The sequence below is a fragment of the Eurosta solidaginis genome, chromosome X (genome assembly GCF_040869045.1).
Source record: "Eurosta solidaginis isolate ZX-2024a chromosome X, ASM4086904v1, whole genome shotgun sequence".
Taxonomy (NCBI): domain Eukaryota; kingdom Metazoa; phylum Arthropoda; class Insecta; order Diptera; family Tephritidae; genus Eurosta; species Eurosta solidaginis.
Genome location: NC_090324.1, coordinates 71,319,268 through 71,391,356, shown reverse-complemented (window position 1 = coordinate 71,391,356; position 72,089 = coordinate 71,319,268).

Genomic DNA, 72,089 nt, shown 5'->3' with positions numbered 1-72,089 from the left:
ATGGAGCGCAATTCACTCAGAAGGTAACCGTCTTTAATTCGCAAAGACTAATAGGGTCATTCGGGGAAGTGCAATGCACAATACTCTGAAATTTGGTGTGATTTTCGTTCACCCAAATTTGTCGATGTAGGGTTCTTATTATTATTTTTTGACTTTGTATTTAAGTTACTTTGAACTTTGTAATTTTAAAATGTTTTATCAATATTTTAATATTCAATATTGATTTTTCAATTTTCAAAAATTTTCATTGTTGTGAAAAATAAAAAATAAAATAGACGCATACATTTAGGCGTTTTAAAAAATATAATTTAAAGTTTTGTTATAAAATAAAAACGTGGTTTCAATTACTACATTGGCGATCTCTGCTTATTTTAAAAAATTGTGTGTGTGATCATACAAATATTTAAAAACGATTTTAAATATATAAATTATACGGGATTCCTAAACGCAGCAGTAGTTTTTATGGAACATTTTTAAATTAAAATTTTGCAAAGGAGACGATTTTTCCTGTTCATTGCAGTAACTTGGTGTGGTGGAATTATCAAAAACGTTTTTATTTTGAGGCCATATTTGACCAAGATAATTCAGACGGCTGTTCAATTCGATAAAAATCGCAATATAGTGCACACCGCCACAATTAATACAATTTGTATTAAAAAAAAACTAAATAAACAATATAACTCAATGAAAAGTATATATATACTCAATTTAAGTCGTATCATAATCGACATTTGCTTCTAACACCTGCTATGCATTTTTGATTTGGAACCTACGAGTTCTTTGAGCAAAAGTCATTTATGCGTTTGTGCGAATGAAACGTTCTTTTAAAATATTTGACTTAACTAAATCAAGTAAAATTAACGAAAGTTATTAAAAAGGAGGTCCACATTTGTCAAATGCAAATGCTTCAAAACAGTGAAACAAGCATCAATCAATCTGTCAGAGGCTCAACCCTTTCTAAAGCCATTGCATAATTTCATCAATCAATTTTAAAGCCATTGCACAATATTAAAATCATCGTCAAATTTCATCAATCAATTTTAAAACAATTACACAATTTAAAAGGGAACAAAATTTTGGAAGAAGAATTTTGAGATTGGTTTGTTTTAAGTTAAATATATATATATTGTTTATTTAAATAGTTATTATAAAATATAAATATTTTTTTTTTAATATTGATATTTAATATTTTTACTAAATTTGTAAACTCCTTCTTTAATTTAATTAAAATGTTTCATTCTCTACGACACAATACACACACTTCTACACTCACACAAAATTTAAATGATTCCCTTATTGATTTACAGAATCAAGAAGAATTAGTAAATCCATATGCAAATCAAAATAATTCTGAAATTTGTGCTACATCTGTCAAACTTCTACAATTTTGAACTAGTTGTCCAGAAGCGTGGTTTATACACCCTGAAACACAATTTAGCACCAAAAATATAACTGAAGAGAATACCAAATACGAACACATTATAACAGCAATTCCACAAGACGTAATAGTAACAATTTTAGATTTTATTTTTATCCAAACTCCCCTCACTAACAAGTTTAGTGAACTCAAAAAAGTTTTAATAGAAGACATTCTCTTACTGAAAATTCAAAGCTTGACAAAATCTTAAATGATTCTGAAATGGGTGATCGCAAGCCCTCTGAATTTTATCGGTCATTAATTTTGTTAGCCGCTTCAAATTTTAGTGAAAATATTTTAAAGAGGATTTGGTTGACAAAACTTCCCAAAAATTTAAATGCAATTTTGGCTAGCTCAAGTTCTAATAATATTAATGAATTAGTAAAATTAGCGGATAACATTTTTGAAGTTATGAATAAAAAAGAAGTTTTCTCAGTAAATACAATATCAGATACAAAAACTCAAAATTCAGTTATTGAAAATCTAGTTAAAACCACTTCTTTAATGTATGAAAGTTTTCAGAAACTTTCTTTGGAGTTAGCAGAAATTAAAACAGAGGTGTATAGGAATAAATCTAGGTCGCGTTCTAATTCTAGGAATAATTTTAGAAATTCTTTTAGGCATCGTTCTAACTCGCGTAATAATCCAAATTGGTTGTGTAGATTTCACTACAAATTTGGAAATAATGCTAGAGGTTGTGAACAACCTTGTTCTTATAACAAAAACAAAGATTCAACAAACTAAATTCTTCCGTTGTTGCAGCGACGAACAACGGAAATTTAGAATTTTCGACGCGTCGCTTATTTATTTTTGATAGAGAAAACAAGCTAATTTTTTTAATTGATAGTGGAGCAGAAATTTCGGTATTGCCCGCGTCTAAATTTCCTCATACGAAACGTTCAGACATAATTCTCACTGCAGCTAATGGCTAAACAATTGCCACTTACGGGAAAAGGCTTTTAAACGTAAATTTAGGCTTAAGACGTGAATTTCCCTTTACATTTTTGATTGCGGATATAGCCAAGCCAAAAATTGGCGCTGATTTTCTTTATAAATATGGTCTTCTTATAAAGATTAAACATAAACGTTTAGTAGATCCATTAACCAATCTCTCAGTTAATACAGTATCCTATTTTTGTAATATTCCATTACCTAAATTATTTGTGGTTGACAATAAATTTACAAAATTATTTAAAGAGTTTCCGTCACTTATTTCAGAGTCAGATTATACTAAACCTGTTAAACATACAACAGTACATCGACTTGTAACAGAAGGTAGTCTTCCATTTTCTAAGCCCAGGCGCTTAGATCCGGTAAAATACAAAGTCGCGAAAACGGAGTTTGATTTCTTAGTTAAAGCAGGCATTTGTCGGCCTTCAAATTCTTCAGTAGCATCACCACTTCACCTTGTACCTAAAAAAGAGTTGAATGATTGGCGTCCATGTGGTGATTTTAGAAGATTGATTATTGTAACTATTCCCGATCGTTATCCCTTACCTCACATTCAAGATTTTAATATGAACCTTCATAATAAAAATATATTTTCAAAATTAGATTTAGTTAGGGCATATCACCAAATTCCTATGGCTGAAGAAGATATTTGTAAAACTGCTATCACAACTCCTTTCGGTATGTTTGAATTCATGAGAATGCTTTTCGGACTTAGAAATTCTGCACAAACCTTTCAACGATTCATAAATGAGGTAGTAGGTGACTTAGATTTTGTATATGCTTACATCGACGACTTACTTATTGAAGGTAGAGACGAAGAACAACATTTAAAAGATTTTTTTCAACGCCTTACAGAGTACGGTTTAAACATTAAACCAAGTAAATGTGTAACAAATATAGATTTTTTAGGACATAACATTTCTGGAACAGGTATTCGACCTTCCGATGAAAAGGTATCAGCTATTCGGAATTTCGAACGTCCGAAATCAGTTAAGCAGGCACAGAAATTTATTGGTATGGTAAACTAGCAGAATTTACAAACAAAATTTATGATCTAATTAACAAAGTAAGTAAGAAACGTGAAAAAGCTTTGGTATGGGACGAGAATTCGAATGAAGCGTTTGAATGCATAAAAGATAAATTTGCATCTACGATATTGTTAAATCATTTTAACAAAGATGCTAAATTATCTTTAACAGTAGATTCATCTAACACAGCGATTGGGGGCGTTATACAACAAAATTACAATAGTAAAATTAAACCCATTGCATTCTTTTCTAAAAAACTTTCTCCAACTGATAGGGAGTTATTAGCGATTTACTTAAATATAAAACATTTTAGATATCTTTTGGAAGGACGACAATTTACAGTTTATACGGACCATAAACCTTTGACCACTGCTTTAAATTCAAAAACAGAACGAAGTCCTAGACAAACGAGACACTGATGACATACAATACATTAAAGGAGAATCCAATGTTGTAGCAGATACGCTATCTTGAGGTTAATACAATATACAATACAGAACTGAATTTTAAAATTTTACAAACTGAACAACAAAAAGATGATGACTTAAATCAACTTGTATCTGATTCTCAATATCTAAATTTAAAGCTAGTTAGTATTCCCATTTTAAATTTTAATATTTGGTGTGAAATTTCAGGAGAAACTCCTAGGCCATTTGTACCGAGTAATTTGCGAAAGACAGTATTTGATATTTTACATGGAATAGCACATCCGGGTACAAGAGCTAAACGACGGCTCATAGTTAAAAAATATTATTGGCCTAATATGAATAAGGATATTAATATTTGGTCAAAAGAGTGTCTTAATTGTCAGAAGTCTAAAGTTTATCGTCACACAAAATCCCCTGTTGTCAAAATTCAAATTCCCAAAAATAGATTTGAGCACATCCATTTAGATATAGTTGGACCATTTCAAAAGGACATCGCTATATTTTAACGATTATTGAAAGATTTACTCGTTGGCCTGAGGCATATGCCTTAAAAGATATTTCAGCAACTACAATTGCAAATAAGTTTTTTAGAGAAAATATTTCTCGGTTTGGAGTTCCGTTAAAGATAACAACTGATCAAGGTAGCCAATTAAATCGAAATTGTTTTCAGAGTTAACTAAATTACTTGGTAGTCACCAAATTACAATATCCGCATATCATCCTCAAGGAAATGGTATGGTTGAAAGGTTTCATAGACAATTAAAGACTACTATAATAGCTAGAGAGGACACAAATAACGAGTTACCTGTCATATTACTTGGTTTGCGATCTATTTACAAAGAATATATTTCGGCTACGCCAGCGGAAATGGTTTTCGGTCAGAATTTACGTTTGCCAGGGGAACTTGTTGTGCCATCAGCTAAAAATTTCTCAGCATCTGAAATTTTAAGTAATTTACGTGAACATTTTCGAAATGTTTGATCAAATTTAAGTCACCATAAGGATTGTGATACTGGAATTTACGTTCCAAAAGATCTTCAAAGTGGTAAATTTGCATTTGTTCGAGTCATTAATAAACATTCTTTACAACAACCATATGAAGGACCTTACAAAATTGTGGAAAAAGACCAAAAATGTTTTAAACTTGAAATAGATAATAATATTAAAACTATTCCTATTGACAAATTAAAACCTGCAATAATTGAAACAACAGACACAAACAATACCAAGAATTTACATAAAAAGAGAGTTACGTTCAATTTGTTTAATGTTAGATTTTCTTGAAGGGGGAGTAATGTACGTTTCTTATTATTTTTATTTAACTGTGTATTTAAGTTACTTTGAACTTTGTAATTTTAAAACGTTTTATAAATATGTTAGTTTTCAATATTGATTTTTCAATTTTCAAAAATTTTCATTGTTGTGAAAAATAAAAAATAAAATAGACGCATACATTTAGGCGTTTTAAAAAATATAATTTAAAGTTTTGTTATAAAATAAAAACGTGGTTTCAATTACTACAGTCGATACATCTTTTCGATGTCGGTATTGAAGACGAATAGTCTCCATCGTAAGATTAATATGGGTAAATCGGCTTGTAGAATTTAGCCTGGGAGTAGAATATCGTTTAAGCTAGTGCGCCGTAGGGCTCGAGGCATTAAATACTGCGCGTACCTTGGTGGTTGTACTTTCTGCTTTTACAACGGCATGGTGGGGCAGGAAGTAATGATCTGAATTGTCGGATGGGATATTATTTTTTACATTTCTCATATGTCCGACCGTTTCATATTCTGATAACACTCGAACATACTCTTTACCTAAATCTGGGTTTTTTGTTAGCCGCCCCTCATTCGGGAAGAATTGAGAGCATGCACGTTTCAGGGACGGTCCTAAGTTAATATTGTTAGGGTATTCCTGCCGGAATGGTAGTGACACGGTGTACCTTCCATTCTCACTACGTTGCGTTGTTTCTTTAAATAGTTGTTCGAAGTACCTTTCATCTTCATTTAATATTTTGTTTTTGGGCACATTTTCTACCTCCCAGAAAGCTTTCAATTGGTTGTCTAACGCAACTTCGTTATAGAATGACATGATGTTCTTCGTTGGACTCGGTGCTTCGATTCGACCGTTTAGTATCCAACCGAACACTGTCTCTTGAGCCGAGAGTGTATTTAGTACATTCTTTTTTATACCGCTCATTATAATTTGGGGATATATGTCTCCACCAAGTATGAGGTCTACGTCTTCGTTGATGTAGAACCTTTTGTCTGCCAAAACCAAGTCTGGGAATGGCTGCATAGTCATTGCGTTGATATGGCAGGATGGTAGATTCCCAATGAGTTTGGCTAGAACAACAACGGGTGTAGTTAGGCTGAAGCAACGATCCACTGGTGAACGTAATTCAATTTTGGATGCTTCTTTCACCTCAGCTGACACCGAATTTGTGATGCCTGAAACCTTAACATGCATTTTCTTCGCTGGCAAATTGATTCTACCTTTCAGTTATGAAGGAACATTCAGACCCAGAATCAATTAATGCCCGCGCGGAGAAGTCGGTACCATTATGGTGGATGTGTACGCGAGCAGTTCCTAATAGCACACCTGTGCTGGAATTGGCGTGGCAGGATTTGACATTCTGGTTCTTAGAGGAAGGTGGTTGTCCCGATTCCTGTCTTTGCCCCGCCTGTGCCGAAGTTGACGGGGTATTATCCGCATCTTTGAAAGGATTGCGCACCGCCGGTTGCTGAAGTGTGTCCGCATGCAGGAGCGAGTGGTGGCGAGAGTGGCATTTGGAACAGTTGTGCGAACTGGTGCACCTCGTCACTGTGTGTACTGGGGATAAACAGTTCAGGCAGCTATTTGTGGATTTAACGAATTTAATTCTTTCTACCGGGGTTAAATCGCAAAAGCGTGAAAGTTGCGTAATCGGTGATCCGTAGATTTGCACATTTTACACATTGATTTTGTTGTTTGCTTGGATACTTCTGTTTGAAAAGCACCAAGTTTTTTCATAGGGGTTTAAGTCGATTGTCTCAACGCGTTTGATTTTTGCACTTTAGAAGTGGCATTCCCTGTAAAAGCAGACACTGTTTCGAATGTCTGAAAACTATTCGACAGGAATTTGGCCATATCCTCCCACTTGGATATGTCCGTTTTGTGGTCAATGCTATGCTCCCATAGAGCCAACGTATTTTCAGGTACTTTTTTCGAGCATAAATAGGTAACAAACGCATCCCAATTTGAAACATCTATCTGATGGGTTTTTAAGGAAACCAAACAATTATTTATGTCGCGCTGTAAAGTTTTAATTGAGCTGCCGCACTCACTATCTATCTTTTTCCGATTAAATAAAATTTGTAGTTGTGAGTTTACGAGAATCCGTTTATTCTCGTATCTCTCACATAGGTCTTTCCAGGCTGTTTCGAAGCCTTCATTTGTCAAGGGACATTTCTTTACGATGTCCTTTGCCTCACCTTGAGTTTTTCGATTAAGGGCGAACAACTTTTCTACTGGGCTTAGGCGAATGTTGTTTTTGTAGATGACCTTGAACAGGTCACGAAACGTTGGCCAAGATAGGTAGTCGCCCTTGAATACCTCAGTATCGCAAGCTGGCAGGCGGATACTGTGTTCACGCGAACGAACTCCTTCAGGTCGAACCTCGCTATCTCTTTTATGCTTCAATTTGGCTTCAAGTTCGGCCATTTTCGACATGCATCGCAGGAATACGGCTTATACCGCTTTATGCTTGATCTTGACCGCTGAAATCTTTTTTGCTTCAAACGTGTCAGAGTCAAGTAACTCATCCAGGGCGGTATCTGCTTTTTCCCACTTAGCTTGCAATTCTTTTTGCTGTATTGCAAGAGTGTTTACTGTGTGCAGAGCCGCATTTATGTCATTAAAGTCGGCCTCGAACACTCGGGATCACCCAACCAACAACGATTAAATATGATAAAATTGATTTTAATTTGTTTATTTTTTCTGACTTTGCAGATTATTTGTGCCGTAAAAACAGGGAGCAGGGGGGGAGCAACACCAATGTGTTTTGCGTGAAATAGAAAAGTTGGGGCCACTCGCCAATACACTTTCGATTTTTTTTTATAAAATAATTGCGCGCGTTGATATGAACTCGACGAAAACTGTAAAAATATAATAAAAATCTTGTGCGAAAAGCGACTGTGTGACAAAAATGTATTGGATTAGTGCAAATTAAAGTGAAGCAAAGGAAAAATGCAAAATCGCCGCAATCGAAATGGCGTGAAAATTTTTTATATGGAGGCGAGGTTATGTGCACCTCTTCCTTGTGCTGCGTCCGGAGAGCCTTAGCGCTGGTGGGGGGGACAGACCAGATAGTCACAAGGAATCTAACCACGTTAGTATTTCGCGTTTGCACTTTTTACTTTTCGACACCGAAAACTTTTTACACTTTTCGCGGTTAAATTTAATCACTTACACGTGTGGCATTCAGACTATAGATTTTACACTGTTTTTGTTTATTTTTTATTATAACCAAAAAAAATTGTTGCAGGAAATATTGCACTTACTTTTATTTGGCAGTATGCTGGTTTAGCGTTGCAAGTAGCTTACGGTGTTGCAGTGACTTCAGCTGGTCCAGTGTTTTTCCTTTTCACGTTTTGGTGTTATGTGCGCTGATGTGAGGCCCAATATAACCTTCAAATTTTGTGTTGTATAGCTGTTGGTGGGTAAATGCTTTTCCGTATAATGTTTTTGTGATTTGTGGTGCGGTCAGCTATATTTTGTGATGTGGACTGTATATAAGCGCTTTAATTCCCTTCTCGGGGAGATATTATTGGATTAGTGCAAATTAAAGTGAAACAAAGGAAAAATGCAAAATCGCCGCAATCGAAATGGCGTGAAAATTTTTTATATGTAGGTGAGGTTATGTGCACCTATTTCTTGTGCTGCGTCTGGTGAGCCTTACCGCTGGTGTGGGGACAGACCAGATAGTCACAAGGAATCTAACCACGTTAGTATTTCGCGTTTGCACTTTTTACTTTTCGACACTTTTTACACTCAGACTATAGATTTTACACTGTTTTTGTTTATTTTTTATTATAACCAAAAAAAAAATTGTGGCAAGAAATATTGCACTTACTTTTATTTGGCGGTATGCTGGTTTGGCGTGGCAAGTAGTTTACGGTGTTGCAGTGGCTTCAGCTGGTTCAGTCCTTTTCCTTTTCACGTTTTGGTGTTATGTGGCGATATGTGCGCTGATGTGAGGCCCAATATAACTTTCAAATTTTGTGTTGTATTGCTGTTGGTGGGTAAATGCTTTTCCGTATAAATTTTTTGTGATTTGTGGTGCGGTCAGCTATGATATTTTGTGATGTGGACTGTATATAGGCGCTTTAATTCCTTTCTCGGGGAGATAGGACCAAATGTTCGGCCGGGTGCGTCTGCTCCTGGGGGTAGGTGGGCGAACCGTGGATGATCACAATAAGCGGGTGGATTTACAAATAAATAAGAGAAGGCGGGAATTTGTCGTTATAATAGATAGGTTTTATTGTGTAGAGTTAAGAATATAAAGAGGTCCTTCCACCTATTCATACCTAACAACTTTTAAAACACTAATTAACACCTTTCATTTGTTACCCATATCATACAAACACATTCTAGAATCACCCCTGGTCCACCTTTGGAACTAAGGCCCACTCCCTTTTACAATACTCATTAATGCCTTTCATTTGATACCCATATCTTACAAACAAATTCTAGAGTCACCCCTGGTCAACCTTTATGCCGATATCTTGAAACGGCGTCCACCTATGGAACTAAGGATCACTCCCTTTTAAAATACTCATTAACACCTTTCATTTGATACCCATATTGTACAAAAAAATTCTAGAGTCACCCCAGGTCCACCTTTATGGCGATATCTCGAAAAGGCGTTCACCTATGGAACTAAGGATCACTCCCTTTTAAAATACTCATTAGCACCTTTCATTTGATACCCATACCGTACAAACATATTCTAGAGTCACCCCTGGTCCACCTTTATGGCGATATCTCGAAAAGGCGTCCACCTATAGAACTAAGGCCACTCCCTTTTAAAATAATCATAAACACCTTTCATTTGATACCCATATCGTGCAAACACATTCTAGAGTTACCTCTGGTCCACCTGTATGGCGATATCTCGAAAAGGCGTCCAGCTATAGAACTAATGCCCACGCCCATTTAAAATACTCATTAAAACCTTTCATTTGATACCCATATCGTACAAACGCATTCTATAGTCACCTCTGGTCCACCTTTATGCCGATATCGTACAAACATATTCTAGAGTCACCCCTGGTCCACCTTTATGGCGATATCTCGAAAAGGCGTCCACCTATAGAACTAAGGCCCACTCACTTTTAAAATACCCATAAACACCTTTCATTTGATACCCATATCGTACAAACACATTCTAGAGTCACCTCTGGTCCACCTTTATGGCGATATCTCGAAAAGGTGTCCACTTATAAACTATTGCCCACGCCCTTTTAAAATACTCATTAACACCTTTCATTTGATACCCATATCGTACAAACAAATTCTAGAGTCACCTCTGGTCCACCTTTATGGCGATATCTCGAAAATGCGTCCACCTAGAGAACTAAGGCCCACTCCCTTTAAAATACTCATTAACACCTTTTATTTGATACCCATATCGTACAAACAAATTCTGGAGTCACCCCTGGTCCACCTTTATTGCGATATCTCGAAAAGGCGTCCACCTATAGAACTAAGCCACGCCCTTTTAAAATACTCATTAACACCTTTCATTTGATACCTATATCGTACAAACAAATTCTAGAGTCAGCCCTGGTCCACCTTTATGGCGATATCCCTAAATGGCGTCCACCTATAGAACTAAGCCCACGCCCTTTTAAAATACTCATTAACACCTTTCATTTGATACCCATATCGTACAAACACATTCTAGAGTCACCCCTGTTCCACCTTTATGGCGATATCTCGAAAAGAACTATGGCCCACTCCCGTCTAAAATACTCTTTAATACCTTCCATTTGATACCCATGTCATACAAACACATTCCAGGGTTACCCTAGGTTCATTTTCGTACATGGTGATTTTCCCTTATTTTGTCTCCATAGCTCTCAGCTGAGTACCTAATGTTCGGTTACACCCGAACTTAGCCTTCCTTACTTGTTTATTTTATATTTATCTTAAAAATCGTTTAGATATGTTCAAATTTCACCAAATGCTTACGTGTATAACATATATTGTTGTCTGAAAAAATCATAGAGACCGGTGGTATACATAGTATATACCCCATATAAACTGTAATTTTTGCCCCCTTTTTATGCCTAGAAGCTTCAAATTTCAACAAATTTCATCAAGTAGTTACGTTTACGTCATATATTGTTGAAATACGTGATTCATAGTCATAGTTTTTACATGCAGACCACAAAAACCTAAAACTTTGCATCCTCTCACAAAGTATTTTTCATTTTATATTTATATTAAAAATCGTTTAGGTATGTACATCTGTTCACTATATATTTCTTATCTTATACATCCGATTATTTGGAGATTACGAACGGGATAAAATTATTGTACAGCCCCATTCATGAAAGGTATGAAGTCTTCGGCACAGCCGAAGACAGTCCCGTCTTTACTTGTTTTTTTTTAATATTTGTGCCCTTTTTCGTGCACAAACTCATCTCCACAAAAGACAGGCAGTTATTTAAAGTTTGTACACTTCCGCCTTCTGACTATCTGGAACAATCCCCCGCCAGCGGTAAGATTGTCCGGACACAGCTCAAGGTAGCACAACACTGCACTGTACCGGTTAACATAACCACAAATTTCAATTTCAGCTCAAAGTTCACTTTCACATCACTAAATTTTTTTCAAGTTAAATTGACTTGAAATTAGCGTTAAAATATACTAACCTGGTTGATACACTGCAATTGCATTTTTTGTTGTTGTTGTGGCATAAAATACGTTGACTACAAAACATATACTCTGTTTCTGTTTGGGTGGCTAGTTGGCTTAAATTTTTAATGTTGGGGATATAATATTGTTACGAATATTAGCAACAGTAAGGGGTACTGCTGATGCTAAGCAGCGCCTTGTATGCACATCCATAAATCAATCATTATGTATCTATATAAACGAATCAATCTTTATGTCTACACATATGTACGTACACGCAGCGGAGAAGAGATGCACAAACAAATGCAGATATCTTATCTGAGATGCTCCCGAAAGTATGCAATTGTAATTGTGGAATTGTCACTCACAAATACGCGCGCATATGAGAAGCTATACACGTGCATCTGTAGCTATAATTATATGGCAGTAACTAAGTAAATTCTGGAAGCGCCTAGAAGATCCAACGAGGAAATCAGCAAAGGTAGAGGCGCTACAATCAGTTTTGATTAAGCACGCAATCTGTCGGACAATAGTAGAGTTATTTATTTTGAAGTACTTTAATAAAGGCCATTTTGCATTATTAAATATTGGAGTTATTTATTCAACAGTTTAGTGATTCGAACTTAGCAGAAGGTTGCAAATAAGAAGATTTGCAGTAGATTCGTTACAGTATGTATAGTATACTAGCAGGGTACCCGGCGTTGCTTGGTTTGGCAGATACTAATCTAAATAAGAAGATGTAATTTAACGCACTCCTTCCCGCTACTTAAAGCCAAGCAATCGGTATAAAAGATTTTATTGATCTTTTTCAAATTGTACCTCTCAACCTTTCTTATTCTTACCCTTTAAAATTTCCTTTCTCTCCCTCTTCTTTTTTCACACACGACCTTCTTTTTACTTAGATCCCTCATTCCTCTAATTTATCATTCTTTGCTTTATTTCTTAAATATTATATTGTCATACACATTTCATACTCAAAATCTCATAACTTAATCAAAATATTTAAGCTGCACAATTTTTTTCTATCATCTCATATATACAGCTATTTTTACAAGAACAGAAGACATATATGGCATCTCAATTAGAATCCAAGATGGAAGAACAGAAGACACGTATTGCAGAAATGTCGTCAGAAATAACATCGACGATTGAAGCACAAGAAACGCGTATTTCAGAAATGTCGACACAGATTACATCCAAGATGGAAGCACAAGAGGACCGCTTATCATTGCAGTTATAAGCACAGAATACAAAAATTGTACAGCTCGAGGACAAAATGGATGCCGAGATAGAAGCTTTGAGAGGTCGTGTACAGGGGTTGCAAATAAATCGGCCAACAGTTTCAGCGAGTAATCCAAAGGTAAACCCACTATCCTTTGACGGTTCTGTTCCTTTCAGGTCTTAAAGCTACAGTTTGAGAAGACCGCAGCAGTGAACGACTGGAATGCTGTAGATAAAGCTGCAGCTCTATTCGTAGCATTGAAGGGGCCAGCAGCCGAAATCCTACAGACGATTCCCGAAGGAGAGCGAAACAACTATGAAGCATTGATGGCCGCTGTCGATAGACGTTTTGGAAGTGAGCAGAGAAAACAGATATTCCAAATAGAATTGTAAAACCGTTATCAAAAAGCTAATGAGACTTTGCAAGAGTTTGCTTCGGATGTTGAAAGGTTGGCTCATTTGGCAAATGCGGATGCACCCGTGGAGTACACCGAGAGGGTAAAAATCCAGAGTTTTATAAATGGCATACGGGACGTAGTAACGAAGCGAACGACATATGCAAACCCAAAACCAACATTCGCAGAAACGGTATCCCATGCGCTGACACAGGAAACAGCGTCACTTTTGAGTAAGCCCACATACAGAGCTCATCGCGTGGAAGTGGAAAGGCCAGACTGGGTAGACACAATTTTGGAAGCATTAAAAGGAACGCAGCAGAAAAACGATGGTGCCGTCAAATGCTTTAAATGTGGAAAGCCAGGGCAATTTGCACGTTATTTAAGTACCAATCTTAACAGTTCCAGCAATGTGGGTGGCCGTAAACGCAGAGCTGAAGGAGAGGAGCAAATTTCAAAATCCACTCAATCGTTAAACTAAAACGAGTCAACCGCAAGGGGCGACAGCTGGCTCCCTCAACTGAATGCCCCATAATCTCTATCTGGCAAATTGGAAGAAAGTCAAGCAATCTTACTGTCTGAGGACATGTGGATGGAAAGGAACGTTTACTGACTGTAGATACGGGTGCATCCCATTCCATCATTCGATCAGATTTAGTCAATAAGAAGATAAGACCATTACTTGGAGCAAGATTACGTACAGCCACGGGAGAGGACACCCAGGTAATTGGAGAAGTAGCATGTTAAGTAGCAATTGGGAACGTCACGGTATTACTCAATTTTGTAGTGGCAGAGATTGTTGATGAAATCATAATTAGAGTGGACTTCTTAATCGACCAAGGCATCAAGATCCATTTGCAAAGCAAGACGATGCGATATAAGAACATGGATGTGCCACTTAATTTCGGCTACGAGAGAGGCTACAGCAGGAAACGAGTGCTGGTGGAAGAGAGTCAGCAAATACCACCAAAATCCAAAGCAGTCATCTGGGCAAAGGTTGATGGAGATAGTGGGACAAACAAATTGTGGGTTGTCGAAGCAGCAAACAAATCAGCACTGAACATACTTGTAGGAAAAATCCTGGCTATGACAAAACAAGATGGACGTATTCCGGTAAGAGTGCTCAATGAGTTCAAGTCACCACTCAAACTGACCAAAGGAGCTATTTTGGGAAGATGCCAAGAGGCTGAAATAGTTATTAACTGTGAACAGCTCTAGCAACACGTTTCATCTAGTAATACAGATCTTTCAAATGACATCACGGCATGGACGCAGGGGCTAGAGGAAACCTATCAGAGTAAGGCAAAACTACTGCTCCTTAAGTACGCGAAAATATTTGACCAGGATGGTTCCAAACCAGGCCGCACCAAAGTTGTGAAACATCAAATTGACACTGGAGACGCGAGGCCGATACGTCAAGCTCCTCGTAGTATTCCACTGGCGAAACGGGAAGTTGTGAGTCAAATCGTACAAGAAATGAGCTACGGCGGCGTCATCGAACGATCAGCTAGTCCATGGAGCTCACCGGTAGTACTTGTGAAGAAGAAGAATGGAATTTGAGGTTTTGCGTGGACTATCGCAAATTGAACGACGTCAAGAAAAAGGATAGCTGCCCATTGCCGAGAATTTACGACACTCTGGACTCGCTCTCTGGTACGAAATGGTTTTCCACACTGGACTTGATAAGCGGCTACTGGCAAGTTGAGGTGAAGGAGGAAGATAAAGAGAAAACAGCCTTCGTTGTCGGTGATGGTCTTTGGCAATTTACAAACATGCCTTTTGGACTTTGTAATGCACCAAATACTCATGGACCAGGTACTGAAAGGACTACATTCGAAAACATGCTTAGTGTACCTGGACGACATCATCGTATTGGACAAGGACTTCAATGAACATCTTAAGAACTTGGAGGAAGTTTTCCAGAGAATAGCTGGCGCTGGTCTGAACTTAATTCCCAAAAAGTGTGCGATGTTTAAAAAGGAAGTAAATTATTTGGGTCACAAGGTAACGGCAGAGGGCATCTGCATTGCGAACGAAAAGAAAGAGGCTGTAAAGGATTGGCCAAGACCACAGAACCTACATGAATTGAGAAGTTTCCTTGGACTGTGCACATATTACCGCCGATTTGCACCAAATTTTTCCAGCGTAGCCCATAGCCTACATGAGCTTATGAGAAAAAATAAAGCTTTTGAATGGAAGAAGGAGCAAGAAGTGGCTTTCCAAACATTGAAGGAGCGTTTGTGCACTGCCCCAATGTTAGCATATCCGATTCCAGGAGCAACATTTATTCTAGATGCAGATGCCGGTGGATATGCTATAGGAGGCGATTTGTCACAACTGGTCAATGGACAGGAGAAGGTAGTTGCATATTACAGCCGTTCAATTGAAAAACCAGAAAGGAACTACTGCGTTACACGGAGAGAGCTGTTGGCATTCGTAGAGTGCATTAAACATTTTACCTCTACGGCCAGCCATTCCGCGTCAGGACAGATCACGCAGCGTTGAAATGGCTTCTGCAGTTCCGTAATCCAGAAGGACAATTGGCACGGTGGATCGAGCGGCTCCAAAGCTATGACTTTTCCATTGAGCATCGGAAAGGTAGTACCCATGGGAATGCCGATGCAATGTCACGAAGACCATGTAGTTTGGAATGCAAGCACTGTTCAAAGGCCGAGGCTAGAGAAGACATTATAGATGTCCGGCTAATGACTATAACGTGTGCTGAATGGGACAAGGAACAACTAAGGAAGTGACAGCTAGAAGATAAAGATCTGTCACATGTTATGCAAGGGCTCGAACGAAACAAAACAGTTTAGAATTGATATCCGGTTGCTTACATCGAGTATGGGAGATTGAGGATGGTCAATGCAAGAAGACCCTGATACTTGTTCCCAGAAAGAGGATTCCTGACGTGCTCAGCGAGCTGCATAATTGTACAAGCGGACGTCATCTTGGAATCACGAAGGCGCTCGAGAAGATTAAACAGAGATTCTGCTGGGTTGGTTGCCGTCAGTCGGTTACTAATTGGGAAGGCCCATACAAAGTTATAAAACGGATCAAGTGTACCGCATACAAACCATCGGTAAACCACGAACCAAAGTAAAAGTGGTCCATTTGAAAGGCTGGCAGCGTTTAGATCGGGAGATTTGTCTGATCGGGACGATCAGACTTAGGTGGAGGGCAGTGTTATAAATATTAGCAACACTAAGGGGTACTGCCATTTCTAAGCCGACGCTAAGCAGCGCCTTGTATGCACATCCATAAATCAATCCTTACGTATCTACATAAACGAACCAATCATTATGTCTGCACATATGGACGTACACGCAGCGGAGAAGAGATGCACAAACACATGCAGATATCTTATCTGAGATGCTCCCGAAAGTATGCAATTGTAAATGTGGAAGTGTCGCTCACAAATACGCGCGCATATGAGAAGTTATACACGTGCATCTGTAGTTATAATTATATGGCAGTAACTAAGTAAATTCTGGAAGCGCCTAGAAGATGCAACAAGGAAATCACAGAGTATAAAACACCAAAGGTAGAGGCGCTACAATAAGTTTTGATTAAGCACGCAATCTGTCGTGCAATAGTAGAGTTATTTATTGTGAAGTACTTTAATAAAGGCCATTTTGCATTATTAAATATTGGAGTTATTTATTCAACAGTTTAGTGATTCGAACTTAGTAGAAGGTTGAAAATAAGAGGATTTGCAAGTAAATTCGTTACAAAATATCCACTTTTGCGGCAATACATAAATAAGTTTTTGGCTCATTTTTTCAGTCTTTTTTTTGCGGAAATTTAACTTCTCCCACTTAGCACACAAACTTCAATATAGTCCTTTCTTCCACTTTAGCCATAACTAATCGGCTTACACAATTAAAATATTCACTGTTCTTCTTCTTCTTGCTTATTGGTAAATTTGTGTATACATACGCATACACCAAATCTTTTCACTTATCACATTATCACTTCCAAGTTCGGTCCTTTGGGGTTTTCACTCACTACTCCCTGCAAAGCAATTTCTTCTTAATTTTTTTATAAATGTTTCGGATTCCATTTTTATCCACAATGGAGACGTATACACGCCAAGCAGATGCAGTGACGGAGTATGAAAATGACTTCCACGATATGTCACCTTCACAACACAGTAAACACTCCATAATATACCAAAGAGATGAGCTAAAAACTCTGTGGGAAACTACGAAGATGACATACGAAAAGCTGGTAGGTTCATCAGAGCTTGAGTCAAAGGACCTATAGGCTATTAAAAAGAAGCATTAAACATGCTATTTCAGCTTCCTAAAGTGTCAGGCGGCAATAGCTGAGCTTTTGGAAGATTATGAAAAGAAAGAGAAGAAAGTAGAAGTCTCAGATAATATGGAATATCATGTGAGTCTGCCAGCGATTCGGATATTTTCAAAGGAGATTATATTTCGTAGCCGTCTTTTAGGGACATGTTGACTGCCATATATATTAATAATAATAAACTCCATGCAGTACAAAAATTATGCTATTTAAGGCAAAAAACCCAAGGAGAAGCCAAAGAAATAGTGGAACGGTGTTCCTTAACGACAGACGGTTTCGAAACAGCGTGGAAAAATTTATGTGACCGATACGAAAACAAACGTAACGAGAATTAAACAATTGCATCTCAGCGCTTAAATGTCGCAATATGTGATAAACAGTTGTTGCTCGTTGGTCTTGCATTAGTGTTTTTCTACTTCAATTCTTACACCTGTCATTTCTTTAATGGGAAAGTGCTCTATACGCAGTGATCGATGCTCACCGGGCGATTTTCTATTTTGTGGTGTTTGTCATTCCAAAATTCATATAAATTGCACAAATTTATCCGAAAGTGCAATTAGTTCTATTAATAACAATATTATGTATAAACGTGACAAGTGCGTTGCTATGTTTCCGTGCTCTAAAATACACAAAGCGCTAAAAAGTGTTGGTGCGCTGCAGAGTTTTTTTGACTTGCTAACGCCTGGAGAGAGTCATACTGATGAGGAGGACAATGAGAGAAGTGAAATCCGTACGCGATCAAAGACAAAGGTCAGTTCATCTGAAGTAATACAAAAAGCTATAACACTAGGTGAAACAATGCAAAATAAAACACAAAACAAATCACATCAGCCAGTGCATAAGGCAGTGAATTCAGGTGACAATGATAAGCCGTGTTCTTCATCTTTTTTAAATTCGAGTGACAATAACAATAACAGTGAGAAAGCACTTCTGACAAAAACCATAGCGGATGCTGTAACTAAGGGTGCTGGCTCTCTGTCGAATGTGCTCTCAGATGCCAAAGCTTGTCTTAGCAATCATCACAATGACACATACATTGACTTGCCGCTTGCTGCTGGCACTCGCTCTTTCGCTGCTGCTGCTGGCACTGTTAACTATCCTATTGCACCTAATGAGTCTACTGCTGCGCCTGCACTACCAACAAATGCTGGTAAATCTGCAAGGGAGAAGTCACATGCAGTTGTGAGGGGGAGCAATAATAATGCTGAGTTGGATGTTTTTGTCAAATTTAAATGGATTCACATATCCTCTTTTAAGCCCTCTGTTACGGAAGAGCATATTATTAAATACATCTCTGAACATGCTCTTATCGATGCTGATAGGATTCGTTGCTTTAAGTTAGTTAAGAGAGATATCGATTTCAACACTTTGGCCAGAGTTGCTTTCAAAATACGAGTGCTATCTAAAGACTACAGTAAGCTCCTTCATAACAATCTATGGCCCTCTAATGTGACGGTTAAGCCGTTTCACTTTTTTCAAAAAAAAAAAAAAAAGAAATCGTGCCGAAGACGTAGTCTTAGCGGTTCAACGCACCTAAATATTTATTTTCATAATTTTTTTGGCGTGAGAACAAAATCTAGTATGCTTTTTAACATAAGCTCTCATTCTGATTACGATGTTTCCGTTATCGTCGAAACTTGGCTCAAGTCTGATTTTTATGACGGTGAATTTTTCGATTGCAACCTATACAATGTGTATCGCAAAGACCGGGACTACTCTAAAACTGGTCTCTCACGTGGTGGTGGTGTTCTGATCGCTGTGCGCCGTCATCTCCGCTCATCGTTAGTGGATTTCAGCGACAAGAATTCACTATTTGATCAGCTCTGTGTCTCTGTTCAGGGCACCTCTAAAATCTTTATCTGCGCGTCCTACATTCCTCCTGCAAGTCCGGATCATCTCTATAAATCACATGTTGATAACATAATTGGCATAGTACGTAATCATGTTGATGATCACTTCTGTATTTTAGGCGACTTTAATTTGCCTAATATGTGTCAACGATAGTTTAAATCTAATTCCTTCGAATGTTTCCAGTACCTCCGTGGTGTATCTTATTGATAATTTCTTAAATTTCAATCTATCCCAGATAAATAGCTTCTCCAATCAGTTAACTATAATGTTAGATCTTGTCTTCATTAGTGATAATATTAACTGAATGGTGGCTGAATGTCTGGATCCACTATCTAGCCCTGGTATACACCACTTGCCATAGAGTTTTACATTTTCGACAGCATCACTGCCGATAATGAGTCTCCTGGTTTTTCTTTTAGGCGTGGCAATTTTGATCTAATTTTCCAGGAGGTCTCCTCGATTGATTGGGAAGCTCTAAAGCGACAAATGAGTCTGAGGAATAAATATTTTAAAAAGTTCAATTCTACCATTTCTAAACTCTTTGAGTATATTGTCAAACAGAAAATGTATTTTGCCGTTAGGAGTGTAATCATAGAGAATCAGCACGGTTTTGTGTCTGGCAGATCTACTGTGACGAACCTGTCGATTTTCTCTGAATATTGCCTATCAGCTTTTAACAGTCGCCTTCAAGTCGATGCAGTATATACTGATTTTTCTAAAGAGTTTGACAAAATCAGCCGTTCAATATTGATCTCAAAACTGGCCGGTGTAGGCTTCCAGTCAATTTTTCTTTCTTGGCTAAAATCGTATCTTGTCCAGCGGTACTGTGTAGTTGTGATAGAAAATGCGCGTTCGAACTCTTTTGTGGCCACCTCTGGCGTACCTCAAGGTAGCATTCTTGGACCATTACTATTTATAATTTTTATAAATGACATTTCGGTCTGTTTTCAACACTCAAACTTTCTTCTATATGCTGATGACTTAAAGGTTTTCTCTACCATTTCAAACTTGTTACATTCAGATAAATTACAATCCGACTGGGACAATGTCGCTGCCTGGTGCAACTCAAACAATCTACCGCTAAACGTTAGTAAATGTTTTCACGTAACATTTTCAAAATCGTGTTATCCCATATCCACGTCTTATACCATTTGCGGTTTTCGCCTCTCGACTCTTACAGAACTGAAAGAACTTGATGTAGTTTTCGACTCTAAATTTTCGTTCTCGATACATTTAAATTCTACAGTTGCTAAGGCCTATTCTCTTCTTGCTTTTATCTGGCGTTTTAGCTCAAATTTTACGGATGCTTATACTATTAAGATACTGTTCACCTCTCTTGTTCGCTCCAAGTTGGAATATGCCTGTTTTATTTGGCGACCCTATCATGAGTGTCATATCAAGAGGTTCGAAAGTGTGCAAAAAATAATCTGAGGAATAAATGTTTTAAAAAGTTCAAATCTACCATTTCTAAACTCTTTGAGTATATTGTCAAACAGAAAATGTATTTTGCCGTTAGGAGTGTAATCATAGAGAATCAGCACGGTTTTGTGTCTGGCAGATCTACTGTGACGAACCTGTCGATTTTCTCTGAATATTGCCTATCAGCTTTTAACAGTCGCCTTCAAGTCGATGCAGTATATACTGATTTTTCTAAAATGTTTGACAAAATCAGCCGTTCAATATTGATCTCAAAACTGGCCGGTGTAGGCTTCCAGTCAATTTTTCTTTCTTGGCTAAAATCGTATCTTGTCAAGCGGAACTGTGTAGTTGTGATAGAAAATGCGCATTCGAACTCTTTTGTGGCCACCTCAGGCGTACGTTAAGGTAGCATTCTTGGACCATTACTATTTATAATTTTTATAAATGACATTTCGGTCTGTTTTCAGCACTCAAACTTTCTTCTATATGCTGATGATTTAAAGGTTTTCTCTACCATTTCAAACTTGTCACATTCAGATAAATTACAATGCGACTGGGACAATGTCGCTGCCTGGTGCAACTCAAACAATCTACCGCTAAACGTTAGTAAATGTTTTCACGTAACATTTTCAAAATCGTGTTATCCCATATCCACGTCTTATACCATTTGCGGTTTTCGCCTCTCGACTCTTACAGAACTGAAAGAACTTGATGTAGTTTTCGACTCTAAATTTTCGTTCTCGATACATTTAAATTCTACAGTTGCTAAGGCCTATTCTCTTCTTGCTTTTATCTGGCGTTTTAGCTCAAATTTTACGGATGCTTATACTATTAAGATACTGTTCACCTCTCTTGTTCGCTCCAAGTTGGAATATGCCTGTTTTATTTGGCGACCCTATCATGAGTGTCATATCAAGAGGTTCGAAAGTGTGCAAAAAATCTTTGTTCGTTTTGCACTGCGTTCTCTGAATTTTTCCGACCCGATTCCTTCCTACGAAGCCAGATGTGCACTCATCAACTTTTAGTCTCTAGAATCTAGGGGAACCTTGCTGTCACTGACTTTTGTTTTCGACATTAACAACGGTTCAATCGATGCGACAGCTCTCCTCGTGGTTATTCGATTCCATGTACCAAACAAACCGCTTAGAAATTGCAACATGTTTTATACGGGGTTTATTCGGACCCTCTATGCTTCTAATGCTCCCATTTCTCGAACATTAACAGAATTTAATCTCCGCTCAAATTCTTTAGAAATCGACTTTTCATTATCTAAACCTATTTTTAAAGCTGTAATTGCTCATGCATAATTATATTATATATAATTTTTTTTTGTATTTTGTATTACATATGTATATCTCTACCTACATAGTCTGTAAGTAAATTTTTGTACTAGACTATTTTTATAATTTGTAACTGAAGAAATTACTAAATAAATAAACAAATAAAAAATATTGACATATCGAACTGGGATTCGAACCCGCGATCTTACAAACCAGTAGGCCGATATAACAACAAAAATTGTTAATACATCCCAGAGCACGGGGAAAAAAGTGTCAATAAAATATGACTCTATGGCAGCATTGCCATCAAAGAAGTCCAATTTTCACATCCATTCTGCAACAGATGTCGCAGTGTTGTGAATATCAATTGGCACGAACCAGAATAGAAGTAGGATTAATGAAGACAAGCAAAAAACCGCTGTGATGGCTGAATGGTTATAGCAGCGGCGCCTAAACGTTGCCGATGAAGGAATTTAGCAGTTCCCGAAATGGATCTATACAACGAGCTTTGGCAGTTGTCTAAATTTTTTCTTTCTTCTATTCTAATTTAAAAATTTTTTCAATTAAGAAAAAATTTATCATAACAATAATAATGATAAAAAATTATTGTTGGGCCTTGAGCTCGATTCGAACCCGCGATCTTACAAATCAGTAGGCCGATATAACAACAAAAATTGTGCCCTTTTTCGTGCACACATTTATCTTCACAAAAGACAGGCAGTTATTTTAAGTTTGTACACTTCCGCCTTGTGACTGTCTAGAACAATCCTCCACCAGCGCACAGTGTTTCGTGTAGAACAAGCTAGCTGGACAAAATTATTTTATGAGATTTTCCGTTTCATATGCAGTCATTTATTACAACTACGTCATTTTTTTCAGCCATATGTTATTTTTTTTTATCTTTTTCCAAAATTTTACTTCATATGTTCATATGCATACATTTGCTTATATCATGTGAATAAGTCACATAGATCCAAAAAAATTTAAAGGACTTAAGAATATTACTTTATTGTACTTAAATTGAATGGACTACAAATTTCAATACTTTAAAAAATTCTAAAAATTCGGGAAAAAAAATTAAAATTTTTTATGAAAATTCGTCGAATTTTTCAAACATTTTTTAAATATAATTTAGTTTTTGTTATAGATCGTGACAAATTTTCTTATGGGAAATTAGTTAAAATAAATTTTCGAAAGCGAAAATTGTAAGAATTGTCCAAAAAGGGGTGTCTACTTATTTATGTGAGTGACTGTACATATGTACATACATATTTTGTATTTATTCGATGAGTATTTATCCTGGCACTACAATTTTTACAAAATTATTTTATAGTACCAGTCAGGAATGTAAAAGTGAATTACAATAAAAATAATAACAATGTAAATAATTAAATTAATTATGTGAAAATTACTTATTACAAAAACTTAAAAGTAAAATATCATACAAAGTGGAAAAGACAATAGATTTAAATTAAATAAAACCTGATCCAACAAAAAGTTTTAGGGTAGGTTATCTTTTATAATTACCCTTCAAAAAACGCGAGTACTCCATAAATAGTGTAAGGAATACTCCTTTAGGAGTGTTCCAAAACTAATCTGTATTCATACAAAAAATGTGCTCCAATTAACATTGCGATGTCCTAGGAGAGGAGTAGGTGGTCCCACTCTCGCTTTGTTTGTGAGTATTACATAGAGTACATACGTGAGAGTACTTTCCAAAGTACTTTCACTGAAGTACTCCATGGAGCACCCATAGAGGATCATATGCCAAAGTACTAAAGAGGAATTGTGTCGGAAAGAATTATCGAAGTGAATTTAATTTAAAATGAAAGTAAATGAAGAGGGGCAATACAACTTTTATATTTTATACTACGAATATTCTTATGTTATTTAGCATTTGCGTGAATAAAGATACTAATATTTCTCTATACATACTATAGTATGTATACATAAAACCAGTGCACGGTTGCATTTTATCAGAGTTGCCATAGTAAAATTTTATTATCAGTTATTTGCATGCAATATTTTACTTTTGGCAACTCTGTTCGATCGTCATCGTGTCGTGATCACGGTCGTTAAAAAACGAGCAATGATCGGCTGATGGTCCCCAAACGCATTGCAAAGGAGTATTGTTAGAGTACTCCAACATGAAGAAAATGGAACACGTAATCCAACAATTTTTGCAGGGTATGTTATTATTCGCTATCATCACTTTCATTCGATGAGTTACTTGTGGAATAGTCATGAGCATCAGCAACACTACTGTGAAAGCTTGAACCAACTGGGGTATTTATTGACTCCTCAACATTATCGGGGGGCAGTAAATTTAAGACTTCTGAAGTCAGACTTTTAATTTTTTTCTTAGGTATCTCCCTAAAACTGTTAACTAAAGGATCCGATGTTATTAGCAACATATTCATAAGATCTCTATTCGTGGCTTCACGCGACTGCTTTTGTGTGTTATCATCCCTGAATCGTCTCAAATCTTTGTTACGGGCTTCCTGTGCTTCCTCAGAAAGTTGACCAATAGGTAAAATTGATGATTTTATAATACCAGTAGTATGCACTAAGCTTGTATGAACTGTAACAGGCATATTAAACCATGGATAAAGATCTATAGTTTTTAAGTCTCGACCGCAAATTTTTCAAATCTTTAGATATTTATGATGCTAATGCGCGAAGGAGAGTGCCGAATCTTTTGATGAGCGTAACATCCAATTCCGTAATCTCAGCACTAGCCTCAGAATTTTCGAAAAACCTACGAGCAGTGTTGCCTTCATTGGTATTGCCGAAACCTGGTTTTGGTTTATCTACTATCAATCCAAGTTGTGCAGTATTTATATTACATTCAGTTATTGGCGTAGATGCTACCAAATGGGGTTGTTTTGTCTAGCGTTCCTGTGTGGTTATACCTGCATTAGGATTGCTTTGTATGTACCTGTTTTTATGCCTTGGTGACTGGTGTGGTAGGTTGTGGCAAGTTGAAGTCAGTGATCTTCGCCTTTTTGCTTTTGGTGTGCTCTTGTTGACCTTGCGCGATTATTTTTGTATGTTTTATGGCTACGTGTTTGTTCCCTGTACCTGGGAATTGGTTTTGCCGTTTGTAGATCAGCTTTAAAGGTTCAAATATCTCCTCGGAGCTGGTACGTACATACATCCCATTTTATATATAGAGTTAACTAAATCTACAAAAAAAAAAAAAAAAAAAAATTAAAAATAGATGTGCAAAGAATTCGCAATGGTTTTTTCTTTCCACTATTAGAGAATACTTCCGACTATAATATATGTAAAATTTAGCCCGGATGTCCGCGGATGTATGTAACTTTTTTGTCCCTGAAGTTAAAAATCAGGCATGCTTAACCAACGAAACGATATCATTTCGTTACGATAATCAACGTTAATAAACGAAACGAAGTCATTTCGTTTCGTTTATTAACATTAAGATCGTGAAATTAACGTTAATTTGACGTTCTTAACGTTAATAAACGAAACGAAATGACTTCGTTTCGTTTATTAACGCTGATTATCGTAACGAAATGATATCGTTTCGTTGGTTAAGCATGCCTGTTAAAAATATAGAGAAAAAATACCCTTTCTTCTAAACCCGAATCACCCTGCGTAAATTTTTTGTGGAATTTCGAAGAGATTTTTGTTTTGCAGTATCCTTTAGGTCCAACTAAAAAAATGCATCATTAGATTTTATGTCCTGGACGCAGGGTCCTTGCAATGTCCTGTCGCCATATGGCAACGCCAGGTAGGATAGACCACTGGTTTAGATATACGTAATAAATCATTCCGTAACCCTTTAAAATTCAAATTAATTATTTTCGTGGGCGTTTATTTGAAAAAACAAAATATTGTGAATTCATTTAAGAACATTTCATTGAAAAAAATATAAACTTATATTGTAAAAATTTGGGTTTTCAAGTTATTGTATGATATGATTCGAAGCAAGGCAAGCAAAGTCCGACATCGCATTTTTTGCAGGATGTTCGCACGATGGACCTACATACGTCTCCAGCACATCGCCTCTAATTTTTGATTGGAATTACAAGATGATCAGTTCTGTCATAGCGTAGAGCGTTCGCTAAGGATTCCGTACGTTTAGTTCAACATTTTTGAAAAATTTTCGGTTGGACGCTGTAGTGCTTACAGTAGTAAATGGATGTTATCTCCTGAAGTCTTTAAGTGACACATTTTCATTAGAGGATCTATAAAGAAGCCAACTGTTCTGAATGCTCGCATCCATAACCCAAGTAAAAATGCAGTGCCACCGTTTTTTTCCTCAAAAAGAGATGCGTTGGCCTGAAATATTTTGGTCAAATCGATCAACACCCATCATAAATTTGTTGTACTGGATTACAACGCATGGACGTGGAACAGGAGTTTTTCTACGCAATTTGCTACTGTAGCGAGATGCTTTGGATAGTGGTTCAGAGCCAAAGCACGTCGAAGCGAGGCAGACCACCAAGTTATCCACCCATTTTGTCAGATGAATTCCTTCCTCTTTGATTTCCGTGGCCTCGAAATTCCCTCTTTTGCATTTCCGCAATTTTTTTTTATGTGAAATAGGACAATTTTTTGGGATTCCGTTTTCGCGAATAGTGCCTGAAACTTGGTAGCTTTTATTTTTCAAGTTAATCAGCAACGGTATTCCAGGTAAAAAGATTGTCAAAGTAAAATGAGAACGGAAGTTTTTACACTTCTTCCGAAAAATCCTCAATCATACACAAAAGTGGAGCTGCGCAAATGCCAAATCTACCTTCATATTTAAGATTCATCCTCGGATTTTTGCCTAGGTATATTTCAAAATTGATCATGTATCCACTAGGAGAGCAAAGAGACCAAGCCTTGTACTCAAAAGTATTGGCTTTCCTTTTATAAATTGTTTACATCCATGGCGTCCAAAATATGCAATCATGCTTTCGTCATATGAGAGATTTGGTTCTGGATGAAAATTTTCAATCATTTTGGCCTTTATATGGTCAGTCAGTGGGCGTAGTTTCCAAAGAGTGTCGAGATGCTTTGCATAGTGGTTCAGAGCCAAAGCACGTCGAAGCGAGGCAGACCACCGAGTTATCCACCCATATTGTGCGATGAATTCCTTCCTCTTTGATTTCCGTGGCCTCGAAATTCCCTCTTTTGCATTTCCGCAATTTTTTTTTATGTGGAATAGGACAATTTTTTGGGATTCGGTTTTCGCGAATAGTGCCTGAAACTTGGTAGCTTTTATTTTTCAAGTTAATCAGCAACGGTATTCCAGGTAAAAAGATTGTCAAAGTAAAATGAAAATGCAATCATGCCTTCGTCATATGAGAGATTTGGTTCTGGATGAAAATTTTCAATCATTTTGGTCTTTATATTTTCACTCAATGGGCGTAGTTTCCAAAGAGTATCGAATCTGCCGGAACTTGCTGCCACTTCGCATACTGATGACTCGAAGTGTAGCATGTAATTAATTTCCTCGAAGCGGTTTCTTCGCATAGCATTGACGACCATTGTGTTTTGAAGGTCGTCTTCGCAGCTCCACATGTCTCGAAAGGATCCGGTAGAATTGTAGCCAGTTACTATCAAAATTCTCATGAACACACGTAATTCTGAAAAAATTTTGGTTACTTGTGTTAATCGTAATGGATAGTACAACTTCATTACCTCCTACAGTAAGTGGTTCGTATCGTTTCTGATTGTGCGTAGCGTACAAATTCGAACATTTGCATATATGTTCAAGCAAGTCACCGCTAAAAAACTTCTCAAATATTTCATGTTGTCTAAGTTCTCGACAGTCTTTGAAATTTGGTTCAGGAAAGATAGGAAGCACTGCCAATTAATTATTGGGTTTCCAAGTGTACTCACTGCCTTTGTTACTTGGTGGAAGTGAAATTTCAGGTTTTGATGAGATCTCGCAACGAATTTCCTTTGAAGTGCTTGGTAAACAATCATTGAAGCTATCGTCAGGTGCAGAGTCATCAATATCGCTTTGGTTGCAGTCGTACGTGTTGATTCGCATGCCACTTTCAAACACGATTTCACATCCGGTCCTTAGTTGAGCTGGGAAAACATTATCTGGAGTTCCACTTTCAACGTCACCATCATCTTCACCACTTATGTTGCCATCCTGCTCAGGTGGCTCGATGTAAAGTGCCTGGATATTTTTTGGAAATTCGTTCCCCTCATCCGAGAACAATTCTTCCAAAAAATCCAGTGCTTCTTGCAACGAAAGTTTTATTCAAAAAGGTTAGAATAAAAAAAAGCATAAAATATTGTATGCATACATAATAAACCAATCTAGGCCTTTAGGAGACCCCCAGTTAACAACAAAAGCAATAAAACGCAGCAAAGACATTGAAATCTAAACCAGTGGTCTAGCCTACCTAGCGTTGCCATATGGACACAGCCACTGAAACACACGAAAAAACACATTGAAATACATTTTTTTATAACCAATTAATTAGAAGTTGTTTTGCGCTTCAAACACTACACAAAACCACAAATTTAATAGCTTAATCGCGTTTTTTATAGATGTAATAGATCTACTTACTTTTTTGTCTCCCGTTTTTTTTCCAATAGAAATTTTTTTATCAATCTTGAAGTGCGCTCACTATCACAAACTAATTTACACTGATGAGGAAATGAATGCTGCTTAAAGCGCGATCAATTGCGTTACACCACGCGCAAAAAAGTTAACGGTATCTGCATTCTTTGAAAATTTGTGAACGTTTCATTGCAAGACTATTGCGCGTTGCCATATGGCAATCTGAGGGTGATTCGGGTTAATAACGGAATGTTAAATATATTGAAAATACTCTAATTGCGAAAGAATTACTATTAAAAAATTTTACTCACCTTCGAGCTTAGAATCCATCAAAAAAATTATATAAAAGTGTTCACTTAAAGGAAATATGAAGCTTAATATTCAACAAGAATTTTGCAAATTAACCAATGCATTTTACGGCCACTCCTGCCTTCTTACTTCAATTACTCAATATATATGGGGAAAAATATCAAAAAAAAAAAGCAAAAATCCCGTTATTTTGTTTGTTTTCTTTCATTTCTCAGTACACTTTTCTTGGAATAAGAACTTTTTTTTTTGTCCAGCTAGCATGTTCTACACGGAATACTGTGCAGCGGTAAGATTGTCCGGACACAGCTCAAGGTAGTACAACCAGGGCCGTAGAGAGAAAATACGGGCCCGGGACCATAGTGTACAATACCAAGTATGTCAACTAAGCGATAAACATCAAAATTACAAACAGCCTCGCTCACCTGATGCAAATCTCAGGTCTAGAGTTGCATTTTTGGTACGTACGAGTACCTTAAAATGAGTTGCACTTGATAGTTTAATAAAACTTTGTAGTATTTACAATTGAAATAGTTGCATATATTTCCGCGCAAATATAAATAATAGAAGAATTTTATCCTCGAACCATGCGGAAACATAAAGACACAGCAAAATTTATTTAAATTAGAATCAAAAAAGTCTAGAAAAACTTAACAAAATATAAAGCGCCACACGTGTAACATTGTTGTTTTTTTTATTTAAAAATACTGTTACCAGATTATTGTATTACACAAATATAATGAACTTGGGTACAGAAATGCAGAAATCATAGAAAATATTTTACCGATATACCTTGTTGTTGTGTTTTAAAATTTTTTCACAATAATTTGAAAAATTCTACGTTTTCTATGCTTTTTACAGTTAGAGGTGTAATGAATTAACTTTTCAGAGAAAATCAATAACTCTCAACTTAACAATTTTCGCAATGAAAAAAATTAAAGTGCTGTGTAACAGGAGCAACACTTTTGTGACTACATAAACCCTGTTTCAATCTTTTACGTCACTGCACAGGACCCTAATTGACCGTTTTCTATCGAATCAATATTGGCAACCCAGATTTTCCCGTTACGCTAACTTAAGCGAGTGCCTGTCACAAGGAAGTCAACACACTTGTATTTATCCACAATGCCCGGGACTAAACAATTTACCGGCCCCCTATAAAAAATCCACTAATACATTTGATTAATTTGAATTAATGACGTCTAATCATGAATCATTATTGGTGGATTATATAAAAAAAAAAAAAGTTTGCCACATCAACTAAATGTTTTTTGGACTAAGAGCTGAAAATAAAATTAACACAGAATATTTACTATTTATACTATTTTATTGTAACGTAGAAATAAAATTATCTTTTAACAGCCACATATTATCTCAAATAATCTTTTCTAGTTAGTTTTAATATATTTCTGATAAATATAATGATGATTATAAATTTTAATTATTCGATATAGATGTATATAGGATATCAGACAGTGGCTTTTCTGGTTTTTTTCGCTGCAAAATTTTTTATAATAATATCATAATTTAACTGTCTTGCCAAAACGGATTCAACACAAAGCGTGGCAAGTCCTGAAACTCGCTCTTGAGATGAACACGATCTATGAAAGTTTTTGATTCTTGCAAGGACGCTGAAAGAACCTTCTAGCTTTAGCTACATTATTACAGTGACAAGTATAGTGCAACAGATACGTAAAGCAACATAAATTTTGGAGAAAATTGTTTACAGATTTGGAACATAGATGGCATTTAGCAATTCCAATGGTGACAGACCTTTATCAAAATTTGCTTCGTAAATGTGTTTGAAGTGAATTATTTGCATTTTAAGCTTTGAGAAATGTCCAACTTGTATTTTTCGACAAATTTTGTTACGCTCGCTCGAACCGTAGTTTCATCCACGTCTTCAAATTGCCACAAAAAAGAAAACTTTTCGTTTAAATTTCTCATAGCTGCAAATCGTTCAGTAATGCCAGTGATTACCGAATCAACGATCACCAGGAATGTATTGTTTTTAAAATCAGACTCTGGATTATCTTTAATCATCTCATTTCCATCATCATCAAAACGTCTTTTGGGTTTTCTCTTTCGACTGTCCGGAAACTTTGGCGAGATGTTCAATTGAATAGCAACTGTTTTGCATTCGTTTAAAATTGTTTCCCATTGGTTCCTGATCAACTTCAAATCAGCTAATAAGGCATCTAGATGTCGGATTTCAACATCTATGGTGGCGTCTCTAGCTTGGAGTACGACGTTTCTTTCATCAATGTAAGTCAGTATTTTGAACCAAATTGAGGACAGCAAGATACATTCGAACTTGTTGATGTACTTGAGAATGCCGGTAATATCTCCGTATGCTTCTGCAATTAAATTTAGCTTAAGTGATCCGTTTAGTGTTTGTGTTAATCCTGGAACATGGTTTGCGAATGGTGTGATGGCCTCAATTCTAGTCGAACACCTAGTGTCTGAAAGACTGTGAAGAGAGCTCGGTACATTTTTTTTTGAATGAAAGTTATTGCAGCCGTACAACATTATGCAGCATCAACAACACATAAATTGAGACTGTGGGTTGCACAGAGCGGGTAAACAGCATTCGAGTTTTTGCCGAGAACGTTACGTTGTGCTCCGCTGTTATCGTACCCTTGTGCACGACAATCTTTTAATGGGATTTCATGTTTACCTATAGTATGCCAAATTAAATCAGCGATTTCTTGACCAGTTTTTTGGTTACAATCCACGAAAGCCAAAAACCGTTCTTGAATTGTAAAATTTGTTGCTTTCGAATTGAAATGGAGGTAGCGCAAAATGAACGTAGTCTGTTCAACGTGACTAGAATCAGGCGTAGTATATACGATAATAGCAAAATACTAGGCTTTCTTGCGTTGATCTAATATAGTTTCCCTCACGTATTTTGCACAAATTTCTATAAACATGTTCTGAATGTCTGGGGAAAGATAGTGAACTTGTAAACGTTTGTGCTGCTGTTGTGAAATCCTAACTTTATGCAAATGATCTCTAAGTATGGGATCATAATGGCTTATGAGTTATAAGACGCCCAAAAAATTTCCATTGTTTCGGTCACCAAGATATATAATTTCGCCTCTTAAAGCTAGGCCTATTTCACCCAAAAATCAAATAGTGTCCAAAATTCTATATAAAATTTCTTCAACTGAGCAGTGATACGTTGAAAACATGTTTGCGTCAGTTGAGTAATAGAAATTGTGTTTTATTAACAGCGTTTTGAGCCAGCTGCCAAATGAAATATGTATTTATTCTTAAATTTTAAGGAAAGGGACTTTTCAAACAATTTTTCACACTTCAACTAAACAACAACTAAAGAATCTCCTGAATTAAAAAAAATGTCTTAGTACCTCTAAATCGCGGGCCCCCTCAGAAACACCGGGCTCGGGGGGAATCCCCCCATTTCCCCTCCCTATCGTCGGGCCTGATTACAACACTGCACTGTACCGGTTAACATAACCACAAATTTCAATTTCAACTCAAAGTTCACTGTCACATCACTAAATCTTTTTCAAGTTAAATTGACTGGAAATTAGCGTTAAAATATATTAACGTGGTATATTTCATTTTAATTTTATAGGAAATTTGTATTCCACACAATAAAACATATCATTTACCAAATTCAAAATCACTTTTGCTCAGTTCCATTTGATACACTGCAATTGCATTTTTTGTTATTGTTGTTGTGGTATAAAGTACGTTGACTACAAAACACATATTCTGTTTCTGTTTGGGTGGCCAGTTGGCTTAAATTTTTCATGTTGGGATATAATATATCCACTTTTTCGGCAATACAAAAATAAGTTTTTGACTCATTTTACCAGTCTTTTTTTGCGGAAATTTAACTTCTCCCACTTAGCACACAAGCTTCAATACAGTCCTTTTTTCCACTTTAGCCATAACTTATCGGCTTACACAATTAAAATATTCACTGTTCTTCTTCTTCTTTCTTATTGGTAAATTTGACGTATACACGTCAAACAGATGCAGTGACGGAGTATGAAAATGACTTTCACCTTCACAACACAGTAAACACTTCCTAATATACCAAAGGGATGAGTTAAAAACTCTGTTGGAAACTACGAAGATGACATACGAACAGCTCGTAGTTTCAACAGAGCTTGGGTCAAAGGACCTATCGGCTATTAAAAAGAAGCATTAAACATGCTATTTCAGCTTCCTAAAGTGTCAGCCGGCAATAGCTGAGTTTTGGAAGATTATGGAAAGAAAGAGAAGAAAGTAGAAGTTTCAGATAATATGGAATATCATGTGAGCCTGCAAGTGTGTGATACGGATGTTTTGAAAGGAGATTATATTTCGTGGCCGTCTTTTAGGGACATGTTCACTGCCATATATATTAATAATAATAAACTCCATGCAGTACAAAACTATACTATTTAAAGCAAAAGAGCCAAGGGGAGTCCAAAGAAAAAGTGGAACGGTGTTCCTTAACGACAGACGGTTTCGAAACAGCGTGGAAAAATTTATGTGACCGATACGAAAACAAACGTATCTTGATCAATGCCCAATTAAAACTCTTTTTAGTTTAAAAGCAGTTGAGAGTGAATGCGGTAGCTCCATTAAGAAACTGCAGCGAGAAATAAACAATTACATCTCAGCGCTTAAATGTCACAAGATTGACATATCAAACTGGTATGCAATTCTAACGTATTTGAGCTCCATAAAACTGCCAGAAACTACACTGGATCTATGGGAACAAACCATAGAAAATAAAACAGAGATTTCAAAATGGGCAGAAATTGATAAATTCTTATCCAGCAGATTCCAAACGTTGGAAACTGTCATAGATATAAAAGGAGATACAGTTTCAAAACCCTCTAAGCCACAAGGTTCTCGTTCCTCTGCAGATACATCGTCAAAAAGACTGGGATCGTATCAGGCTAGTGTGGCCAAACCTACGTGCAAGATGTGCAAAAGTTCTGCGCTTCGAATCGCAAAATGCGAAAAATTTCTGCGCTTAACGCGAGATGCTCAAGCCCGTTGCAATGCTGAAAAAGAAAACAGTTCGGTTAATAATGTGAACTCATGTTTCGCAAATACAAGTAAAGGAGTACTTATAGGGACAGCACAGGTGAATATTCATTTACATGATGTTGACTATTCGGCGAGAGCCCTAATAGACTCGGGATATGAATGCTCATTCATAACCGAGAAACTCAAGCGCAGAATAAATCTGCAAACTAAACGTATGCATGCCCAATTTTCGGAGACCAATAACACAATTTCTGCACAAGTGAAAGAAACGTGCAATATTCAACTGCGGTCACCAATAGACCCATTAATCAAGATCAATTCGATCTTGCTGGTTTTACCACAACTAACAGGGAATCTTTCAACTTGCCATATAGATGTAATGACTAGGCAAGCATTCCCTGACTAAGTACTGGCTGACAAAAGATCCTTTGTCAATGAGCCAGTGGATTTAGTTCTGGGCGGGGACATATACCCCCAAATTATATTAGGCGGCCTAAGGACAGATGTGCTAAAAACTTTAATAGCACAGGAAACCGTGTTCGGATGGATTCTGACAGGCCGGACAGAGGCGGTTGATACCAACAAAACTCTAGTTGCATATTTCAACGAGGTCACTTTAGATAAACAAATGGCGGCCTTTTGGGAGATAGAGGAAATTCCAAAGAAGAGTAGCATCAATAACGATCACACTTACTGCGAGGAGCTATACAAATCCACAACAGTTCGGACCAACGATGGCAAATACGTAGTCTTCTTACCCTTTAGGAAAGAGGTTAACTTAGGCCCCTCATTGAGAAGTTTGTCCTCCAAACCGAATACAATAGAGTTGTATCCGAGTATGAAACCTTAGGGCACATGAGACAAATAGACAATATTTCGCCAGACTCAAATGACTGTTTCTTCCTACCTCACCATGCTGTTATAAAGGAGCGAAGTACGACGAAAAAAGTCAGAGTCGTATTTAACGCATCATATCCTACCACAAACGGAAAAAGTTTAAATGATGCCCTATACGCAGGTCCAATACTCCAATCCGACCTAACAATCCTTATACTACGTTGGCGGCTGATCAAATACGTATTTAACAGCGACATAGAAAAAATTTACCGCCAAATATGGGTTAATGAAAATTGCTTGTGAGGGGAATGAGGCACCCGGGTCGTGGGGCGCGATCGCACGCAAATAAAAAGAAAATAGACAGAAATAAGTAACTAGTAATAATAAGTTTATTCACTGTATACAATAACAATTGATCGCTGGGTTTCATAAATAGAATAATTAATGCCAAATTACCAAATGGCGAATGCAAAGTTTAAAACACAATTAAAAGTTTAAAAATACAATGCCAAATATGAATATCAGAGTATGGAGTTATAATGAAAATGAGAAAAGATGGTTGGTTTTAGGTTACTGAACTGGGGCTAGCTGGCTCGTGAACGTTTCAAAATAGAAAAAAGAAATAAATAGCGAAAAAGTCCGCGGCACCTGCCGATAGCTAACTTTCGTCGAGTTATTCCCCTTCGAAATTAACGCTCGGCAGGTGTTAGCCGTTACCGGTAATAAAGAAGATAAATTGGTGCGCGCGTTAGGTTGGTCCGCAATATTTAGGCTGGTGGCCTAAACGAAACAAAATTTCAGCGAATGAAAACAGTAACATTTGGAGTGAATTGCGCTCCCTACCTTGCGATTCGGACACTACACCAACTAGCTGATGACGTGGAGACCTCACATCCAAGGGCTGCGGATATTCTCCGAAACTGCATGTACGTTGATGACGAACCCGCAGGGGACACAACATCGAAACTCCGCTTAAGGCCAGGGATAAAATAACAGAAGCACTACAATCGGCAGGTTTTCCATTACGGAAGTGGACGTCAAACTGTAAGAAAATTCTGCAGTGTATACCGAAGCAGCATTTATTAACAGAGGATTTTCTAGAGTTTGAATATACTAGTATGGTTAAAGCTCTAGGTATTAAGTAGAACGGCGGCCACCGTGGTGTGATGGTAGCGTGCTCCGCCTGCCACACCGTATGCCCTGGGTTCGCACCCCGGGCAAAGCAACATCAAAATTTTAGAAATAAGTTTTTTCAATTAGAAGAACATTTTTCTAAGCGGGGTCGCCCCTCGGCAATGTTTGGCAAGCGCTCCGGGTGTATTTCTGCCATGAAAAGCTCTCAGTGAAAACGCATCTGCCTTGCAGATGCTGTTCGGAGTCGGCATAAAACATGTAGGTCCCGTCCGGCCAATTTGTAGGGAAAATCAAGAGGAGCACGACGCAAATTGGAAGAGAAGCTCGGCCTTAGATCTCTTCGGAGGTTATCGCGCCTTACATTCATTTTTTTTTATTAAGTAGAACGGGTATTCCGCCTTTTCTATTTTAATGCTAAACCTTTTGAAAACAGCGATGCCATCACAAAAAGGGCTATACTTTCTGCGATTGCAAAGCTTTTCAATCCTCTCGGCTGGCTGACACCAGTGATAATTGCAGAAAAGATTATAATGCAAAATATTTGGTTGGAAGGCACGGGTTGGGACGAAGAAGTATCACAAACTACTCTAGATCGTTGGGCAGCATTTATGCAAGAATACGGAAAAATCAACGATATCCGCATACCTCGATGGGTTCATTTTACTCTAAATGACAGTGTCGAAATACATGGATTCAGTATTATTTCCCACCTCGGGATGAGCCCTTTGTTGAGGGCACAATCTGTACCCTAGGCAAAGGTGAATGTTTTATGCTTGGAGTAGAATGCACCCATGCGACGGGTTTCCGACTGTTTAGGCTACAGGCCTAAATATATCTGCCCTCCCTCGTAGCAATTTACTCAATTAACCAACATATTCATAAGTGTGTGTTCACAAATACGCACACGCGTTCACATGTATAAGCTACAATTGGTTATGCACATATACTTTAAACTTTTTTATTTTACTGCTATGGACCGACTGTATAGCAACTTTCGGCGGGGAAACTCAACGAAAGTTGCTCTATAGTGGGCTCATAGCTTTTCTCTGCCAAGCGCGCTGCCTCTCTTTGATCAAGCCGTCTAAGTGAAAGCATCCTGCCAACATACGTCCACATGAGGTAAGTAATATTCCAAAATTATTTCTTTAAATATTCCAAAATATCCAAATTAATTTCCACTACATTTGTTATTATTTTACTTAACACTTGTTTGAAATACATTTAAATAGAACTATTTGTTATCCTAATATTAGTCCGAAATTTTCGTGTTCTTATTTTTCTCGAATTTTTCTTTACATATTTAAACGACTACGGTAAATTGTTAAACATTTTTTATTTAAATCGCTTGTCTCAAAATAGGTATTAAAAATGAGTAGTGCATTCGCGCAAATCGAAAAATTAAATGGCGATAATTACGCGTCGTGGTGTGTTAGCATGAAAAGTCTGCTAATAACGCAGGATTATTGGGAATCTGTGGATAAGACATGCCCTTCAACAGCATCGGCTGAAGTTAAGGCGGCATGGTTAAAAAGTGACCAAAAAGCGTTGGCGATGATAACTTTGTGTGTCAAAGCATCGGAACTTATCCACATCAAAAATTGCGCAACAGCAAAGGGTGCTTGGTTGAAATTGAGGGACCTATACAAGGCAAGTGGGCCTTCGCGTAAAGTAAATATATTCAAAAAACTAATGCGATATCGATTTAAACATGGTGAAAAATGTTCCGACCAAATAAATAACTTTTGCACTCTAGCGGATGATTTAAAAGACATTGGAGTAGAGGTGCCAGAAGATTTGCTCACCATTCTTATTCTCTGTAGTCTGCCGGATGATATGGACAGTTTTATTGTTGCCATGGAAAGCAGAGATACGCTACCAAAGCTAGAACATTTGAAAGTGAAAATACTTGAGGAAGAACAGCGCCGCAAGGAGTGGAAAGAAATAAACGGCGAAAGATTTGCAGCGAAGGCAAAGCAGGTCGAACATGGCGGAAAACATAATTTTAAGTCGGTCCAAAGCGAAAAAAGGGATAGATCAGCGAAGAGAAATCTGAGGTGTTATGCATGTGGTAAGAGAGGCCACATTCGGGCGGACTACAAATCAAGAGGAAAAAGCACACCAGCATTGCTAAGTCTTTCAGATCGGTATTTCTTAGATCAGAATACATGGATACTAGATAGCGTGATCTCGTCTTTGATGACGAGATGTACACAGAAGGTGGTTCTGGCATCGGGCGAAGGTGTAAACGAAGTTGGCATTGGTAATGTGATTATTAAATCACATAACTGTAATATCACTCTGTGTGATGTGTTGTATGGGCAGCGATTTAGTTTAGCACCCCCCGAGTTCGGGGTTAAACTTGGTATCAGATGAAAGAGGGAGTTCTCCCGATCACAAATATATATAACTTAAAGTGCGCGGACTTATAGTTTACGAGTTATTTGATGTTAAAGTTTGCAAATTTAGCAAATTTCTATAGCACTCTCACTTACAATTTACACATCTTTCAAAACCTTTATGCTCATAAATATCTATATAAATTGGCAACGATACACTTAAATATCATTTTAGTATATTTCACATATAATTCTTGCATTGTTTTTACTTAATTTAAATGTTTTTATTAAATAAATCGCGCTTTTGTAGCAACATTCACATTTATGTATGTATATATTTTATCGATGACATTACAAAGCTGTGCTGCCACATCAACAAAGAAAAAACAAATATAAATATTAACGTGCCACCTTTCAGTTAATAAAGAAAAAGGAAAATATATATTTTTACTACTATGCGGAAGGACATCACCGTGGCGGTAGCCACGGTTATACCACACACCCGGACTTGGTATGGCGTAGCCCAGGGTTATTTTAAATAAGCGCGGCCGAAGGCCGCCTACGCGGCAAGGTGTTCTACGCAGAATAACTGTGCATAGCGCAGCCGGTGTTGGATCGGCTAACATAACAATAAACATAAGAGTTATAAGGTAATATGCGGAAGGACATCACCGTGGCGGTAGCCACGGTTATACCACACACCCGGACTTGGCATGGCGTAGCCCAGGGTTATTGTAAATAAGCGCGGCCGAAGGCCGCCTACGCGGAAAGGTGTTCTACGTAGAATTACTGTGCATAGCGCAGCCGGTGTTGGATCGGCTAACATAACAATAAACATAAGAGTTATAAGGTAATATGCGGAAGGACATCACCGTGGCGGTAGCCACGGTTATACCACACACCCGGACTTGGCATGGCGTAGCCCAGGGTTATTTTAAATAAGCGCGGCCGAAGGCCGCCTACGCGGAAAGGTGTTCTACGCAGAATAACTGTGCATAGCGCAGCCGGTGTTGGATCGGCTAACATAACAATAAACATAAGAGTTATAAGGTAATATGCGGAAGGACATCACCGTGGCGGTAGCCACGGTTATACCACACACCCGGACTTGGCATGGCGTAGCCCAGGGTTATTGTAAATAAGCGCGGCCGAAGGCCGCCTACGCGGAAAGGTGTTCTACGCAGAATTACTGTGCATGGCGGAGCCGGTGTTGGATCGGCTAACATAACAATAAACATAAGAGTTATAAGGTAATATGTGGAAGGACATCACCGTGGCGGTAGCCACGGTTATACCACACACCCGGACTTGGCATGGCGTAGCGCAGGGTTATTTTAAATAAGCGCGGCCGAAGGCCGCCTACGCGGAAAGGTGTTCTACGCAGAATAACTGTGCATAGCGCAGCCGGTGTTGGATCGGCTAACATAACAATAAACATAAGAGTTATAAGGTAATATGCGGAAGGACATCACCGTGGCGGTAGCCACGGTTATACCACACACCCGGACTTGGCATGGCGTAGCCCAGGGTTATTTTAAATAAGCGCGGCCGAAGGCCGCCTACGCGGAAAGGTGTTCTACGCAGAATAACTGTGCATGGCGCAGCCGGTGTTGGATCGGCTAACATAACAATAAACATAAGAGTTATAAGGTAATATGCGGAAGAATATCACCGTGGCGGTAGCCACGGTTATACCACACACCCGGACTTGGCATGGCGTAGCCCAGGGTTATTTTAAATAAGCGCGGCTGAAGGCCGCCTACGCGGAAAGGTGTTCTACGCAGAATTACTGTGCATGGCGCAGCCGGTGTTGGATCGGCTAACATAACAATAAACATAAGAGTTATAAGGTAATATCAGCTCGTTCACGAATGCAAAAAAGAGCTTTTTCAAATTATTGGTAAATAAAGACTAGAAAAGTTAAAGATATATATACATCAGATGAAAGATATTTTTATAAGTTATTTTTCGATTCTGCACCGTTTCCGTTTTTTAGGTGTGGCAGCACAGCTTTGTAATGTCATCAATAAAATATATATATACATAAATGTGAATGTTGCTACAAAAGCGCGATTGATTTAATAAAAACTTGTATATTAAGTAAAAACAATGCAAGAATTATATGTGAAATATATTAAAATGAAATTTAAGTGTATCGTTGCCAATTTATATAGATATTTATGTGCATAACGGTTTTGAAAGATGTGTAAATTGTAAGTGAAAGTGCTATAGAAATTTGCTAAATTTGCAAACTTTAATATCAAATAACTCGTAAACTATAAGTCTGCGCACTTTAAGTTATATATATTTGTGATCGGGAGAACTCCCTCTTTCATTTGATACCAAGTTTAACCCCGAACTCGGGGGGTGCTATTCTAAAATTTTCCCGTTGTATGTGCCGAGTTTGCATTCTAATTTTTTATCAGTGATTAAAATAATTAGCAATGGTCATACGGTACAGTTCTTTCTTTTCTCTGCTAAAATGGTTGATGGAATATTTTATGCGAATTTTCCCTTAAAAGAGAGTAACAAACTTTTGAGTACAAGTGTAGAAAACAACAACGATATAAATTTATGGCATCGCAGGTACGGACACTTGAACGTCGGAGATTTGTGCATATTAGTAAATCATAACATGGTGCGGGGATTGAGCATACAGAAAGCAAATAACTTTAATTGTATGACTTCTGCGGTTTGTAAAATTAGTACCAAACCTTTTAGGCACTATAGTAGTGTACATAGTAAATCAGGTCTTGAAGTCGTGCATAGTGACATTTGTGGTCCAATGCGGATTTTCTCTCAAGGTGGCTTCAAATACTTCATCACTTTTATCGATGATTATTCGAGATATACAGAAACAAAATTTTTACGGCAAAAATCACAAGCGTTTTCAGCTTTCGTAGATTTTATGACACGAGTAGAGAAGCAACGGGTAAGAAATTAAAATGTCTGACGACCGATAATGGACTGAAATATGTAAATTCTGATTTCAAAAAGTTTTTCAAGCGTAATGGAATTGTACACCAAAGCACTGTATGCTATACCCCACAGCAAAATGGAATAGCAGAGAGAGCAAACAGAACTCTCGTAGAGATGGCGCGATGCATCTTGCACAAAGTGTATAGTATGAGGCAGCAAGTACTGCTACGTATATAGGAAATCATTCCTGTACCAAAGTACTAAAAAATCAAACACCGTTTTAGCGTTGGTTTGGTAGGAAACCGTCCGTTACATATTTTAAGACGTTTGGCTGCGAAGCTGTTGCTTTAGGTAAGCAGCGCAGTAAATAAAATTTTGAGCTAAAAGGAAGCAAATTAATATTTGTTGGGTACGCTGATAATGTAAAGGGCTACAGGTTGTACAATAAAACAAAAAAAAACTATAGAAATTTCGCGTGACGTTATTTTCTTTGAAGATTCTTTTGGAGACCTTCATGCTGAAGAGCAGTCACGCGAAGATGAATGCAAATTTTATTCATACGAAATCCCTAACACATGTGGAAGCAGCGAGTATACAAACAATGATTTTAGAAGAGAGAACCAACAGAAAAGCGCGGCTGTAGGCAATAAAGCAGCGAATGATGCCGCAGCAGATGCTAATGGCAACGAACCAAACGCAAGCAATGCAAATACAGGTGGCAATTGGTTTGGTACAACTGATGGCGAAGGCGGAGAGCTCGAACACTCTTCTGACGAAACGGTGGAAGTTGTTGCTGGTAAGCGAAGAAGAGGTAGACCGCAGTTAATGTGAACGGGAAAGCCTGGAAGACCGAGTAAAAAGTATAAAATCGAGAAGCCAACTGAGTTGTTAAGCAGCATTTGCGAGTATACCATATCGGTAACTGATGCTTTGCAGTCAGATAATGCAAATGAGTGGCGGGCAGCGATGAATACAGAAATCAACACACTTATTAGAAATAAAACCTGGGAGCTAGTTGATCGTCTGCATGAAAAAAACATCATCGGCTGTAAATGGGTTTTTACAACAAAGTTCAATGCTGATGGAACTATGGAAAAGCGCAAAGCACACTTGGTCGCTAGTTAACGCCATTAGTATAAACATACATACATACATACATACTACACACACATAATTATCGTGTGTGAGCAATAAAATACTCTTTGTTTTAAAATATTTATAAGCAATAGCATATCAGTTGTTTGTCTCATAAGTAACAATAGCCATAAGATAACACTACACTAAACACTTAAACAGTTTTAAGAACTTTATCTATACAACAAACAATATTGAAACCAAATAGCTATCTACAGTCGTAGGTAAACATTAAACAATTAACAAGGGGATAATTCCCTGCGATAAGAACCGACGTATCTCAGTAGTATAAATATAACTAAGATTCATGTAAACAAGCAGTCTAAAGAATATCCATAAAGAGCATGCAATTCGGCGTAGTGAAAATTATATTTTTGTACTCATATCGTGTAACCGATATTAACTGGGGGCTCAACCTTTTTTAAGCCATTTTTATAATTAAACGTGAAAATTATAAAAAAACGTATTGCACGGGAAATAAGATTTCCAGCACTAACATTTGAAAAAAGTGCATAAATAATTAATGAAAAGAAAAAAAAAAAATCGAAAAAATTCGAACAAAGTGAAACAGTCAAGTTTAAATAACGGAAAGTGAAGTTATAAAAAGTAGACCCCTTATGACTAAGGATACAACACTAAACTGGTATCGCGAAAAAAGCGACAATACATCTTTGATTCAACACGTTTATCATCGGACGCAGAAATGACCGCAGAGGAGATAGCAAACCTGAGGGCACATATATATGCCTTGACCACAACCCTGAATGAAACCCAACAGAGGATGAATTCTCTTGAAACCAATAGAACAGTCACAGTCACAGATCAATACCAAGACGGTGCACCCAACATTACTGATGCGTCGCAAATTAACTTAGACATTTTTAAAATGCTGCCAACATTCACATGCGACAAGAACAATTATAGATCGCAGAGAAAACGTGCCTGGACACACATGGAAAACATCAAGAATTACGCTACTTCACCTACGTATTACACGGCACTCTCTATTGTACATTCGAAAATTCAAGGAGATGCGGCCGATATTTTAATAAACCACGACACCAAATTCAATTTATATTCTATAATAAATCCTCTAGATTACACTTATGCGGACCAGAGACCTCTGTATGTGTTACTCGAAGAAATGAAGAAAATAAGGCAGGGGAAAAGAACCCTGGCGGAGTTCCATAGCGAAGTTAATACATCGCTTAACCTTGCGCTCACTAAAATCGAAATGGATAGCTCAGGGAATCCCCCAGCCCTGAAGGAGTATGTAAACCAGGAAGCTGTAAGAACATTCATTCTTGGCCTGAACAGCAAATATACCAGCGGCACCTTCTATAGCCACAATCCAAAGAATTTAGAAATTGCTTATGCTATCGCAAGTACGATACACCACGATAATGTGAACTCACAATTTGACGTTCTGTAATATAATCAGCACCGACAATATAATACATGGCAGCATCAAAACACAAGAAGAAGATATCACGAGGAACCACAAAGATACAGACCTAACATGCAGGTGCAATATAATCAAACTGCGCCAAGGCAACATCACCAACCAATGGACGTAGATCCATCAAATCAATACAAGAGACCACCACAACAAAACAGCTTTGACCTCCAAATGCAAAGACTACCTCCAAATAATCCATTTCGTGGAGATCCTCAAAAAAGTGAACGAAATCAGTCATCTCGCTATTTCAACGCACAACAGAAGGTACAACGTGTTAACCAAACACGCGACGAAGAATTACAATCACTTGCACCGGAAGATGACGAATATGAAACAGGCAGTGTTTTTTTAGGGGTATGAACGATTTGCCGTGTCTGCAACGCCACTGCAGGGATACAGGCAAACTTACCAACATCCTGATCGACACCGGAACAGCAAATAATTATATAAGTGAAAAATGCAAAATCGGTAAGCCTATATTAATTAAGCCAGTAAAAGTAAAAACCCTTCACGGTTACTCAATATAGTGTTAAATACTTTGTATTCTTTACTTTAATTTTAAAATATTTTTTAATTGAGTTTTCATGTTAACTTAAAATTTTTGAATAACTTCAAAAAAAGAAAATTCTAATTAGTTGGAAAATATTTAAACTCAAAAGTAAATAAAATAATATTATTAGAGCATAATCTCACATTTTTTGAAACAGATGCATTAGAAGAATTTGATATGCTTCTGGGTGAACAGGGACTTAGAAAAATTAAAGCAGAGATCAATCTTTTCGAGTACAAGCTCAGTTATAAATATAGCACCAAGAAAGAAAGTGAATCTGTGCAAAAAATTAATTATACGGTTAATAGTGAAAAATATAGGTCAGAAATCGAAGAAATTATGCAAAAAACGAAAGTACAAACGAAGTGCTACCATATATACCACGGTTCAAGCTTCCATTAGAACGAAATCAGAAGATCCTATCTGGACCAAGCAATATCTTTACCCCATATCGGATAATGACTTTATTCACAAAGAAATTAACAAACTTTTAGAAAATGAAATAATTCAACCCAGCAAAAGTCCGTACAACTCTCCCATTTGGACTGTCGCTAAAAAGGTACCGATGAAAAAGGGAAACCTAAGCACATAATGGGCGTAGACTTTCAGAAGCTAAACGCTCAAACTATCACACATAGATACCCCATGCCCGATGTAGCTATGACCATACAGAATGCAAAGGCATTTACTACTTTAGATTTAAAGTCTGGCTTCCATCAGATCCTTATTAATGAATCTGACAGGGAAAAATGGCCTTTAGTGTAAATGGGGCTAAATACGAATTTCTTCGTATGCCGTTTGGCCTGAAAAATGCCCATCCATTTTTCAAAGATGCGTGGATGATATCCTTAGACCATACATCGGGAAGTTGGCGTACGTTTATATAGACGATGTTCTCATTTATTCTTCCTCTCCCGAAGAACATATTGAACATATCCGCATAATAATAAACGCGCTTCACCAAGCAAATATGAAGATTTCCAACGAGAAATCTCACTTTTTCCGAGATTCTGTGGAATACTTAGGGCATATAATTAAATACAACTGGATCACAGTTGACCCTACAAAAATACAAACTATTAAAAATTTCCCCATTTCCACAACACTGAAGGAACTCAGATCTTTCCTAGGTCTCGCTAGTTATTATAGAAAATTTATACAGAATTTTGCAGCCATCGTGAAACCACTCACTACGTTCCCAGAGAGAACGGTGGCATATCAAAGAATCAAAGCGCAAAAATAAAAATCACCTTAGACGAAATTGCACTAGAAGCACTGAATAAAATAAAAGAGGAACTGCAAGCACAAGTTGAACTCTTCCAACCAAATTTTAACGAACCTTTCGAATTGACCACAGATGCTAGTAAATACGCTATAGGAGCCATATTATCTCAAAACCGAAAATCCATATCATTTATTTCACGAACACTCAGCGAAACAGAACAGAATTACTCCACGAATGAGAAAGAGCTACTCGGTATTGTATGGTCACTACAGAAACTACGTAATTACTTGTACGGTATAGCAGATTTAAAAATTTACACTGACCATCAATATTTAATATTATCTATATCAGAAAAAAACCCAATACAAAATTAAAAAGATGGAAAAATTTCATTGAAGAATACGGGGCAAAACTCGTTTACAAACACGGACATCAGAACGTTGTCGCTGATGCACTTTCTCGCCAGCAAATAAAAAACACTGTAAACTCTGATGACTCCCAGCATTCAGCACAAAGCTCCCCAACACAAAAACTCTAACGAGTAAAGCAACCACTAAACGCATTTAGAAATCAAATTATTGTAAGACAGTCAGATCAGAACCCCGTCAAAATATCCTCACAAAACAAAAATTCAAACAGCCGACATACAATTTTTTAACACCAAAACTGAATTGCTAGATAGACTAAAAATATAATTAGACCAAAGGTAACTAATGCCCTGCAAATAGATGAGAAAATATTATTTTATGTCGAAAATGACGTTATCGACACATTTCCAACCGTATCGATTGTACTAGCGCAAAAATTGGTTGACGACATCACCAAAACCGAACAACAAGAACAAATCATACAAGACACACACAGATGTGCTCACAGAAAATAAAAAATTAATGCACAGGAAATTTCGCTCAAATATTACTGGCCGAATATACGTGACGCTTGTAAAAAGGAAGTACAGGACTGCGAAATTTGCCTCACAAACAAATATGAACGCCGACCAAATAAACAACCAATAGGTTCAGCACCAGTACCGAACAGGTTAGGCGAATACATACACTTGGATGTATTCTTTATGAGCAATAATATGTACATTAGTTCAGCCGACAAATATTCAAAATTCTGCTATTTTAGATAAATACCATCAAAGAAGGACACATACAAATACATCGACGAGATATTATCACAAATATACCCTAACGCAAAGTTTGTAATGACTGATAAGGAGACAACATTTACTGGCACATGTGCACAACAAATATACAAGCGACTACAAATAACGCATACAAGAACTCCAGCCTACCATTCAACAACAACCGGTCAAGTTGAACGAACGCACAGCACCATAATTGAACTCGCAAAAGTTTTGGCACACTAACACAGTTCGGCACCTGATGAACAGATATTTGAAACAGTCCGGCAGTACAACAAAACTATCCATTCGGTAACCAACGAGAAACCCGAGGACGTGTTTTTGAATCAAAAGGGGTATCCTGACATCAAAGAGCGTCTTCAACAAAACCAAGAGAGAGTTTTGCGATACCACAATCGCAATCGCAAACAACTCAACTACAAAGAAGGAGAGGTAATATACTCAAAGACGCATAGACGCAACAAAAACGTAAAAAAATACGCAAGACATAGTCAGAAAAGACAACGGCGAAACAGTAACGACAAATAAAAGTGTCATTATCCATAAGGACAATATTAGAGTAAATGTACAGAATAGTCTTCACCTTACTTTTCTCTATCGCACTTTGCGACAATATAATAGATATGACTAATAGGAAATATGTTCTAGTGGAAACCGACCCTGTTTACATTTATCAAGATACAGCTTTCTTGTATCACATATCTAACCTTTCAAAAATACTAGGGCCATACGAAAGTATAATGAAATCATCATATAATCTAGAATACCAACCTGAAACTCAAATTTTAGTAAACAAAATTGAAACTCTGAAAAATCAACTAATTCCAAATATTTATAGACCCAAAAGATCACTAGACTTTTTTGGCTCCTTGTTAAAGTTCATTACTGGCACACCAGTCCACGATGACCTTGTAGAAATAAAAACTTCACTTAATAAGCTAATAGAAAATAATAACAAGCAAAGAACAATTAACTCACAGTTCGAAATAATACTCGAAACCCTTGACCCCAAAACAATAACCGAAAACATTGTTATATTAGAAGTTTATAATGAACTCCAATCAATTACAAACACTATAAATTTTGCGAAAACTAATAATTTTTATTCTGGCACATTAAATTTGAAAGATGTGTATGATTTAATAAAGCACGAAAAACTAGATCATCCCATAATTAATATATTAGAATATGCCGACATTCATATCTGTTACCTACAAGAAGCAATTATAACAATATACAAATATCCTATCCTCGCAACTAAATGTAGCCTATTTAATGTATATCCTTTAGCACATAAGCATGGTAAAATTGAAGTTTTATTTAGGCATGGTGGTAGAGCGACAGGGTTTGCGCGGGGAAATCACCATTCATCAAAATCGATATACGCATGAGTTATTACAACGTTGGAATATGAGCGAATGTAATCCAGCTTTAACGCCATTCGCCAGTGGTACGATTTTGGAAAAATGTGAACGAAATGACTGTGAATTAATTGATGTTAAAAGCTATCAGTCGTTGATTGGAGGCCTAAATTACTTGGCGGTTATATCACGGCCTGACATAGCACATACCGTATCGAAGTTGGCGCAATTTAACGAGCATTCTCAGAAAGAGCACTTAATTGCTGCTAAACATATTTTGCGATACCTCAAGTCAAACAAAAAGGGTATGTTGACTTACTTATCTACTAATGAAAGTTTGCTGTGTTTTACAGATGCAGACTGGGGATCTGAGAAGACAGATCGTAAGTCGTATAGCGGCTTTGTTGCATTTTTTGCAGATGCTCCTATCGCCTGGGAATCCAAGAAGCAAAATGTTGTTTCCCTGAGTTCCATGGAAGCAGAATATATAGCTATCTGTCAATGCGCTAAAGAGATTTCGTTTCACCGAAGTTTGCTTAAGGAAATGAGCTTTGATACCTATGTTAACGGTTCTACTAAAATTTTTTGCGACAATCAGGGTGCACAATTTTTAGTAAAAAATCATATTGCGCATAAACGCAGTAAACACATAGATATCAGATTTCCTTACATAAGTGAAAAATATATTAGCAACGAGATAGACATCGAATATAAACCGCCCTTGGAAAAAGTTGCAGATATATTTACAAAATGTCTAACTAAAGATAAACATAATAAATTTTGTAAAGGATTAAAGCTTAAATTTTGTGAGAAAGCTACTTAATTGACATATTGTAAAAATTTTATTCTGGCACATTAAATTTGAAAGATGTGTACGATTTAATAAAGCACGAAAAACTAGATCTTCCCATAATTAATATATTAGAATATGCCGACATTCACATCTGTTACCTACAAGAAGCAATTATAACAATCAAAGGATATATCCTATTATTTGTATATCCTTTAGCACATAAGCATGGTAAAATTAATTTAGGCCCTAAGATCGCAAAATGTAACAAATATCAAAGAATATCAAAATGTAGAAATTATATGAGTAACTTTATTTGTAAGTCCGAACCCTCTGATAATTGTACTATGAAAATATTAGAAGACAAATCAGCCCAATGCGAAACAATCCATGAAAATAATGCTCCACTCCGCATCCTAGAGACTGGATACATTTTTACAGACTACCAACACACTTGGAATAACATGCATATATCAGCCATAAATTAATACACCTCAATGAATCTACAACCATCGATAATATCACATATTAAAATCATCAACGACAACTCAGAGAAATCATACACAATCAACATAGCGAACAATTTGAAGTACTCCGCATTCTTTCCTCAAATTCAATCTACAAATTCAGCAATATCCAAAAACTCTCAAAATTTTTGATACCTATTGAAGAAAACCCATTACATTTTACGTTCTTTATCATAATAGGTTTCCTTACTTTAACAGTTATCACTTATGGTATGGTACATCTCTGCCGATACTATGAAAATAGAAGAACGCTTCACAGACAAAGACCAATTGACGAATTAAACGAAATCGAAATGAATCGCCGTCAACAGCAACTCGTAGCAGCACCATAGCCAGGACGCTCCGCTTTAAGAGGGAGGAGAGTTAGCGCCGTTAGTATAAACATACATACATACATACACACTACACACACATAATTATTGTTTGTAAACAAAAATATCTGTGAGCACTAAAATACTCTTTGTTTTAAAATATCTATAAGCAATAGCATATCACTTGGTTGTCTCATAAGTTACAATAGCCGTGTTTTTTAACACGCGTATATCCGTTTACGCTTAAACTTTATACGGACTGCTAAGCGACAAACTTTAAATACACCTCTGAAATTGCTGCGCATAAATTTTGTCCTACTAAATTTCAATACGCATTATACTCAGATGTAACTGAAATATGTGTCTTTGTTTCACCCTCTACACTAATTCTATGTATTCTATGTATGTCCACAATTCATCGCAACTGATTCAGCTATATGTTATACCCTATGACCATCAGAGCGTTGTGTCTCCGCTTTTCGGTACACCCTGTTGCTGTAGCTAGTTGTTTAACCACAGCCGCTAGATGGGTCTCCTAAGCATTATCTAAGCGAGGATAGGCGTTTTTTTCACACGCAAACGAAACGTATACGGGTGTAAAAAAAAAACACGGCTAATAGCCATAAGATAACACTACACTAAACACTTAAACAGTTTTAAGAACTTCATCTATACACCAAACAATAGTGAATCCAAATAGCTATCTACAGTCGTAGGTAAACATTAAACAATTAACAAGGGGATAATTCCCTGCGATAAGAACCGACGTATCTCAGTAGTATAAATATAACTAAGATTCATGTAAACAAGCAGTCTAAAGAATATCAATAAAGAGTACGCACTTCGGCGTAGTGAAAATTATATTTTTTTACTCATATCGTATAACCGATACTAACTCGCTCAAGGTTGTGGTCAAAGGCGAAATGAAGATTTTTTTTGATACTTACGCACCGGTAGCGAGACACTCTACAATTCGATTAATTTTGGCGCTAGTAGTTCAACATAAATTATTAGTTAATCATATTGACATCGTGGCAGCATACCTTAATGAAGATCTGTTGGAAGATGTTTTTATGCGGCAGCCGGAAATGTTCGTGGACAAAAAGTATCCACACAAAGTTTATAAGCTGAAAAAATCATTGTACGGGTTGAAGCAGGCTGGCAGAGATTATAATAGCAAAATAAATTCCATTCTAACAGGCATTGGTTTTACTCGTTGTCAAACCGATACCTGTGTATATATAATGAGAAGTAAATACGAAATAAACATTATTACACTTTATGTTGACATATTACTGGCGTGTTCATCTAACCCAGCGATGTGCGAAATAGTAAACAAATTAGCCGCACAGGTGGAAGCAGTTGATAGAGGTCCATTGAAGTTTTATTTAGGCATGGAGGTAGAGCGAGAGGGTTTGCGCGGGGAAATCACCATTCATCAAAATCAATATACGCATGAGTTATTACAACGTTGGAAATATGAGCGAATGTAATCCAGCTTTAACGCCATTCGCCAGTGGTACGATTTTGGAAAAATGTGAAGGAAATGAGTGTGAATTAATTGATGTTAAAAGCTATCAGTCGCTGATTGGAGGCCTAACTTACTTGGCGGTTATATCACGGCCTGACATAGCACATACCGTATCGAAGTTGGCGCAATTTAACGCGCATCCTCAGAAAGAGCACTTAATTGCTGCTAAACATATTTGCGATACCTCAAGTCAAACAAAAGGGTATGTTGACTTACTTATCTACTAATGAAAGTTTGCTGTGTTTTACAGATGCAGACTGGGGATATGAGAAGACAGATCGTAAGTCGTATAGCGGCTTTGTTGCATTTTTTGCAGATGCTCCTATCGCCTGGGAATCCAAGAAGCAAAATGTTGTTTCCCTGAGTTCCATGGAAGCAGAATATATAGCTATCTGTCAAGGCGGTAAAGAGATTTCGTTTCACCGAAGTTTGCTTAAGGAAATGAGCTTTGATACCTATGTTAAGGGTCCTATTAAAATTTTTTGCGACAATCAGGGTGCACAATTTTTAGTAAAAAATCCGCGCATAAACGCAGTAAACACATAGATATCAGATTTCATTGCATACGTGAAAAATATATTAGCAACGAGATAGACATCGAATATAAACCGCCCTCGGAAAATGTGGCAGATATATTTACACAATGTCTATCTAAAGATAAACATAATAAATTTTGTAAAGGATTAAAGCTTAAATTTTGTGAGAAAGCTACTTAATTGACATATTGTAAACATTTAAAATTTTTTGTAGGTATCTACATGTTCTTAACATATAGCATTTGGGTTGTGGCAGAGTTTGTAGAAACATGGTAACCTTCTGTTCCTACTTTATTTTACCATTATTCTCAACCCAAATTGCATTCTCTACTATATTCATTCTCCTTATGTATAAGTTCTATGTATATTGTAATATTGGTCTAGTTGAATAAATGTTGTTTAACCGAAAGGTCGTGTTCTACATTGCGTTCTTATTTGTATATGCTTACAATAAATTTTTCGGATTCCATTTTTATCCACAATGGAGACGTATACACGCCAAGAAGATGCAGTGACGGAGTATGAAAATGACTTCCACGATATGTCACCTTCACAACACAGTAAACACTCCTTAATATACCAAAGGGATGAGTTAAAAACTCTATGGGAAACTACGAAGATGACATACGAAAAGCTCGTAGGATCATCAGAGCTTGAGTCAAAGGACCTATCGGCTATTAAAAAAAAGCATTAAACATGCTATTTCAGCTTCCTAAAGTGTCAGGCGGCAATACCTGAGCTTTTGGAAGATTACGAAAAGGAAGAGAAGAAAGTAGAAGTCTCAGATAATATGGAATATCATGTGAGCCTGCCAGCGTGTGATACAGATGTTTTCAAAGGAGATTATATTTGGTGGCCGTCTTTTAGCGGCATGTTCACTGCAATATATATTAATAATAATAAACTCCATTAAGTACAAAAAATATACTATTTAAGGCAAAAAACCCAAGGGGAGGCCAAAGAAATAGTGGAACGGTGTTCCTTAACGACAGACGGTTTCGAAACAGCGTGGAAAAATTTATGTGACCGATACGAAAACAAACGTATATTGGTCAATGCCCAATTAAAAATTCTTTTTAGTTTAAAAGCAGTTGAGTGTGAATGCGGTAGCTCCATTAAGAAACTGCAGCGAGAACTAAATAATTCATCTCAGCGCTTAAATGTCAGAAGATTGACATATCAAACGGGGATGCAATTCAAATTATTTGTGCTCCACAAAACTTCCAGAAATCACACTGGATCTATGGGAACAAACCATAGATAATAGAACAGAGATTTCAAAATGGGTAGAAATAGATAAATTCTTATCCAGCAGATTCCAAATTTGGAAACCGCCATAGATATAAGAGGGGATAAAGTTTCAAAACCCTCTAAGCCCCAAGCGACGACTGGGATCGTATCAGGCTTGGGTGGCCAAACCTACGTGCAAGATGTGCAAAAGTTCTACGCATCGTATCGCAAAATGCGAAAAATTTCTGCGCTTAACGCGAGATGCTCAAGCGCGTCGCAATGCTGAAAAGGAAAACAGTTCGGTTAATAATTTGAAATCATGTTTCGCAAATACAAGTAAAGGAGTACTATTAGGGACAGCACAGGTGAATATTGATTTAAGTGGTGTTGACTATTCGGCGAGAGCCCTAATAGACTCGGGATATGAACGCTCATTCATAACCGAGAAACTCAAGCGCAGAATAAATCTGCCAACTAAACGTATGCATGCCCAAGATTCGGACATCAATAATACAATTTCTGCACAAGTGAAAGAAACGTGCAATATTCAACTGCGGTCACCAATAAGCCCATTAATCAAGATCAATTCCATCACGCTGGTTTTACCACAATTAACAGGGAGTCGTCCAACTTGCCATATAGATGCAATGACTAGGCAAGCATTTCCTGACTTAATACTGGCTGACAAAAGATCCTTTTGTCAATGAGCCAGTGAATTTAGTTCTGGGCGGAGACATATGCCCCCAAATTATGTTAGGACGTCTAAGGACAGATGTGCTAAAAATTTGTAATAGCACAGGAAACCGGGTTCGGATAGATTGTGACAGGCCGGACGGAGGCGGCTGATACCAACAAAACTCTAGTTTCATATTTCAACGAGGTCACTTTAGATAAACAACTGGCGGCCTTTTGGGAGATAGGGGAAATTCCAAAGAAGAGGAGCATCAATAACGACGACACTTACTGCGAGGAGCTATACAAATCCATAACAGTTCGGACCTACGATGGCAAATACGTAGTCTCCTTACCCTTTAGGAAAGAGGTTAACTTAGGTCCCTCATTGAGAAGTTCGTGTTCTCAATTCTATCTCAGCGAGACCCGACTTGCGAAAAACCCAGTTCTCCAAACCGAATACAATAGATTTGTATCCGAATATGAAACTTTAGGGCACATGAAACAAATAGACAATATTTCGCCAGACTCAAATGACTGTTACTTCCTACCTCACCATGCTGTTATAAAGAAGGGAAGTACAACGACAAAAGTCAGAGTCGTATTTAACGCATCATATGCTACCACAAACGGAAAAAGTTTACGTTGGCGGCTGATCAAATACGTATTTAACAGCGACATAGAAAAAATTTACCGCCAAATATGGGTTAATGAAAATCAAACAAAATGTCAGCGAATCGTACTTCGCAACTGCCCCAAGGATCCAATCAACCTTTATAAACTGAAAACAGTAACATTTGGAGTGAATTGCGCTCCCTACCTTGCGATTCGGACACTGCCCCAACTAGCTGATGACGTGGAGCCCTCACATCCAAGGGTTGCGGATATCCTCCGAAATGCATGTACGCTGATGACGAACTCGCAGGGACACAGCATCGAAACAGCGCTTAAGGCTAGGGATGAAATAACAGAAGCACTACTTTCGGCAGGTTTTCCATTACGGAAGTGGACGTCCAACTGTAAGAAAATTCTGCAGGGTATACCGAAGCAGCATTTATTAACAGAGGACTTTCTAGATTTTGAGCATACTAGTATGGTTAAAGCTCTAGGTATTAAGTGGAACGGGTATTCCGACCTTTTCTATTTAATTGCTAAACCTTTTGAAAACAGCGATGCCATCACAAAAAGGGCTATCCTTTCTGCGATTGCAAAGCTTTTCGGTCCTCTTGGCTGGCTGGCACCAGTGATAATTGTAGCCAAGATTATACTGCTAAATATTTGGTTGGAAAGCACGGGTTGGGACGAAGAAGTATCACAAACTACTTTAGATCGTTGGGCAGCATTTATGCAAGAATACGGAAAAATCAACGATATCCGCATACCCCGATGTGTCCATTTTACTCTAAAAGACAGCGACGAAATACATGGATTCAGCGATGCTTCGGAAAAATCATATGCCGCCACTGCTTTCCTGAGGGTTCAGACAAAGGATTGAGTATTCACCAATCTGTTAATTGCAAATCCAAGAGTAGCCTCGGTCAAAATTCTATCATTGCCACGACTGGAACTCTGCGGCGCAGTCCTACTTGCAGAAGTTATAGAATCGGCCATTGAAAATATGCAACTTTCTAATATTAAAGTCACCCTCTGGACATATTCGACTATCGTGCTGGCTTGCGTCCGAAAGCCACCATGTTCGTGGTCAACCTTCGTAGCACACCGAATAACAAAAATTGTGGATAAAGTGGGAAGTAAAGTATGGCGATACGTAGACTCAGCGTAAAATCCGGCAGATTTGGCGAGCAGAGGACTTCTCGCTCCGGATCTAATCCATTCTTTGTGGTGGCAGGGACCTTCTTGGTTACAAGAAGACAAGGAAAATTGGCCAGCTAAAGAAATGAATTACAATACGAATATTGAAGAAAAGAGGGTGAAAGTTCATGCAACATCGGTCAAAATAACTTTGATATTCTGGATAGGTTTTCCGATTTACCAAGGGCTTTGCGGGTTATATCTTATATTCTACGGTTTTTCCAGAAAACGCACCCAAAAACTAAAGCCTACTTTAAAAGGGAATCTCATTCGATAGCCCCTGACGAAATAGAAAAAAACAACACAAAAGATTGATAAAAATATGCCAAAGGCAACATTATCAAGAAGAGTACGCAAATTTGAAGTCAGGGAAACTAATAAGTGGTGAGAGTGAGATTTTACCCCTGGACCCATATATAGATGAAGAAGGCATCATTCGAACTGGGGGGCGGACTGGGGCATCCAAAGACATGTCCCACAACGAAAGTCATCCCATTATCCTTCCTTACAATTGCAGCATATCCAGACTTATAGTTCAATCCTCTCATTCCCACCTGCATGAAGGAAACCAGCTAATGCTACGTCATATCCGCACTCAGTACTTGATCCAACGCGTTAAAATCATGATAAAGTCTGTTATCCACAACTGTAAAGTCTGTACTGTTTACAGGAAGCGGACACAAACGCAACTTATGGGGTTCCTTCCGAAAGAGCGCACCATCTTTACTAGGGCCTTCAAGAACACTGGGGTAGATTTCGCGGACCATTCGATATAAAATCCTACCGAGGGGGGGATGTCGAATTTCAAAAGGATATGTCTGTCGGTTAGTCTGCTTTTCGACGAAAGCCATCCATCTAGAGGCGACAAACGACATTAGTACCGGGTCCTTCCAACCTGCCTTCGCCAGATTTGGATCCAGACGAGGCTGCCCGAAAAACATTTACTCCGACAATGGTACTAACTTTATCGGAGCTTCGCGATCTTTTCGATCCGAGTTAAAGGCATTTCTGCGTGAAGCAAGGGACGACACATTGAATAAATATAGCCATCACACTTTACAATGGCATTTTATACCGCCAAGCGCTCCTCTCATGAGAGGTTTGTGGGAAGCGGGAGTAAAAAGTTTTAAAACTCATTTTAAAAAGATCGCGTTCGATCATATATATACTTTTGAAGAGTTTACGAACCTCTTACGTCGAATTGAGGCCTTCCTCAACTCTAGGCCTCTCATCCCCTCATCCAACGACCCTTCCGACCTGGAGCCGCTTACTCCAGGCCACTTTCTCGTAGGTGGACATCTCTTAGCTCCACCTGAACTCGATATCCTGCCTCAATTGTAAACAGATGGCAAAAGATGAAAGCCTTTTATCAAAAGTTCTGCAAGAGATGGAAATCGGAATATCTCACCGAAATCCAAAAACGATATAATTGGAAACATCCACAGTCCAACTTAAAACCCGGGGACCTAGTAGTCATAAAGGAGGATAACCTACAACCAAACGAGTGGAGAATAGGGAGAATCGTCAACACACACCCAGGTTCCTATAACCGTGTACGTATTGTTGACGTCAATAAAATTAAGGGAAAATTACCAGACCAATCGCGAAACTGGTACTACTTCCGCCCAACGGCAAGGAAGATGAAATTTAATATCCCAAAATCCTCTGTCCTAAATAAATCCGCTCTCGTTCACCCCGAACGAGGCCAACACACCGATAACCCTGCTATCATTCCTCCGAACGAGGCCAACATACCCTACGCAGATTCACTATCTGTCACAGAATCTGCAATTAAATTAGCAATTACACCCCCAAAAAAATGTATTCATATCGTCACCAGAATATCCAGCGACTCAAATAATATTCAAATATCATGCCCGAATATGATAAAAACGTTCAAATCTACAGGTATTTTCGATTAAAGAATTATCATATCGTCGGGAGGAAATTGTACCTTAAATCTGGCTATTCTTGAATAATGATTTATAATTCATATTACGTAACGCTTCATTCCCAATTGATATCACTGTAAAAGTGAACTTTAACCATTTTGGAATAATATTTGACTGCTTTTCACAGTCATTTTCAGATCATATTCGCGAAAATATTTCAATCGCTCAGATTTATAAATGATCTTCGGACACGATTATCATGTATTTATTCTTCCCATCTCATACAAAATAAGATCTTCAATGGAAACTTTAAACTTTAAAAAGTATAATATTCATTATTCACTCAACAAAGATAATCAGAAAAGATTCAGAAAGCTGAATGAAAAATGATTAAAAATTGTTGTTCACCTAAAGTAACCACATTTGATTCAAATATGATTCCAAAATATGATTGAAAAACTATATTCAGTCTTTTGATCATCTAAAGTATTCATATTTGATTATCTCTTTTGTTAAATTGTACGATAACTAATTATTTAGTCAGAAAGAGTCACCAGATTGTATAGATAGGTAGAGAAATTCAGAATTGAATGACCTAAGTGCTGAGTGGGGTGTTTGGGCAAGAGCTCATATGAACTAAAATATATCGGTTCTTAACTAGTGACTGATTTAAAGTGGAATGATCCTAGCAAGCAAATAATATAATTGCAATCACTGCATATTTCTGATTACTGGATTTCTTCAAGTAAATTATTAACGCCCGTAACGTAGAAAAGGTTATTTTCTCTTTGACACTTTTTTCCATGAAAAATTTAATATTTTCAACTTTATCTTCTTAAATAAAAATCAGTTTAATATTTCTTATCTACATAGTAATTTACATACAATTATACAAATATGTTTATAATTTATCCTATTCATTATAGATCGCTAACCTATACCGGGTTTACAAGAATTCTCAAAGATCTGCGCTGAAAAAGTCTGCACAGATCTTATTACATCTAAATATATATATGTCGATTTAAAAATCGCTCATTTTTCTGTGAAAATCGTATTCCAGGGATCAAATTAAGAAACTTTGCCGAAGGAACCATCCCGATGGGTTGGTAAATTAAGATCAGTTAAATCAGTAGACACACCAAAAACATTTTGATTTGGAATGGTCACTTCACTTATTATTTTTTTTGAAATATTTTTTTATCTGAAATTAGCACTTCACACTTTGAGTTCTTCACAACGACTTAATGAATTCACAAAAACTGTTGCGTTATATATGGTCTACGAGACGAGGTAATAAGAATGAAATGGTAATTTCAATTCTACCTGCTGTGTCTTGTGGTGGCTTAAAAAAACAGCACAATCAATTTTACGGTCTGCAATTGTGTCACAGTGATACCTTCATTTTTAAAACGGTTGAATAAAAACCCACACAACTATGTTTACGACATGCAAATGCACCACAGTGATGCCTTGGTTTTAAAAGGGTTGTAAAAGCGCTAATTTCTAATAATTTTTTTAAATTTCTTTTCTATTAATAAGTTAAATTCATTTTTAGCACGCTTTTATTAGCTTGGCCTGTATCTAACGGAATCTTTGAGCTTAATGTGATGGTGTGGTGACATAAGGTCAACGGCCATAAGGTCAATTGGCCTTATCACCACTTTGAATGGCGATAAGTTTGATTGCAACTTTGCACGTCTATCAAGGCTCGATGACAATGCATTAATGTGATGGTGTGGTGACATAAGGTCAACGGCCATAAGGTCAGTTGGCCTGATTTTTTCATGTAAAGTGCAAAACCGGCGATTTTTTGAAATGTTTGTATGGTGAACCCCCAGGGGGGTCCCAGGGGGTGTGCCACTGGCATCGGTGGGTCGGGCCTCCAACGTTAGTGGGGGTCGGTCATACATTTGGACTCGATTGGAGCACTCTAAATGGGTCAAAGTGGGATTTTTCAAAATTTGCCCCTACCCAAAAGTTCGACCCAAATTGGGGGACATCAGAATTCGTTTTAGAGGTATGGTTCCTTCGGCAAAGTTTCTTATTTTGATCCCTAGAATATGATTTTCACAGAGCAATGGGCGATTTTTTTGCCTCCCCAAAAATCGACCCGGCCTAATGTACAAATAACTAAATTATTAGCTATTGCAAAAAATGTGTATGATTCGCAATTACAAATCAAATCCAAAGCTAACTATTTTACAAAATCACACAATTGCTTCTGCCGAACCGAATATAAGAAATATTGTACAGCCAATTAAATTAATAGCCGGAGCTGTACTGAAAACCATTGGCCACCTCTGTGTGATCTCCAGAATATGACCAGTAAGATAGACCCCCAAGAAACCAGGCAAAGCGCCGACCGTATTCAATAAACCGAAAGCAAATTTTCACTGAATATGTCCTATAGCATTTTCTTTCTATAGTGTTACGCTTTTTGTACGCCGCGCAACGGTTGTTGTTTTATTCTAAAAAACAGGCAACGAATTTAAGGGGTATTTCGTTCTTTTGTGAAAATTGTTGCCTGCTCGCAACGCAAAAGCGTTACACTTTTACCCTGTATAAAATGGCGGTGTGGCAGTGCAACTCTGTGAAACTCTCAATTCGCTCTTGAGTTCCACATATACTCTGTTATAATGAGTGCACAGATCACCTAACAGATTGCGCATTCACGAGTTCAAAATTGCTTCGTTCTGCGCATCTACGTCACAGTTGACTGTTTGAGCGAATGAAAGAAAGAGAGAAAAAAACAAGAGCTAATGGAAAATGACGTAAGAATTGCCTATAAAAAAGATGATCTAATGTTTACATGCGCAATGCGCAATCTTCTTGTGTGATTTGTGATATGAGTGAATATGGTGAGATGATATGTTCTTTGTATGCACTACAAATGTTGACAAATTTCTGTAGGAACAACACTATTAAGGAGTAACACTATTAAGGCTTTCCCATTTACTTAGGCAACAATTTATTTCAGGAAAGAAGACGCTATTAAATAGTCAGTTTATATATTAGAAGTGCTCTCTTTCACCTTAAAGCGATTAACTTAACTGAAAAACCTTAATCGCAACAAATTCAGTGCCTAACCTTTTACCGACATAAAAAGCTATTTGAATTTTTGATATATATGACCAGGCCTCTGAAAAGGGTGCTTATGCCTCAAAAAAGAAACAGCTTTTAAAGATAAACAATGCATTTCTTCAGTTTCTTAGTAGTTGACGCAAAAGAAAAAGGGAAAAATCTTAAGTGATTTCAGTAACCGTACATGTAAATGGTGCCTTAGGGCGGCGTTAGCTAGAACTTTACGCCAAACTTCAGCCCTGAATTTAGCGTCAAAGCACAATTCATGACCCTTTTAAGAACGAAATAAAATACGACTTTTGTCAAAGTTATTAAAACGTGGAAGTTGCCAAACTTTTCGTTATGTTTTGAATTTGAGGCATTCATTCTGATAACGTTAATGAAATTCGTACGCCTTAACTTTGTCGTCAAAATTGAAGTCGTACGCAATGCTAAATTCTTACTGACGCCGACTTTTAGAACTAGTTTATTTAGAATTTTATTTTTGAAATTTTGGTCGGTAGGTGCCGCCGAAGTAGTTCTAAAATTTATTTTAGGTTTGTGGTGAGCTCTATTTTCATAACAAGTGGCCTGCCACCATAAAATACTGGTTTGAAACTTAGCTGAAGACCTTTTAAAATAGTTCGTTTTAACTATTCAACAGCATTATCAACGAGTCCTGTTGATAATGGTGTAGTTCGTGAAATTTGGTTTTCTTTTGAATTTTAACTCTTCATTCTATATAATGATTAATTGTATTGAAATGTTGTTGTGCGTAATGTGTTTAGTGTACAAAACTTGTAACGTCGATAATGCCGTGCAGTTTCTGTCAGGAATGCAGTGTAGACTGGAATCCCTTTTCCCTGTCTTATAAGGTCACGTTCTCTCGCTAAACTGGCGGCCTCTGCCGGGAAGTGTGGCCGAATTTCGGGAATTCTACCGGCGGGAATGAAACGATGAATGACCTTGCGGAAAGCACGTTCTCCTTGGCGGGCATCAGTTGGGATAGGGAGGGCAGCAAAGCGGTTGTCTGTAAAGAATTTGTATTCGTCCCACTTTCCTTTTTTAAAGTTAATGAAAGTGCGTTTTTCTGCGATGATGAAGTCGGCGAATATAGCGAAATAAGTATAGGCAGGTGGTCGCATGCCAATGTTACAATCGGCTGCCAGTTGACGCAATTTACGAGTTCTGCGCTCACGATTGAAATATCCGGCGAACTGTGACAGCTTCCTACCATACGTGTGGGGGCGTCTCCGTTTATTGTGCTGAACGTCGTTTCTTCTATTTTATCAGCTAACATCTCACCCCTACTGTTCACCCGCAAGTATGAATTCTTTAGATCGTGATGGGCATTGCTAAGGCGCAGACTACGGGACGTCCTAGGCGTGAACAGCAAGGAGCCACAAAATATTTATAAAAGTTACGTGGACGTCTGGTTTTGGGGTCTAGCCCAGAACAACCTGTCCGATACAACCATCCCTTACACGAGACACGCTGACAAGAGTATGACCGTCCCAAAAATATTCTTTTCCGGTAGATGCAGCAAAACCATTTTTCAGGACCGGGGTCAGGAGACGGACCCGGATTGGGTTCGATACCTTCCCGGAGCAAGAGAATATGGAGCAGTCCCGCTGCAAGGAGCTGCTGGGAGGATGACAATTTGTGGGAGGGGCGCAACAAATTAAATTGGGTTACACTGTACACGGTACATAGAACCGACGGCCTTGGGAAGCACAACATCTAAGGGACGCACTGCGCATGGTCGGACCGGAAACTTAATGCGTAACGAGGCAAACCGAAACAAAACCACCCATACCAATGTAATGCGAGCAAAGTCGACAACAGACGAGCGCTATTACACGCCGCACCAACAGGCTTCAGAACGGGACGTTTATACCAGACAATGACCCCATCGCCCATCATGCGACCATTTGTGCCCATCGCACCGACTGCCGTCGCACGTATCGAATCGCGGGGCCACCTGCATTTGGTTCGAGCTATAGTCGATCCCTGCGCCACAAACACAATCGTCGTTGCAGAGCTGGTGCGCTACCTACAGTTAGAGCGTCAAGGATCAGGGCAATGCACAATAATCCTCCGCGGGAAATTCGGGTCATCTACACACTTGACCACTCAAGCCACAATTGTTGCAAGCCACTATCGGTTGAGGCAGTCATCAAATGTGGATCCAAAGATTGCCGTTCTATTCCAGTTCATACGGCTGGCTGAACCACATTTCTACCGCTCATCGTTAATTCGGCTTACACTAGGCGCTGATATATACGCTGAAATGATGGTGAGCGGAACGCCAGCAACAATAGTTGGCGGGCTCCTGGCCCAACCGACCGTATTCGGACTGGTAGTCTCAGGAGCCTACCAAAAATAGAAGTTTTCATACAAGTACGTAAATATTGCACGGAATCAAAAACCACGTATGTTTAATTAATAAATTATTTCTTTTCACAGGAGAACGAGACACGAGGTCCATCCTACGACGTGCAGGGCTCGCAGTCTTCATCTGCATATCGACGTATAGCATTGCCTGGACGTGCGATGGCTTGTGTGCTCTCTAGATCATCTGATTTAAATTGAGTTTTATTGCTTACGGCCAGGGGGCCGGTATGTTTAGGCCACATTCCTAAATATATATGCCCTCCCTCGTATCAATTTACTTAATTAACCAACACATTCGAAAATGTGTGTTCACAAATACGCACACGCGTTCACATGTATAAGCTGCAATTGTTTATGCACATATACTTTAAACTTTTTTTACTTTACTGCTATGGACCGACTGTATAGCAACTTTCGGCGGGGAAACTCAACGAAAGTTGCTGTATAGTGGGCTCATAGCTTTTATCTTTTTGATCAAGCCGTCTAAGTTAAAGCATCCTGCCAACATACGTCCACGTGTGGTAAGCAAAATTCCAAAATTATTTCTTTAAATATTCCGAAATATCCAAATTAATTTCCACAACATTTGTTATAACTTTACTTAACACTTGTTGTTTGCAATACATTTAAATAAAACTATTTGTTATCCTAATATTAGTCCGAAATTTTCGTGTTCTTCTTTTTTCGAATTTTTCTTTACATATTTAAACGATTACGTGGGTGCGCATTGGCCACCAAGTGAGTTGTGCACCGACAACTTCTGACTACACGTTGGACATTATGGTTTATACAAATTAAAAGCGCCACATCTATAGCAGAAAATACGATATTTCGCTAGAAAACTTTCCCTGGTATGACCAATCTCATCACAGTTCCAACACTTAATTTTTGCTTGTTTACTGTGAATGGCTGCTGGCTCGACTTCAGCCGTTTCCTTCTCGGGAGAAACTAAACCTGCTTCGTCAATAGCATATACTTGGCGTCGATTTCCAGTGACCTTTGGTTTCATTAGGCGGTCCGTCGGACCACCAAGTCGTTGCGTCAAATTTTCACCCATTTTTACCAAACGGTGCATATTACCAATTGAGTGTACCGGCTGATACAGCAGTTTTTGTTGGGTTGCAGGGAGTAGATTATTCTTTAAAATTTCGAGAAGATCTTCTTCCTCGATTTTCACAGACTATTTGTCAATTAGGGAAGCAATGGCATCGTAATACGCTAAGAACGATTCACCGGGCATTTTTTTTCCAAGACCTAACCATTTCCCTACTCATAAAATCGTTAATCTATATAATGTTGTCGAAGGTACGCACAAATATTAGACCAAACGACATGATCTACTTGCTTGTGGTATCTCCAATACCGTTCTAGAGCCTTTCCTACAAAGTCGCTATCCAAGGTCTGATCCATTAGGGATTTTACTCGATATATAAATTCTTCTACTCCTAGGCCACCAGCAGATCCATCGAACTGAGGATTCCGCTTTGTTTAGTATCGGCAACCTTTCGCGGCAATAACGTTGGTGAGGATACCGCGCGAATCGACGATAGTGATCCTTGGGCATTGCTTGGAGTAGAGCTTGGCCGGAAATTAAAGCCATTGCTCACATTAAAATCTTGATCTCTGGCGTAGTCAACCTCGTTAACTCTAGGGGTGTTTCCAGAAAGATTAGATCTACCTCTTCTAGTCGCTTGCGGGCGAACAACGGATTTTGATGCGGTTTTTTTTTAGATAGATAGAGTGATTGTAGAGGAAGGTTTATATTGTAACGAATTTTGGAAAATTCCGCTTATTTGCAACCTTCTACTAACGTTCGAATCACTAAACTCTTGAATAATTAACTTCACTATTCAATAATACAAAATAGCCTTTATTAAATTACTTCACAATAACACTTCTACTTCTCAGCAGATAGCGTGCTTAAATCAAACTGATCCTCATGCCTCAGCTGGTGTTGCGTTTATACTCTTCGATTTCCTCGCATATTTCTAGGCCTTTCTAGAATTTACTATTTGTTTACCAGCTATAAAATTACCAGATATAATTACAGATGCACGTAATAGGTTCTCATATGCGCGTGTGTCTGTGAGTGATACTTCCACAGATGATTGCCTACTTTTGGGAGTATCTCAGATATATGCATGTGTTTGTGCATATTTCTCCGCTGCTTGTATGGACATATGTATAGACATAATGAACGGTTTGTTGATGTGCATACAAGTCACTGCGAATGTTCGTCACACTGCCCTCCACCTAAGTCTGATCGTCCCGATCAGACAAATCTCTCGATCTTAACACTGCCAGCCTTTCCAAATGAACCACTTTCATTTTGGTTCGTGGTTTGCCAATGGTTTGTATGCGGTACACTACATCGTTGATCCGTTTTACAACTTTGTATGGGCCTTCCCAATTACACTGCAGTTTGGGGGAACAAACCTTTTTTTCGTTGTGGGTTGTATAACAGCAACAAATCTCCTTCCTGAAAACCTTCCCAATTAATTGCTTTATCGTATCTGACTTTCATCTTGTCACTCATAATATTTGCTCGTTGCCTTACAAGATCGTGTATCTCTCTCAGCTCTTCTTTCAAGACACCAGTGGATTTCTTGAAATTTCTCTCCGCATCGGCATCTATCCCAAACTTCAAATCAGCTGGCAGTCTAAGGTCATTGCCAAAAATTACTTTTGCAGGGATTTGACCCCTTTGATAATAGGAAATGGACCTGCGGCATCCATAGCGATCCTTTCGCTCTGCTGCAAACCTCACAGTTCGCAATCCACTCAGTGACCGACTGACGGCAACCAACCCAATAAAATCTCTGTTTAATCTCCTCGAGCGTCTTCGTAATTCCAAGATGACCTCCGCTTGGACCATTATGCAGCTCGCTGAGCAAGTCAGGAATCCTCTTTCTGGAAACAACTATCACCTTCTTCTTGCATTGACCATCCTTACTGTCCCATACTCGATGCAAGCAACCGGATATCAATTCTAGACTGTTCCACTGTGCCCAATATGACTTCGCAGTGGGACTCCCTGCTGACATCTCCTCTCTATTTGGTCTTTCGTTTCGTTCGAGCCCTTGCATAACATGTGACAGATCAGTATCTTCTAGCTGACACTTCCTTAGTTGTTCCTTGTCCCATTCATCCGTACATGTTATAGTCATTAGCCGGACATCTATAATGTCTTCTTTAGCCTCGGCCTTTGAACAGTGCTTGCATTCCAAACAACATGGTCTTCTTGACATTGCATCAGCATTTCTATGGGTACTACCTTTTCGATGCTCAATGGAAAAGTCATAACTTTGTAGTCGCCGATCCACCGTGCCAATTTTCCGGATTACGGAACTGCAGAATCCATTTCAACGCTGCGGGATCTGTCCTGACGCGTAATCACTGGCCGTAGAGGTATTTGTGAAAATCTTTAATGCTCTCTACCAATGCCAACAGCTCTCTCCGTGTAACGCAGTAGTTCCTCTCTGGTTTTCCAATTGAATGGCTGTAATATGCAACTACCTTCTCCTGTCCATCGACCAGTTGTGATAAAACACCTCCTATAGTATATCCGCTCGCATCTGTATCTAGAATAAATGTTGCTCCTGGAATCGGATATGCCGACATTGGGGCAGTGCACAAACGCTCCTTCAATGTTTGGAAAGCCACTTTTTGCTCCTTCTTCCATTCAAAAGCTTAATTTTTCCTTGTAAGCTCATGGAGACTATGGGATACGCTGGAAAAGATTGGTACAAATCGGCGGTAATATGTGCACAGCACAAGGAAACTTTTCAATTCATGCAGGGTCTGTGGTCTTAGCCAATCCTTTACAGCCCCAATCTTTTCGTTCGCAGTGCATATGCCCTCTGTCGTTACCTTGTGACCCAAATAACTAACTTGCTTCTTGAACAGAGAACACTTTTTGGGACTAAGTTTCAGACCAGCACCAGCTATTCTTTGGAAAACCTTCTCCAAGTTCTTCAGATGTTCTTCGAAGTTCTTTCCCAATACGATGATGTCGTCTAGGTACACTAAGCATGTTTTCTAATATAGCCCTTTCAGTACCTGATCCATGAGACTTTCAAACGTAGCTGGTGCATTACATAGTCCAAATGGCATCACTGTAAATTGCCAAATACCATCACCGACACTGAAGGCTGTTTTCTCTTTGTCTTCCTCCTTCACTTCCACTTGCCAGTAGCCGCTTTTCAAGTCCAGTGTGGAAAACCATTTCGTACCAGATAACGAGTCAGAGTATAGTCAACCTTGGCAATGGGTAGCTATCCTTTTTCGTGATGTCATTGAGCTTGCGGTAGTCCACGCAAAACCTCATTTTTCCATCCTTCTTCTTCACAAGTACCACCGGTGGGCTCCATGGACTAGCTGATGGTTCGATTACGCCGCTGTCGCTCATTTCTTGTATGTTTTGACTCACGACTTCCCGCTTCGCCATTGGAACACTACGAGGAGCTTGACGGATCGGTCTCGCATCTCCAGTGTCATTTTGATGCTTCACAACTTTGGTGCGACCTGGTTTGAAACCATCCTGGTCAAATATGTCTGCGTACTTTAGGAGCAGTTATTTTGCCTTACTCTGATAGGCTTCCTCTAGCCCTTCCGTCCATGCCGTGATGTCATTTGAAAGATCAGTATTACTAGATGAAACGTGTTCCTGGAGCTGTTCACAGTTAATAACTACTTCAGCCTCTTGGCATCTTCCCGAAATAGCTCCTTTGGTCAGTTTGAGTGGTGACTTAAACTCATTGAGTACTCTTACCGGAATACGTCCATCTTGTTTTGTCATAGCCAGGGTTTTTCCTACAAGTATGTTCGGTGCTGATTTGTTTGCTGCTTCGACAACCCACAATTTGTTTGTCCCACAATACGATGATGTCGTCTAGGTACACTAAGCATGTTTTCCAATATAACCCTTTCAGTACCTGATCCATGAGACTTTCAAAAGTAGCTGGTGTATTACATAGTCCAAATGGCATCACTGTAAATTGCCAAAGACCATCACCGACACTGAAGGCTGTTTTCTCTTTGTCTTCCTCCTTCACTTCCACTTGCCAGTAGCCGCTTTTCAAGTCCAGTGTGGAAAACCATTTCGTACCAGATAACGAGTCAGAGTATAGTCAACCTTGGCAATGGGTAGCTATCCTTTTTCGTGACGTCATTGAGCTTGCGGTAGTCCACGCAAAACCTCATTTTTCCATCCTTCTTCTTCACAAGTACCACCGGTGGGCTCCATGGACTAGCTGATGGTTCGATTACGCCGCTGTCGCTCATCTCCATCAACCTTTGCACAGATGACTGCTTCTGATTTTGGTGGTATTTGCTGACTCTCTTCCACCAGCACTCGTTTACTGCTGTAGTCTCTCTCGTAGCCGAAATTAAGTGGCACATCCATGTTCTTATATCGCATCGTCTTGCTTTGCATGTCGATCTTGATGCCTTGGTTGATTAAGAAGTCCACTCCAATTATGATTTCACCAGCAATCTCTGCCACTATAAAATGGTCTTATCTTCTTGTTGACTAAATCCGCTCGAATGATGGAATGAGATGCACCCGTATCTACAGTCAGTAAACGTTCCTTTCCATCCACATGTCCTCCGACAGTAAGATTATTTGACCTTCCCGCAATTTGCGAGATAGAGATTATGGGGCATTCAATTGAGGGAGCCAGCTGTCACTCCTTGCGGCTCACTCGATTTAGTTTAATGCTTGAGTGGACTTGGAGCTTTGCTCATCTCCTTCAGCTGTACGTTTAAGTCCACCCATAGTATTGGAACTCTTAGGACCGGTGTTGCAATGACGTGCAATGTGCCCTGGCCTTCCACACCTAAAGCATTTGACGCCACCATCGTTTTTCTGCTGCGTTCTTCTTAATGCTTCCAAAATTGTGTCTACCCAGTCTGGCCTTTCCACTTCCACGCGATGAGCTTTGTATGCAGGCTTACTTAAAAGTGATGCTGTTTCCTGGGTCAGTGCATGGCATACCGTTTCAGCAAATGTTAGTTTTGAATTCGCATATGTAGCTCGATTCCTTTCCACATCCCATATGGCATTTATAAAACTCTGAATCTTTACCCTTTCAGTGTATTCCACAGGTTCGTCCGCATTTGCGAGATGAGCCAATCTTTCAACATTCGACGCAAACTCCTGCAAAGTCTCATTGGCTTTTTGGTAACGGTTTTGCAACTCTATTTGGTAGATTTGTTCCCTGTGTTCGTTTCCGTAACGTCGTTCTACGGCAGCCGTCAATGCTTCATAGTTGTTCCGCTCTCCTTCGGGAATCGTCTGTAGGATTTCGGCTGCTGGGCCTTTCAATGCTACGAATAGAGCTGCAACTTTACCTTCAGCATACCAGTTGTTCACTGTTGCGGTCTTCTCAAACTGAAGATTAAACACCTGGAAAGGAACAGAACCGTCAAAGGATGGTGTTTTTACCTTTGGATTACTCGCTGAAACTGCTGGGCGATTTAGTTGCAACTCCTGTATGCGACCTCTCAATGTTTCAGTTTCAAGAACGGATGAACCAATTTGGCTGAAAATATGTGTAGGTAGCTTAGAACCAGGAGACGGACACAGGATACTTTTTATCCCGTACTGGGTCTTGAAATCACTACATGGACCTAGGTAATCCTGGAATGTGTTTGTACAATATAGGTAGCAAATGGAAGCTGTTTATGAGTACTTTGATACGGGGTATTTTTCGTATAGGCCAAAACGTGATATAGGCCAAAACGTGAACCCTGAGATCCCTAGAGTGTGTGTGTTATATAGATATCAAATGAAAGCTTTTGCTGAGAGCTTTAAAGTAATTTTCATTGTGATATTCGATTTAGTCGCATCAACCTGGCAAAAATGATAAATATGTATGCGAACCCTAAATAACTACACGAATTAATAATACCCACATACCTATTTACATACGTCTCATTCGATTTGCCTGAAATTTGGTATATAAATTTGCCTATATCAGGTTAGGTTGAACTGGGCGGTCCATGATGACCTCACATAGACTGAATGCGTCCGTAGTGTTACCAGAAGTTTGTTTTAATGACCAAACTGAAGAACCCTATCAAAAACCAGGACCTATGTTATAAAATAACGCCGTCCTCTTGGCAAATACTAGAAGCTTTCTAGGACTTAAGCCACTTGCTGCTTCTAGATCTGACAGCTGTATCAGTCCTAATAGCTGGAGTCTTAGCCTGGCAAGCGCAGGGCACGAGCACAGAACGTGCTCGATCGTTTCCTCCTCCAGCCCGCACTTCCTACATCTGCTATCACTGACCAACCCTAATTAAAAGCATGTGACGCCAGAAGGCAGTGTCCAGTCAGAATACCCGTCATGAGTCTACAGTCCTTCCTTTTTAATGATAGAAACAACTTTGTTAGTCTAAGGTGGAAAGACCTACACATAACCTTCGACACTTTGCAGCCCCGCGCTTGAACCCACGCCTTTCCTGCTTGGTCGATCATGTGCACCTCTCGCCTTCGCTTAATTTTGACTTCTGAATTTTGACTTCTGAAATTTGGCTTCTGAAATTTCACTTCTGAAATTTGACTTCTTAATTTTGACTTCTGAAACTTCACTTCTGAATAATAATTTCTGAAATTTGACTTCTGAGTTTAGACTTCAGAATTTTGTCTTTCTGTAAAGAGGGCACCGCGATAAGTAGATACGTTTTGGACCATTCGATCTGTACCACCCATGAAGCTATTGTAACGACTAATTGCCAAAGGCCGTGGAACATCTATTTTTTTATGGACCTCACGGGAGTCTCTTGGGACTGTCGATATAGGATAAATGCCATATACTGTAGACGCAATTGTTACAATAGAATTGTCATTCCATTTAGTGAAGTAAATATTCGCCTTCTCCAATTTCACACCGTCTGTCCACCCACGTTCAACTTTCATCTTGATAAGTTCCTTTTTGGATGGAAGAATACAAGGTTTCGGAATATAGTTCTCATTATACTGAAATATGTCCGCAAAATGAAGGTTGGTGTACGATTATCCATACTTATGTTGCTGTTACATATATGTAACGTTGGTCAGTAATGGGTTAAGACGCAGTTCTTCAAGTGTTTTGTTCGTCCAAGTAAGTATTAAATTCCACATATCTGTATTAAAATTTTTTAGAAAAGCATCTACTGGGCTTAGGTTGTCCCTCATCGGCTGACAGTCCACACGTAAGAGATTGTGTGCAGCAACTCGAACATTTCGTGTCGGAGGGACCACTGACCATTTAAAGCTATTGTTATCATATAAATAATTATTATTTGCGTCTTCCTCCTCTTCATCTTCACCACCATCTTCGCTATCACTATTGGAATACTCTGCGGTAGTATCGTGGTCAGTTGGAATGAAGTCAGCATCATCATTGTCCGAAAATATTTCAGATATACAATCTCGAGAAGTTCCTGCACAGTCAAACTTTTCTTCGTCGAAATCGTTTCCATTTTCATCCTCTTCGAGCTATTTTGATTTTATTGTTACAGCATTCCTACTTATAGCGTTCACACTTTCACATTTTCTAAGTTTGGCAGACATATTGAAACAATACTATTAGAAAACACAAACAACTTTAATAAAATTTTGTCACGTAAAACACTACCATGAGACCACGGGACTCGCACTTACCTATATTTCAGATTTCCAACACTAACGTGCTAAAGTCTTTTCTCTCGTGCGTTCTTCACTCGATTACGCGAAGGTATACGAACGCGTAGCGAGTACGAAAGCAAAATCAATTATTTATTTAGTTTGATTTCAAAGCTTGAACGGTGAGCACGTGTCACACGCATTCTTTTGTACTCTGTTTTAAGCGCGCGTGCAACACTTCCTTACTGTTGGACCATCGAAATCAAACTAAAAGAGCTGTCGTTGATTTTGACGAAGTAGCCGTGTGCTCTCGCTTATCGTATACATATATGGTCGCTTAGCAGGTGCTAAGCTCACGCCCACCCCGGGTTATGAGGCATTGAAATTTTTAGTGAGTCCCAGGGACTCAGGGTATGTGAATAAGGGTTAAAATATACTACCGGGGCTCACCAAGGGGGGGGCGAGGGGGATAAAAAGTTGTAGAAAATGGGTCACGTAGTTTGGGTACGTTCCCTAACATTAACATGCTTAACAAAACAACACAAACACATAGATACATAGCATTCG